The 72,089-nt window shown below is 45.9% G+C and overlaps 2 protein-coding genes across 2 annotated transcripts; one reads left to right on the top strand and one right to left on the bottom strand.

Moving 5' to 3' along the window:
• The first annotated feature begins 34,313 nt into the window (after window positions 1-34,313).
• Window positions 34,314-36,645, top strand: LOC123135464 (probable serine/threonine-protein kinase PBL15). Its single transcript, XM_044554546.1, has 3 exons — window positions 34,314-34,921; window positions 35,406-35,678; window positions 35,786-36,645. The coding sequence occupies exons 1-3, from the start codon at window positions 34,487-34,489 to the stop codon at window positions 36,377-36,379; spliced, it is 1,302 nt and encodes a 433-aa protein (XP_044410481.1). The 5' UTR covers window positions 34,314-34,486; the 3' UTR covers window positions 36,380-36,645.
• Window positions 36,646-46,222: 9,577 nt separating this feature from the next.
• Window positions 46,223-47,627, bottom strand: LOC123138657 (serine/arginine repetitive matrix protein 1). Its single transcript, XM_044558597.1, has 3 exons — window positions 47,587-47,627; window positions 46,923-47,353; window positions 46,223-46,840 (listed from the first exon to the last, which is right to left on the bottom strand). Exons 1-3 carry the CDS (start codon window positions 47,625-47,627, stop codon window positions 46,326-46,328), a joined length of 987 nt encoding a protein of 328 aa, XP_044414532.1. The 3' UTR covers window positions 46,223-46,325.
• Between the last annotated feature and the right edge of the window lie 24,462 nt (window positions 47,628-72,089).

Here is a 72,089-nt window from a genome sequence, read left to right as displayed (position 1 = left end):
CTAAAAATTCATATAAATTATTGCCAAAAGTATGTGGAAGTAGTAGGATAACTGCATGAAAACAATGAAAGAAGACATATCTCCATGGGAACAAAACGAGCGCTCTCCTTTTGCGAAAGGGCGACTCAGGAGGCCACCACGGGGTATCATGGAATCAAAGATTCTGCCGCCCGGAAGGGCCCACGGGGCGGCAATGCTGGTTCGCATGCCGCGTTAGGTCAGGGAGACCTCGGGCGGCCGGTTTTAGTCCCTCGTCACCTCCCATGCGAGCTCTGACGTCGAGAGCTTTTCAGTTTTGGAAACCGAAGTGGTGGTTGACAACGAGCAGATTTTGATGCCATGGAGGCAACTTGTAGATTTCTTGTACACTTGTCGCATACAATGGGAAAAGGTTTTGTATGCAGGTTAACATTTATTAATACTTTACTATCATGTTTTATATAATTTCACGTACTCCCATATCACGTGAACAAATATTTAACACTCGAAAGACATTTTTGAAACATTTGACAAGCATTTCTTTCAATAATAAGTAACTGTTTGTGGAATATTTGTATTTAAACTTTTTTGAAAAATATCTACAGAAAAGTGGAGTGGAGAACTGAAGAAACCTCTTACTGTCTGGCCCAATAAGGGCCTTCCTTCTTCAATCGATGCGTCGTGCTTCTACATCACTATAAGCGGGGCGCCCCTATATCACCCGGTGGATCTTTAGCTAGCGTGTATCATCTTATGAGAATACAATATGGTATAGATCTTCAGGGAGTCCCGACTTGCGGAAAGGGTGAGCTAGATAGGCCGGCCCACGTGCACGGCAAGACACATCATCATTTGTTTGTATTTTTTTTGCTTTATTTTTGAACCTTTGCTTATACTTTAGAATATTTTCAATATATATATATATATATATATATATATATATATATATATATATATATATATATATATTACAAAAAATACTCCACAGAAAAACATTTGAAAGATGTTGAAGAACTATTGAGAAAATGCTGAAAAATATTTGAGTTTTTTTGAACAACTATTTGAACAATATTTGAAAAATGTTAATCAAGCATATGGAAAAATCACGAGATTTTTTATCATGAATATAAATATGTTAATCCAGCATTTTGAAAAACAAATATTTAAAAATGTTAATAAAGCATTTGTGAAAATGTTATATTGTGTATAGAAAAATATAGGCCATGTATTAAAAATGACAAAAAATTCTGATCATGTATATAAAACTGTTAATCAAGCATTTGAAGAAATGTCAAACATATGTTTGAAAAATGTTAATGAACCATTTGGAATATGTTAAATGTGTATAAAAAAGGTAGACCAAGTGTTAGAAAAGTGATGAATTTTTTTGATCATGTATATAAAAATGTTAATCAAGCATGTAAAAAAAATGTTCAACACGTGTTTGAAAAATGTTAATCAAGAATTTGGAAAATGTAAAATGTGTATAGAAAAAATGTTGACCCTGTATTAAAAATATTAATCTTTTTATTTGAACACTGTTAATCAAGAACTTAAAATAATTTTAAAAATGTATAGAAATAATGTTGACGCCGTATTAAAAATGTTATTCTTGGAGTATTTAAAAAATGTTAATAAAGCATTTGAAAAATGTTTAAAACGTGTACAGAAAATTTGTTGACCATGTATTATGAAAATGTTTAATTCGTATTAGAAAAATGTTAGGCGTGTATTGAAATTTTTTGTTAACATGTAAAACATGTAGAATAATAACCAAAAGAACAAAGATAACAGAATAAAGGAACAGAATAAACAAAACAAAATAAAGAAAATTGAAAACATAGAAATAAAACGAAAAAGAATGAAAAATGGAGAGAAAAAATAAAATAAACAAAAGAAAACGAAAAAAAAAGGGGGAATAAACCGTCTCTAATTGCCCCAAGTAAGACGCACCCCTACCACTAACCACGAATGTACTTGGGCTGAGTGGCTAGGAGCGGCGGCGACGTCGCTGGAGACCGGTGATCGATCCTTGCTGCTGCCATTTTCTTGTGCTCATTTTACTTACTCCCTCCATTCGGAAGTACTTGTCTCTGAAATGGATGTATTTACATCTAGATGCATCCATTTCCGAGACTAATTTCGAACAGAGGGAGTACTATATGTCCGTGCGAATAGGCGCGGGGAGTGGGAAAACCTTCAATGAGAACTGCTACGATCTTGTTTAATGCAAGACATAGCGCTCGCGCTAAAAGCGATACACAGCTGCCGGCGCTCCTATTTGGCTCCCTGGGTGCCCAAGGATGCGGGAACGTGCACCCAATCGCCGCACCCCCAACCCCACACGCGCCCTGTTAGGCCGGCCCATGCGCGAAGCGGGACGTCTCCAGTTCTTTTTTCGTTCTTTCTTTTTTATATTTATATTTATAATTTATTTATTTTCTTTTTTTAAAATAATTCAAAATTTCAAAAAAGTTCCAAATTACTTGTCATGAGTTATTCTATATACGGATTTGACGCATTTTGGGATGCCAGGACGGAGTAGGAGGTTCAGAGGATCTCTTGGCACATCCAGCAAATGTATCGGCGGCCAAATTAAAATCTGAACACAGCAGAAAGAGCATCCTTGGCACAGACCAGTGAAAAATTGAAGAAGAAAAATATATACAGTGCAGTATACCTAGTACAGCTCGCCCCAGTTGCAGAAGGATGGGCCACGGCCAGTCCGCCGCGGACTATCCCCAACACCGCGGTTAAGACAGGATGATCGTTCATCAACATCGTGATCAGATCAAAATATTTCCCACGACTTCACTCTGTGGAAGAATGTATCAAAGCGTCTCAACCTCCAAATAGGAGGCCCGCAGGGTATATATTGATTCTGTTGGGGCGCACCTCCCAATAACGCATACATGTATGGTAACAGAGAAGAAAGATATAATCGGGATTACAGGAGAAGAGATAGAAAGATAAACGAATACATTGTTAAGATAAATCTATCTCTAACTACCTATGCGTGTTACACAAGATGATGTTTAACACTCCCCCTTAATCACAACTACATAAGTTGAGATTACGCTTAAACTCTTCAAAGCTTCTTGTAGGAAGTTCCTTTGTAAACCCATCTACAATCTGATCTTTGGAAGGTATGAATCTGATCTCCAATTCTTTGTTTGCAACTCTTTCTCTGACAAAGTGAAAATCTATCTCAATGTGTTTATTTCTTGCATGAAAAACAGGATTAGCAGAAAGATAGGTTGCACCAAGGTTGTTACACCAAAGTATAGGCGTCTGAGTATGTGACACTCCAAGTTCTCTTAACAAAGCTTGCACCCAAATAATTTCAGCTGTAGCATTAACTAATACTTTATACTCTGCCTCAGTACTAGACCTGGAAACGGAAGCTTGTTTCTTTGCACACCATGAAATTAAAGTAGGTCCATAAAAGATAGCAAATCCCCTTGTTATCATGCACACAACCAGCCCAATCCGCATCAGAGAAGGCACTGATGCGAAGAGAGGAGGATTTATTTATAGCCAGACCAATGTTTGTTGTATTCTTTACATACCTCAAGATGCACTTTGCAGCTGTCCAATGACTTGTAGTAGGTGCATGCAAAAACTGGCAAACTTTATTGACTGCAAAGGAAATGTCAGGTCGAGTGAGAGTCAAGTACTGTAATGCTCCAACTATACTCCTGTTACCGGTGCTATGTTCCTGATTCAAAAGTGCTCCTTCTGTCAAGGATAGATGTTCTGAGTTGGACAAGGGAGTTGGAGAAGTTTTACAATTTTGCATACCAACCCTGCCTAACAGATCAGTCACATACTTTCCTTGTGATAAGTGAATGCCATGTTCAGTTTTCTTGACCTCTATGCCTAAGAAGTAATGTAAATCTCCTAGATCTTTTAAAGCAAAATCTACCCTAAGATCTTCTAACAGTGATGTTATTGCTTCACTAGATGGGCTAGTCACAATAATATCATCAACGTAAATGAGAACAAAAATGATGGTCTGAAACTTGTTGTAAATAAATAGAGAAGTGTCAGATTTGGATGGAAGAAACCCAAGCTTTTGCAGTTTCATACTCAGCCGAGAGTACCATGCTCGAGGTGCTTGCTTAAGCCCATACAAAGCCTTGTCAAGTTTGCAGACATGAAACGACACATTATTTTTCCTCAAACACAGGAGGTTGTTTCATGTAGACCTCCTCTTCCAGAACACCATGAAGAGACGCGTCCTGTATGTCTAGCTGTCTGAGACTCCACCCCCTGGAAACAGCAATGGAGAGCACAAGACGAATAGATGCAGCTTTGACAACAGGACTAAAAGTATCGTCATAGTCAATACCATAGCGTTGTTTAAATCCTTTTGCTACCAGACGTGCTTTGAACCGATCAATTGTACTATCTGACTTTCTCTTAATTCTATAGACCCATTTGCAATCAATTAAATTCATACCTTCACAAGGAGGAACTAGGTGCCACGTCTTATTGCATTGCAAAGCAGAAACCTATCCTCCATAGCTAGTTTCCAGCGAGAATCACCAAGTGCTTCATGTAGAGTCTTGGGTTCACTAGATTCACCTGTCAAACAAGTCAATCCATATTTTGCAATATTTCTGTAATTAATTCTGGAAGTAACCCCTTATTGAAGTCGTGTTCGTGGAGGTGTAGGAGCGACCATAGGGGAGTCGGCCACAGGAGATCCGGGCGAGTGCAGTAGCAGATCCTCTGCAGCGGGGGATCCCGAGGCAGATTCGGGAGCAGCGACACGCGATCCAACCGCGCTGGGGGAACCAGGTGCCGGTCGGGCCTCGGGAGCAGGCCGGTCGACTGGTGCAGGCCCGCACCAATGAGGCGCGGCGGGTGGAGTGGTGGCGGGCCCAGCAGCGCCTGTGGCGGGCCCAGCAATGCCTGGCGAGGGAGACATGGCGCCCTCGGAACGGCCAGCCCAGCGCGCGCATGAAAAGCCAGGCGCGGAGCCCAACAGGAGCGGAGAGGCGAGGCCTGGAGGCGATCCCGCGGCAAATCCGCCTCGGCAGATTCACCTATCCCATCTGGTGCAGTCACCTGGGGTGATCCCGAAGTAGATCCACTAGGGGAATTCGTGCACATGAAATACTGCTCTGTAGCTTGATTTTGTACACCATTTTCAGCACTGTTCGCACCATTGTGATCTGTAGTAATTTCTGAAATAGAGTACTCAGGTAAACCATTAGGAGAGTTAGGCAAACCTTGATCATCACAATTATTTACTTCCTCACTACCACTATTTGTGTGATGAGGGGCTAAAAGTAGGATCACTTTGCAAAGGAGAGCGCCGGCATTTGGATGGAGTTTAGCAAAGGGAAACTGTGTTTTGTCGAAGACAACGTCGCGAGAAATATGGACACGACCAGTTGAGAGATCTAGACACTTGACTCCCTTGTGTTGGGCAGTATAACCTAGAAAAACGCACTGTTTGAAACGAAACATGAGTTTTCTGTTGTTATATGGACGAGGATTGGGCCAACATGCACAACCAAAAATGCGAAGAGGAGCATAATCTGGTTTAGTGTGGCAAAGACGCTCAGTGGGTGTTTCATCCTTAATAACTCGGCTGGGTAGGATGTTAATAAGATGAATAGCGGTGAGATAGGCTTTGTCCCAAAACTTGAGAGGCATGGAAGCAGCCACAAGTAGGGAGAGTCCTACTTCGATGACGTGTCTGTGTTTCCACTCTGCGGAGCCATTTTGCTGGTGCGCGTGGGGGCATGATACATGGTGAGAAATGCCTAACTTCTGAAAGAAAGAGTTTAGCTTTTCATATTCGTCGCCCCAGTCAGACTGGACAGCCATGATCTTCCTATCAAACTTCCTTTCAACAAGAGCTTGGAAATTGTGGAAGACTTGAAACACATCATACCTTTTCTTAAGAAGATACATCCATGTATACTTGCTATAATCATCAATAAAGCTAACATAGTAGACATGTTTCCCAACAGAAATAGGAGCAGGACCCCATACATCTGAAAATATGAGTTGTAATGGCTTAACAGAAATGCTAGTGGAAACAGGATAAGGCAACTGATGGCTTTTTGCTCTTTGGCAAGAGTCACAAATAGTTTTAGAATTATACTCCCCAACAACCGGGAGTTTATTTTTACTAAGAATTTGTTTGACAATGGAAAAGGAAGGGTGGCCAAAATGAGCATGCCATCTCTCCAAAGACAACTTGATGGCACTACACACTTGTTTATTGAATTTGCTAACTTGAGGAAGCAACGGGTACAGTCCATCCACGCATCTACCTCGATAGAGGATTTGCTTCGTGACCTGATCCTTGATCAAAAAGAAGAATGGGTGAAATTCTAAAAATACATGATTGTCAAGGGCAATGCGATGAACGGATAGGAGATTTTTTTATGAAGTGGGATAATGCAAAATATTATTCAAGTGGATATCTCTATGTGGGGAACGAATAATCGAATGACCAATGTTGCTTATCTCCATACATGTACCATCGGCGTTATGAACTTGCTCATGATCATGATATGTTTCATGCATGGTGACCTTCTCGAGCTCATGGGTGATGTGGTCGGAGGCACCATGTCGGTGTCAAAACCGGCGGATCTCGGGTAGGGGGTCCGGAACTGTGCGTCTAGGCGGATGGTAACATGAGACAAGGGACACGATATTTTACCCAGGTTCGGGCCCTCTTGATGGAGATAAAATCCTACGTCCTGCTTGATTAATATTGATGATGTGTGTTACAAGAGTGGATCTACCACGAGATCAAGGAGGCTAAACCCTAGAAGCTAGCCTATGGTATGACTGTTGTTCGTCCTATGGACTAAAGCCATCTGGTTTATATAGACACCGGAGAGGGCTAGGGTTACACAAAGTCGGTTACAATGGTAGGAGATCTACATATCCGTATCGCCAAGCTTGCCTTCCACGCCAAGGAAAGTCCCATCCAGACACGGGACGAAGTCTTCAATCTTGTATCTTCATAATCTTGGAGTCCGGCCGACCATAATAGTTCGGCTATCCGGACACCCCCTAGTCCGGGACTCCCTCAGTAGCCCCCGAACCGGGCTTCAGTGACGACGAGTCCGGCGCGTATATGGTCTTCGGCGTTGCAAGGCGGGTTCTCCTTGAAACTTTATGCTCCTGTTGAATACTGTCCAGCTTCCTTTGTAAATGTTGCGCTCCTTGGCTTCTACGCCCAATAATGCCTTCTTCCACGTGTCGTATGAATGCGAAAAGCTAGGGTATTTTTACATTTTACCCTCTAGCCGTGCGAACGAGCCGCCTATAAGAGAGGCGAGGATCTAGATCCAGCTCACACCATCCTCCATCCGCAACTTCTCATCGAAGCGCCTCTGGCAAAAATCCATTCTATCATGGATAGTCGACGCGGCTCCTCCTCTCGCGCTCCCAGCCCTAAGCCAGGAGATTGGGGGAGATGCGTAGTTCCACACAGCGAGCTAGTGGCGCTCCAAACCGAGGGATATCTTCCCCCAGCTTTCATGGTTCCGGTTCGAGCCAGACTGGCCACCTTCAGGGGTGGAAAGCAGGCGGAGAGCGTTCCCAACCCTTCCAAAGGAGAGCGGGTATGCTTTGTCCCTTATCTAATAAGGGGACTCGGATTTCCCATGCATCCGTTTCTCCGGGGGCTCCTGGAGTTCTACGGACTCCAGCTTCACCACCTCACACTTGCCTCCATTTTGCACATCGTGGGCTTTGTAGCTCTTTGCGAGCTGTTCTTGGGCATCGAGCCCCATTTTGCGCTGTGGAAGAGATTGTTTTGCCTCGTACCTCGTTCTCACGAGGGGTCAATATATCAAGTGGGCGGTGCCGAAATATGGCGCATCGCCGGGACCGGATATCTATCCGGCACCCCGAAGAAGGCGTTCGAAGACTGGCCTTCGGAATGGTTTTACATGGAGGACGCCCCTCTGCCGGATCCAGTTCGGATTGGCCTCCCGGAGTTCAGCAATGCTCCCTTGAAGAAACGCCTGAGTTGGCGCCCGCGGAGCCCTCAACGGGAGGATGATGGGAGCGTCCGTTATCTGATGGGCCGGATTAGGTTACTGGCCCACTCCGGATTGACCATGATTGGAATCATGGCCACGTGCATTATGCGAGGGGTGCAGCCACTCCAATATAGGGGCCACCCTATGTGGGATTTCAACAGGGAAGATGACGCCACCCGTCATGGCCGTAGAGGGCCCGGCTCGGCAGCCGATCTGGCAAAGATCCTGTCCGGCTTGTACAAGGGGGAGGAGGAGGACTTCCTCCGCACGAATCCATTGAATGGATTCTCCATGAATAACCCTCGGAGCTGGGTAAGCGGACGTTTATCTACCCGATCCATACTTTCAAAGTCAAGTATCTTACTTTGTGATTTTGACGCAGGAGCTGCACCGGGACGTGGAGGGCATACAAAGCCTAACTCCACAACCCGAGGATCCGGAACGATCCCTTGATCCGGCCTCCGAAGAGGATCCGGACATAAAGGTGGAGCTGATTGACGGGGTGTTCCACCAACTTAGCATGGACAATGCCCTAGTCGCCATTACGGCTGACTACCCCGGTTTGTTTCCGGTCTCCCAGGTGACTACGACCGAGGTCTTGACACCATCATTTAATCCATGCTCAATTCTGACCATCCTATACTGATGGTGCATCGCAGGAGGTGCCTTCAAGGCGGGAAGCTGAACCCGCGGCGGCTGACCAGCAAGGGTCAGTTCGGCCCAGCAGGCGGAAGAGGAGTGCGGCGCGAATCGAAACATCGCCGCAACGGTACGGCGCACCGCTGTTTTTAAGGGAAGGATCCCTAGGAGGTATATTAATGCTCATAACTTTTCTAGGAGAAAGAGCACTCGCCGGACAGTGTCCGGAGAGGTTGCCAATCAAGCCTCCGCCAACCATGCTCCATCGCGTGGTCCGGAAGGGGAGGCGAACACAAGGCATGAGCCGGATGCTCCTCCGACGGAGGATGCCGACAGGCTGTCCGCCACCCAATCTGAGGTGGAGAGCGCCATGAATCACAGGCGTCGCCGGACAGTTCTTCCTGACGCGTGTTTCTCCCCGGAGGTGTTGAATGCCTTTGATGCGGGAAATGCGCACCTCCGTGCCGCTCAAGATGGTTTAACGAGAGCCACAGAGCAGTATGTGAAAGACATACGGGTAAGTTATTTTAATAGTTATATATGCTAGTAGCCCCCGAGACTTAAAATAGTTAAAATAACTGATTTAAGGATCATTTATTATGCAGGATCTTACGGAGAAGAATACCCACCTGTCCCAGGAGCTCCAAGAGTGCAAGGCCCAACTTGAGGCCGCACTGGCCGCCATAGGGGGAGCCACAGAGACCCCCGCTGGTAATACGTACTTTGAGAACATAAGTAGTTACCAAAGTGCGGCGTGTGCGTAAATCTGACAATAATATTGCAGAGGGCGCCGGACTAGATCCGGACAAGCAACAGCTACTGCGTCAGCTAAAGGCCGGCGAGAGGGTGCTCATGAAGGTGCGGCAGGAGAGGAACAAGCTCCAAGATGCCCACAACCAGCTAGGAGAAGAGCTGAAAGATGTTCAGGCCCAGATGTCTGCCTCTGTGAAGGAGAATCAGCGGCTTCGTCGCGGCATTTATAGTAAGTGCTTGAGCAAATTCCTTTGAAAAGAAGAATTCGGCGAGGAAGTCGATTGACAGAAATGTGTCTTTAGGTCTGCTCACAGGTCGCCCTGCGGAGGAAATGCCCGGTTCAACGGGTGACCAACTTCCCGAGCTGGTGCAACTGCTCGAACGTGTTCGGCTGGCGATGAGTGGCGTCGTTCAGGCCTTATGGCCTTCCGTCTCCCTACCTGAGGGCATGGGAGGGCTTGTTGAGAAGCTTCAGGGAGTACGGCGACGCCTCCGTCTGTGAAAGATATCAGCCTGTCGTCAAGGCGCCAGGGAGGCCTGGGCCATGGTGAAGACACGGTACCCGAAGGCTGACCCGAACCACATGGCCGAGGTCGGACCTGTGGGGCCTGATGGGGAGGAGATCCCTGTGAGCTTGATGTACGGCCAAGTAGAGCTGGCCGCGAAATTTTCCCAACGGGGCTGTAAATTAGACAGCCTGTTAGATGGGATTGAAGAGGAGTACAATCAGTCAGTTTGACGATGTAATTTTGAAATGACATATAAAATGCCTTCTAGCCGGATTGTAGATCGTTTGTCTTTGCGGACCTCTTCGCTTTGACCTCGGGACCCAACAATCCGGAGTGTGTCCGAATACCCTTACGGTTATAAAAGAACCGGGGCATGCATGGAGACAACGCGTCGGGGTCATAATTGCTTTATCAGACAAGTGCCCAACTAGCTATGTTATATTACATGGTTAGTAAGAAACATCTTCTAGAGAGAATAGTTCCGTTAAGGGTTCCTTTCCTTGGGAGGCATGCCCTAAACTGCATGTCCGGACTGCGAAAATAGCAGAAAAAGCATCTGGGGGCAGATAAATAAGTAAATAATAAATCATCTTTCAAGTCACCGACCGAATATTCTCTTAAGAACGCTAGCTTTCGGCTTCACCCAGTCTGAGGTACACATCCGGCTGACCCGGTAGTAACAATCGCAGAGGTGCTCCCTTTACCTCCTAGCCGAACAATCAGGAACGTAGGGGTAAGCACAGGAGCCAGGCAACCCAGCTTGGCCAAAACTTAAGTCATATCGATGCATATAATGGTGAATAAAAGTTACATGCGGAAGTATAACACATGTGTTGGGCATGAAGCCCGTATAAATAAGCTTCTGTTTAAGAAGCCCCCAGGTATAATGAGTGCTAGGAGCACATCAAGTGTGTGCGAACAATGCGCAAATCAGCCTATAAAAGGTATTGAAAAAAAGTGGGAAGAAGGAGGGGGACAAGAGACAGTGAAAATGTAAAAAGGTGGACGGAGGAGTGAGACGAACTCTGGGTCCGGCGTTAGGCGTAGAATCTTCGGAGACGGGCTGCGTTCCATGGGTTCAGCTCGAGTCGGTTGTCAGATGCGTTACGTAGACGGTATGCTCCGCCAGTCAGGACTTGGTCGATGATGAAGGGACCTTCCCACTTGGGCTTAAGTTTGTCCTTTTTCTTGTCCGGCAGGCGTAGAACAAGTTCACCAACATTGTAAGTTTTGGCCCGTACTTCTCTGCTTCGATATCTTCGAGCCTGCTGCTGATAAAATGCGGAACGAGCTTTTGCCACGTCCCGCTACTCTTCTAAGGCATCCAAACTGTCCTGCCGATCCAACTCGGCTTCTCCTTCTTCATACATGCGCACGCGAGGTGAGTCATGAATTATATCGCAGGGCAGAACTGCCTCTGCGCCGTACACCATAAACAATGGTGTGAATCCGGTAGTTCGGTTTGGTGTGGTCCGCAGCCCCCAGAGTACGGAGTCGAGCTCCTCTACCCAGTACATGTTAGATCCCTTGAGGGACCGCACTAGTCTGGATTTGATGCCGCTCATGATTAGACCATTTGCTTGTTCGACTTGACTGTTAGTTTGGGGGTGATAGACTGAAGCGTAGTCAAGCTTGATGCCCATGTTTTTGCACCAGAGTTTAACCTCGTCGGCCGTGAAATTTGTGCCGTTATCAGTGATGATGCTGTGGGGGACGCCAAAACGGTGTACTATCCCGGATATGAAGTCTATCATAGGTCCGGATTCTGCCATTTTAACCGGTTTGGCCTCAATCCATTTGGTGAATTTGTCCACCATGACCAATAAGTATTTGTGCTTGTGGGTTCCACCTTTAAGGGGTCCAACCATGTCAAGCCCCCAGACCGCGAACGGCCAGGTGATGGGTATAGTTTTGAGGGCTGTGGGTGGCATGTGGCTCTCATTAGTAAAGAGCCGGCAACCGACGCATCGTTGGACTAAGTCCTGAGCATCTACCCGGGTTGTCGGCCAATAAAATCCTGTACGGAAGGCCTTGCCTACAAGGGCCCGGGTTGCAGCGTGGTGCCCGCCGAGTCTGGCGTGAATTTCAGCGAGGAGATTTCGCCCTTCCTCTTCGGAGATACACCTTTGAAGGACTCTGGTTGTGCTTTTTTTATAAAGTTCTCCCTCATGGACCTTGTAGGCTTTAGATCGCCGAACTATGCAGCGGGCCTCATTTTGGTCTTCGGGAAGTTCCTGCCTGATTAAGTAGGCTAGGAATGGTTCCGTCCACGGGGCAATTATTGCCATTATTTCGTGGGCTGAAGGTGTTATTTCATTGGCTGAGCCGCCGATTGTGTCAGAGTGGTCTGAGTTAGGTGATGCCGCTGGCTCCGGATTGTTATTTCCGGACTCCTCTTCCCATAATACGGATGGCTTAAGAGCCGTTCCAGGAAGATGTTCGGAGGGACGGCGTCGCGTTTTGCGCCGATGCGTGCCAACACGTCTGATGCCTGGTTATTATCCCGGGCTACATGGTGGAATTCGAGTCCTTCGAACCGAGCTGACATTTTTAGGACGGCGTTGCGGTAAGCTGCCATTTTCGGATCTTTGGCGTCAAAGTCTCCATTTACTTGGGATATGGCGAGGTTTGAATCCCCGCGCACCTCTAGGCGTTGAATGCCCATGGAGATTGCCATCCAGAGGCCGTATAGAAGGGCCTCGTATTCGGCTGCGTTGTTGGAGTCCATGTACATTATTTGAAGTACGTATTAGAATGTGTCTCCAGTTGGGGACGTCAAGACGATGCCAGCCCCCAAGCCAGCCAACATTTTGGATCCATCGAAATGCATGATCCAATTGGACTACGCGCCGTACTCTTTAGGGAGTTCGGCTTCGGTCCATTCGGCGACGAAGTCAGCCAGAACTTGCGACTTTATAGCTCATCGTGGTTTGTAGGTTATGTGAAATGTTAAAAGCTCAATGGCCCATTTTGCAATCCTGCCCGTTGCGTCGCGATTGTTTATAATATCGTTGAGAGGTACTTCGGAGGCCACCGTTATGGAACACTCTTGAAAGTAGTGTCGCAGCTTCCGGGATGCCATGAACACCGCGTACGCTATTTTTTGATAATGCGGGTACCGGGACTTGCATGGAGTTAAGACAGTGGATACGTAGTACACTGGTTTTTGAAGAGGGAATCTGTGCCCTTCTGTTTCTCCTTCGACGACGAGTACCGTGCTGACAACTTGATGTGTTGTTGCAATATATAATAACATAGGTTCGCCCAGGTTGGGCGCGGCCAGGATCGGATTTGTTGCCAGTATGGCCTTTATTTCTTCGAGTCCGGCCGTGGCAGCATCCGTCCATTCAAAGTGTTCGGTGCACCGGAGGAGGCGATAGAGGGGCAGAGCCTTTTCTCCCAAACGGGAGATGAAGCGACTTAGAGCCGCTACGCATCCAGTTAGTTTTTGTATTTGCTTGAGGTCTTTTGGAATATCCAATTGTGACAGAGCTCGGATCTTGGCTGGGTTTGCTTCAATTCCTCTACCGGATACAATGAAGCCCAAGAGCTTTCCGGCTGGTACTCCGAAGACACATTTTTCCGGGTTGAGCTTAATGTCATATGCTCGGAGGTTGTCGAATGTCACCCTCAAGTCGTCTACTAGAGTTTCGACATGTTTGGTCTTGACGACCACATCGTCTACGTATGCCTCTACTGTTTTGCCTATCTGGATAGCCAGACATGTCTGAATCATGCGCTGATATGTTGCGCCGGTGTTTTTGAGTCCGAAGGGCATTGTGTTGAAGCAGAATGGCCCATATGGAGTAATGAATGCCGTTGCGGCCTGGTCTTTCTCCGCCATCTTGATTTGATGGTATCCGGAGTATGCGTCGAGGAAGCACAATGAATCGTGCCCTACGGTAGCATCGATAATTTGGTCGATGCGAGGGAGAGGGAAAGGGTCCTTTGGACTGGCCTTGTTAAGGTCTTTGAAATCGACGCAGAGGCGCCAGGATTTGTCCTTTTTTGGTACCATTACTAGATTGGCTAGCCAGTCCGGATGTTTTATATCTCTGATGAATCCGGCTTCTAAGAGTTTGGCTAGCTCCTCTCCCATTGCCTGTCTTTTGGGTTCGGAAAATCGCCGAAGAGCTTGTTTGACTGGCTTGAATCCTTTTAGGATATTTAGGCTGTGCTCTGCCAGCCTGCGTGGGATTCCTGGCATGTCTGAAGGGTGCCAGGCAAAAATGTCCCAATTTTCCCGAAGGAATTCTCGTAGTGCAGCTTCTACATCAGGATTTAATTGTGCCCCAATGGAGGCCGTTTTTGTGGGGTCCGTTGGATGGACCTGAAATTTGACTATTTCGTCTGCTGGTTTAAAAGAGGTGGACTTGGGCCTCTTATCGAGTATCACATCGTCCCTATCCACCGTGGAGCGCAGCGCAATTAGTTCCTCTGCCGCTAGGGCTTCGGATAATGCCTCTAGGGCCAGTGCGGCTGTCTTATTTTCAGCGCGGAGTGCTGTATCTGGATCACTAGTGAGAGTGATTATTCCATTAGGTCCGGGCATTTTGAGCTTCATGTACCCGTAATGGGGTATAGCTTGGAAGATTGTGAATGCCTCTCGCCTTAACAAAGCGTGATATCCGTTGCCGAATGGGGCCACTTGGAACGTGACCTCTTCGGACCTGTAATTGTCCGGCGAGCCGAACACTACATCTAGTGTGATTTTTCCTGTGCAACGTACTTCTCGACTAGGGATTATTCCCCTGAAGGTCGTGCTGCTTCGCTCAATGCGGCTCCAGTCAATTTCCATTTTTTGAAGGGTTTCCTCGTAGATGAGGTTTAATCCGCTGCCGCCATCCATGAGTACCTTGGTAAGACGAAAGCCGTCCACTATCGGACTGAGGACCAATGCGGCTGGTGCTCTAGCTGTTCGGAATTTAGGTTCGTCGCTCGCATTGAAGGTGATAGCCGTGTCGCTCCATGGATTTGTTGTTGCTACTTAGTAGACTTCGGCAAGGCTGCGGATTGTTCGTTTCCGCATGTTATTTGATGCGAAAGTCTCGAAGACTGTTAATACCGCACTGGTACTGCTGGGCTGGTTGCCCGGGGCTAAAAAGCCTTCGCCACTTTTGGCCACCTGCCGTAGTATCCAACATGCTCGAAGGCTATATGTTGGAGTGGCGCCCTCCGTAGTGTGGATTTTGCAGGGTCCGTTGAGCCATCCCTCCAGTACGGTTCCGTACCCTTTAGGGGTTTTTTGCTTTTTGGTTTTTAACCTAGGTGCTTGAGTATGACGCACCCTTTTATTTCGGACTGGGGTTGTACTCAGGGCCGGATTGTCCCAAAACCTAGTTTCGGTTTTCCAGGCACTCTCCATCGCGCAGTATTTTTGTACAATGGTTGCTAGGTCGGCGAAGCGTGTAACTTCGCGATGGCTGATGGCGTTTATGATTCCCCTGTCCGTGCAATTGTTGCAGAAAATTGAAATCGCGCTTTCTTCACGGCAGTCCTTTATCCTGTTCATAACCAGGAGGAATCTGGCCCAGTAATGATGTACTGTTTCATCGGGCTCTTGCCGTATTTGGGATAGATCGCTTATGTTTGGGTGGGCGGGTGGAATTAAGTTCGGAACCCCGCCCGATCTGAGGCTCAAAGGCCAAGAAGCTTCCGGATTCGGAAGCTTGGTTTGCTGGATGCTTTCCAACAAATCTGGTCCGATGCCTGGCTTTAGGTTCAGTATTTGATTAGCGTCCGACCCTCCGCGGGAATTCGGCATGGAGGGATCGGGAATCCGGACATAGTTGGTTTTTAACATAGAAGAAGAGTCGCCGCATTGTTCCTCTACCACAACAACGTGGTGGGTAACCTGGGGAAAGTTAATTTCTCTCAGATCGGTTTTAAGCCCAATTTGATCGTAGTCGGTAGCGACTCCCAGGGCGGCGATGCGATCCAAGAGCTCGTTTACGGAGGAGAGCTCAATCGGATCCAGCTGCTTGGCAAATTCCGAGCTGACGTGAAGATCACTTTCAATGAGCTGAGAGGTCATTGTCGGAGCGGTGGCCGAACAGGCGGTCATAAGAAAACCGCCTAGCCGGATAGTCTGGCCGGCGGCCAAAGCTCCCTTGACGACGGTGCCGTCTTTAAAGACGGGAAAAGGCATCCTTCCTGATGGTGACGGCACAGAGGAACTCTCAATGAAAGCACCAATGTCGGTGTCAAAACCGGCGGATGTCGGGTAGGGGGTCCCGAACTGTGCGTCTAGGCGGATGGTAACAGGAGACAAGGGACACGATGTTTTACCCAGGTTCGGGCCCTCTTGATGGAGGTAAAACCCTACATCCTACTTGATTAATATTGATGATGTGTGTTACAAGAGTGGATCTACCACGAGATCAAGGAGGCTAAACCCTAGAAGCTAGCCTATGGTATGATTGTTGTTCGTCCTATGGACTAAAGCCATCCGGTTTATATAGACACCGGAGAGGGCTAGGGTTACACAAAGTCGGTTACAATGGTAGGAGATCTATATATCCGTATCGCCAAGCTTGCCTTCCACGCCAAGGAAAGTCCCATCCGGACACGGGACGAAGTCTTCAATCTTGTATCTTCATAATCTTGGAGTCCGGCCGACCATAATAGTTCGGCTATCCGGACACCCCCTAGTCCGGGACTCCCTCACACCAGAATCGGCATACCAGTTGGTATCTACTCCATATGACTTGTTCGCTGCTGCGAGAACTTTCTTCTTTTGTGAGTTATCATCTGCATAGCGCCACTTGCATTCCTTTGCAATATGATTAGTTTTCTTGCAAATCTGACATTTTCCTTCATATTCATCATACCCTTTGAAGTTGTTATTGTAGTTGTTCTGGCCTCCCCTGTTGTTGTTGTAGAAGGGGCGACCACCATTGTTGCTGTAGTTGTGTCCTCTGCTGCCTCTGGAGTTGGAGTAGTGACCACCATAGCTACCATCATGGTTGCCACCACCATCACCGTAGTGGCTGCCGCTGCCACCATCGTGGGAGTTGGAGTAGTGGCCGCCACCACCGCCGACGTAGTGGCCACCACCACCGTTGCCGTCATATCCACCGCGGGGAGAGCCACCGCCACCGCCACGGTAGCCTTTGGAAGGGCCACCCCGTCCGCGGGAAGCGGCGTTGGCCGACGATTTGAAGGCTTGGCCGCCTGTGCCCTGGAACATCTCGACCCTCTGGTCGAAGGTAGATACCATGCCGAAGTGTTTGTCGACGGTGGTTGGCTCAGGACGCACATCCAAGGCATTGATGATGGGCTGGTATTCCATGTCGAGCCCGGATATGATGTGAGATACGAGTTCGTCCTCATCTATGGGTTTCCCGGCCGCTGCAATTTCATCAGCAAGACCTCGCATATGGCCGAAGTACGCAGCAGCAGACTGGGTTCCCTTCTGGGGAGTGGTGAGGGCGATGCTGATATGATTGCAGCGGGAGCGATATTGGGCAGAGAACATGTTGGCGAGGGTGTACCAGATGGCATGGGAGGTTTCAAGGGATGCTACTTGAACTAGGACTTCTTTTGAGAGATTGCGAAGAAGATAGGCAACAATCTGTTGTTCTTGGATAAGCCAAGGCACATAAGCAGGGTTCACAACCACCTGATCTTTGCCCTCGGCGTTCTTGCTGGTGATGGTTTTTGGTAGTGCTTCTAGGGTTTTGTCGACGTAGCCGAAGAGGCCCGCTCCCATGATCTGGGAATGGGCTTGAGCACGCCAGAGAACATAATTAATTGGAATGAGTGAGGGCTTCGGAGACGTTGTTGTTGTGGCCGGTGGAGACAACCGAGGCGGACGTCGACATTGTCGAGTTTGGAGATGGAAGAGGGGTGGACTGGAGGGGTAGCTAGACGAAAGGGAAGAGGATAGCTCTGTATACCATGTGGAAGAATGTATCGAAGTGTCTCAACCTCCAAACAGGAGGCCCGCAGGGTATATATTGATTATGTTGGGGCGCACCTCCCAATAGCGCATACATGTATCGTAACAGAGAAGAGAGATGCAATCAGGATTACAGGAGAAGAGATAGAAAGATAAACGAATACATTGTTAAGATAAATCTATCAAGATGATGTTTAATAGTACGGCGAGACGAGACGAGACGCATAATAGTACGGCGAGTCTGCTTGTTACGAAAATGGAGAGACGAAAGAAGAGGTTGCCCCGACCCCCCGAGCAGTTTTGCCATTCCCGGCATCTCTCTCATCATACCTGCCTGCTTGCTCACTCGCTCGCTTTATGAAGCTTTGAACATGCAATGGCAGCATGAAAAAGCAGAGAGGGGAGACTTGCTACAGAGTAGTACTAGTGACTGCAGTGTTCACAGGAAATTTGTACGGAAGCCAACTGCTACATGCATTTTGGGAAGAGATGAGCAAAGGAAAACCAATGCCAAGAGATTCTAACTACGGAAAAGAAAAACACTCAAGATTGCAAGAAATCTGAGCAGGAAATTCTCGTTCAGATGGTTCCATGTAGCTAATCCCATGCAGTCCTCAAATTTATCTACCTATGGAAGCAAAGCATACACACTCAAATTGTGTTGCCTCAGCCCCTGCACCCTTTATCTACTGCATCATGAGCATTCCCAGCAGAAAACATGTCTCCCAAGTCCCAACATAGCACACAAATGAGGCCATGAAATTTGTTCCCGTGGAATTTCAGTTCCCATGAACCAGGAAACTGATTTCCCACTAAAAAAGTGATCACCAAATTGACCCAACCCTTGTTTAGCCGCTTTCAAAAATCAGGAGAAGAGAACTCTCTTCCATGTGCAGGTGTTGCTCCCTTTGTTTGCTAGTTGACTACTACTGGATTGATAATCTTGGTTCTCTAACTGAGGTAAATACTTGCTACCGTTCTGCTTCACCCTTATACTTGGGGGAATCCCAACTTCTCCTGTGGGAGCAAGCAAGATTTCTAGTGCCATTGCCAGTGAGTTCTTTACAAACAAACAAGTGTCTTCACATCATCAAATTACTCTCTTGTTATCTATCTTTCCTTATTACTTTTTATCTCTATTTTCTTCCATCTTTGCTTGTCTATAATTAAAAATACCAACAATACATTTTCGTACTATTTATGTTTCTGTTGTAATAGTCCTGATAATACTAAGCTGTTGGATTTTACTAATACCCATAATAATGATTTTAGCAGCACTCCTATTGCTCCTTCCACCACTAGTGCGGAGTCTTGTGATACTAAACCTGCTCTGTTAAGTCTCGTTATGAAAGACCAATTCTCTGTAAATTATAATGAAGATGCGGCTGCTCATCGCCACCAGACGACCACCACTACCATTCATCCTTCCCTTCGACATACTTCTCTTAACCGTACACGGGTCTGGATCAACCCCAAGATTCCCCCCCCCCCCCTTACGGCAGGAGGTGGGAGTCGCGTGGTTCAGGTGCGGCACAGGCTCACTCAACAGGACGACGATTGAAGAAAGGAGTAGGGAAGAAAGAAAGGAGCGGGAACGAGGCGTGTGTTGGTGACGTGGGACGGTGGCTGCCATAGAAGGGATAAGAGCGATTTGTGGAGACGAACAGAGAAGAAAAGACGAACCGTTTTGCTCACTTAGCGGCGACAATAGAGGTAATTCATGTTAAATCTAAGGGTAATTTTGTGATGGACAGACACAGAGCTTCCTCCCTTTATATTAGTTAATAGAAGAAGGTATAGATACAGATATAGACTAGTGATATGTTAGTTGATTTGGTAGGTTCAGGAAACTCCCTAATGCATTATATCTTAGAGTGTATCATATGCATTAAATGTGCACATAGATATAACCCCTTCAATGCATCATATCTTATTGTTGTATCTAAAAAATCTTATTTAATGTGCCTCGTGAGAGAAAAAGCATGAGGTTTTTTGGTTTTGGTGCCAATGATTATATCTAGAAAAGATATTGTAACTCTTTCTTTCCTCATTATAAATCGGGTGTCACATCCGATTTTTGAATATGTGTCATGGGCTGCTCTTATATGAGCACAACGACTGCTTTTATGTATCAAGATTGGTCTTTCCTCTTCCTATAAGAAAAGACATTAATTTAGGAATTCCAAACTCACTGAAAGCAATGAGTACATTCACCAAAAGCAGTGGGTACATTTAATAAGTAAATCTATTTGATTCACTAGTGCTAGTATTCATTTGATTAGATATTAATTTCATGTAGCAAAAGAAATAAATACACCCTCAATAATAAGATAGATAATATCTTAAGGATTCTCCAGCGTGGTCTCTTATATATAGATGAACGAGTCGCCATGTACTGCACCACAACAACGCGTAGCTAGGTGCAAAGTGCAATGGCCACTACTACAATAATATATGTAGCTATGGTTCTCGCCGTGTTTGCCGTCATGTCCTATTCAGCCCACGCCGACGACGACTTCATCTCCCGCACATGCAAGAAGACCAAGAATGCTGAATTGTGTGTGGACGTGCTCCACCAAAATATAGATAGCGACGACGCCTCCAGCGAGCTCGACCTCGCCAACATCTCGCTAAAAATAGCCAGTGCTACCGCTGACTTAAACGTCGAGTACACCAAAGACTGGGTCAGGCACAGCCGCCACAAGCCCCAGCGGGGAGCGTTGGTTGCCTGCCGCTTGGCATATGCTGACGCTGTAAATGACCTTAAGCTTCGCGCCATACCCAAGTTCCACAGCGGGGACTATGCTGGCGCGATAAAGCATGTGTTGGCTGCTAAAGGCGCCGCTGATGCTTGCGAGAACGCGTTCAAGTGGATCAAACTGGAGCCGAGACAGCCGAGCTAGATCGCCATATGACGGAGCAATGTGGCGTCTCTGGTGAACTCATCGGCCTGCTTATCCACAAGTGATAAATCAAATCCATTATCAGCTCATTTCTGTATGTTCCTATCAATAAATAAGTTGGTCCGTCGTCTATCAAAATATTTTGGTCATTGCTGCAATTACGAACTAGTAGTAAAAGAGCTTGGCAATGCAACGGGAGAGAAAATAACCATGCGCCCCTATCCGAATAACCATGACTCAAGACCTTGATAGGTCCATGTTCTTTATTTCAAAAGAAAAGTATATTTTTTGTTTCTCAACCCTTTCGAAAGTTTAGATTCCGTCCTTTAACTTCAAAACCAGTAAATCTTAGTCCTCAACTCTTCAAACCGGATAAGTTTAGTCCATAGTCTCAGCCGACCCGGTATTGCTGCTGACTCGGCTTGGTTTTCACCGGTCGGCGCTGATGTGGCAAAATTTCTCTCTCCTACCCATCCTATCTTTTCTTCCCCTTCTGTCTCCAGTGGGCATTTGATCCAACAACTCATGTGCGCCCCCTGCACTTCCGTCACTGGCACCACCACCTAGGAACATGCCAACGGCACCACCTGCCGGACCTACACACCTTGGCTAGTCATCGACAACAGCTGCCGGTTCCCGGGGTTCGGCCTCTCAACAGGTCGCGATGGCCGCTGTTGTAGACATTCCCGGCTTCGTCCTCATCACCGATGCTCGATGGTGGCATGGTAATTGCCAAAGCGAGAGCCGGACAAGCTCCTAGTCCAAAGTTGTGTGGGTATGGAGGCGCACAATAAGGCAGAGCTCACTGTTCTCACACACCCCGGACGAGTATGTGTGCATTACTGTATACTTTGTCTATCTCCGGCATCGAAAGGTATACGAACTCAGTTTCCGGTCGGGGCCGCAGTCCCGCCTTGGGCAGAGCTTCCCAGCGCAGTTGGTTGTCGCAGATATAAAAGTCGCTAGCTCGACTTTGGACCAAAAGTGTAGTTTGCTGGGTTATTATCTTTTGTGCGAATTGAAAGATCTGAACATTACAGGTCTCAGGTTCGATCACACTTCGCTCCCTACTAATTTTATTTATTTATTTCCATTTTTCAACAAAACCATGTCCACCTCGCATGAAAACCACCCAAAGTGGAACGACGGACTAAAGTTATCCGGTATACAGAATTTAGAGACTAAGTTTTGTCGGTTCTGGAGTTTAATGATCAAATCTAAACTTCTGAAAAAGTTGAAGGATGAAAAATATGCTTTTGCCTTATTTCAACATATGGCAACCTATCTGTGTTGCCTCTTATTCTCCTTCTCATACTCGCGGATGGTGGCCTTAGTGCTCACACAATTACACCATTTTTGATTGTGATTAACCCCTAAGTCGGCTCTCTCTCAATATAAAATGGGAAATCTTAGTTCTTTTACCCCTGTAGGTTTTGGCTAGCCATGCATGTGTAGTTATATATGTTTTTTTTTTCATCTCCAACCTTGTTTTGTTGAGGTGTTCATTTTCATTCCAGATCGGCACTAGTACGAAAGAAAGATGGATCATGCGCTATTAATTAAGATTGCACCCTAACTCCCTCCGTCCAGAATTACTTGTCGCACAAATGGATGTATCAAGTAATTCCGGATGGAGGGAGTTGCATATAAAATTGAGTAATAGGTAAAAAAACATTATATCTAGCTTTTACACATTTTTAATCAAATGTCGTCTATAACATGTTAAAATTGAAGTTAGGCTTTATAAGATGGGCCTATTCCAGTTCTGCCCCTAACTCGAACCCACTACTCAGTTTTGCCCCTAATTTTTGGGTATGCTCAGTTTTGCCCCTCTGCCGTTAGTGCCACTTATAGAAATGCCCCTCCGAGCCATTACCATCCAGTCAAAGGGCGTTGACCGTTTTCTGGGCATCTACTGGACATTTTTGCCCCTGGAAAAAAATAAAACAGAAATTACAAAATAGAAGAGAAAGGACACGCTTACCTTTTGGCCCAGGACAGCCCAGTCAGCCCAGCCAACTGGCTCATCATCCTCCCCCTCTGCCGAGGCCGAGGGCATGTCGCCCACATGCTCACCTGAGTGTCGCCGCACCCGTGGCCAATGCCGTCGAGCGGCCGCGCCGCCATGTCCCCGATGCCCGCCGTCAAGCTATGAATCACCACGCCAGCGATAGAGACGTCGGGTGCCCTTCAACTTCTCAACCGAAGCCATCTCTGCCGCATCTGTCCGTCGGCCGCCATCTTCGATTCGCCGTCGTTCGAGATCCCCTGACGCTAAATTACCGTCCCTGAGATCCATATGTCGCCGTGGATCTTCTAGACAACTCACCGATGAGCCCCTCTTCGTACAACCCCCTCCTCACGATACCTCGCTCCGGCGGCCGTAGACGGGGTACATGTGCTCGCCATCGGGCCTCGGGAGTCTTTCTACCACTCTGGCATGCACGCGGTGAGGCCCTCTCCCCCGTGCCTTCTATCCCCTCTCCCCCGTGCCTTCCAGCCCCTCTGCCACCATGCTTCGACCGGCGCCGTCGCTGGCCTCGGCCATGGCCGAGATTCCGACCATCCCTGCTCGCCCTGCCACTTCAGTTCGAGTCCGAGCAAGCCCAAGCGCATGCGCAGGACGAAATCATCGCCGTTTCGGTCGCCGGACAAAGCTCCCATGCCCTCTGCCGTGGCTCGCCGGCGGCTTAACGCCGGTGGTTTGACTAGGATTAGTGCGCTTCCTATGACAGTGGGGCCTATTAATTAGTTTAACCCTAATCCTAATTAGTGAGACTAATCTGTGTGCCCTAACAGTTAACAAAACTACTAATCATTTAGAAAAATAACTAGACACTTACATGTGGGGTCCCACATGTAAGTGAGAGAGAGTTTTTTTTTGTGACGGGTCCACATGTAAGTGAGTGAGAGAGTGGATATGGTTTTTATTTTTATTTTTATTCAGTGGGTCCCACCCGTAAGTGACACATGTAGTCAGGGGCAAAATGTCCAACAAACGCCCAGATAGCGGCCAACGCCCTTTGACTGGACGGTAACGGCTCGGAAGGGCATTTCTGTAAGTGACACTAACGGCAGAGGGGCAAAACTGAGCATACCTAAAAATTAGGGGCAAATGTGAGTAGTGGGTTCGAGTTAGGGGCACAGGTGTAAATGTCCCTTATAAGATATGGATGTTTTTGGAAAGCATTTGATATGGACTGTCGGTGGATTAATCCAAATATCAAGGAGGTTTCTTTAAACAATCGAATGTTTTTGACTCACTTATACCTAGACAGCGAGTTGATTTTAAGAAACAGCAAAGGGTTTTCTATAAAATGCAAATTGTTTTTCCGAAGACACTTAAACTTGGACCACAAGTTGATTTCAAGAAACAACAGGGGATTTTTTGCAAAAAAGCATGACGGATAGAAAGAAACATGTCTCCTTTTATTAGTAGGTATAGATGATCCCTCAACTAAAAAAGAAATTAGGCATATATGAACATAAAATTGGGTTTATAGCGGCTATGACGTTTTGCAAGAAAATAGGACATCTGAAGTATGTGTCATGACAAGACAAGGTTGAGTTTGAGAAATACCAAGAAGTTGAGATCTCATTTGTTGAAGCAAACACGAGGAGAAAAAGAGTCCTGAACTTTAGTGCTGGCTTGAGGTTGCCTGGAATAAGGATCCCCGTATTATTATTATTATTATTATTATTATTATTATTATTATCATTATTATTATTATTATTATTATTATTATTATTATTATTATTTGACTTCGTGGTATTTCTGAGAATTAATCGCTCAGAACCATCACATATGTGGATAGGATAATGGTTTGCCTCCGGTTTTGCTGAAAATCATAAAAAAATCACTGCCTCAGCGGCATGTGAGTAAAAAATCGCACAGATTCAAAATTAAGTTGTGTCTAACAACAAAATTGACAGGTGGAACTCGTCTCTCTAGGCCATGGTTTTGGCTATCGAACACCAAGAAATTAACGGGGGGAGGGGGGCGGTTACTATGGTTGCATGAAATACGGACGAAAACCATTCAAAATTTTCAAATGTAATTTGAATTTAAATATTTGGAGCAAGTCAAAGTGGTAAGGCACTGTTATTTCACAAGAACGTGTTCAAAGCGCAGTGGTTGTTGCTCGTAGCCCTACGTCCTCGTTTGCCGATTAAAGGCCGATTCCCCCCTCCCCCTCCCTCCCCGAACCACTAGACAATCAATTGGTATGTGTCCTTACTCAGTTTTTGTTATATTTGACTATACATTGGTTGTTTAAATTTGAAAAACCTTTTTTCTCGAAATGCCAATATACTGAGGGGGTCAAAAACTCTGTAACCGCGCGGTAACTCAAAATTTCGAGCGGTAACCAAGCCCCTCGTCCAGGATGATGTCGTGAAGACTTTTCCTAGGAAAGGTTTGACCTGCTAAGGTGGACGAGGCTTCCTCCTGTCTACCACACCTCTTATTGCCCCTTCCCTCTCCTTCTTCCTCCCCACATATCTCTCTCCCTCACCAATAGCCCACCTCCTCATATCTACTTCACTACCCAACTGGCGAGCTCCGGGCTTGATCTCCTCCTCTCCTCTCCAAGCACGAACCCGCTCTCCCCATAGTGCAGGCCGCATCGAAGCCGCAGCCCAAACACAACACGAACATGAACCTGCAAGTGAAATGCACACAACCAGCACACTACTGTCCTTATTAGCAAAAACACATGACAATAAAATCGTGACAAAATATACCACACAGCAACTACTACCAGTGAAACAAACACTTACCAGATTTTAAACCACTCTTTTTGACGGGGCAAAGTGAACACGTGGTGAGAGAGGTGACCGCGAGTGGCAAAGACCATTAATGGATTGGTCGGGATGGGCTTGGTCGAAGACGTGCATTTGGTTCGACCCAGACAACTCGGATAGGCGCGGTCTCACTCTTTACCTTCTCACTCTTATTCTCTCGTGCTCCCGCGATTTCTCTCCTCTCTCAGATGGTGACAGCAGGACCAGTTGGTGCCGTAGGGGGCATGGCATCCACCACGACGACGGCGGGGGAGGGGGCACAACATCTCACAAAAATGAGGATGATTGTTGTGGCAGCAAGATGTTCCATTCATTGTCTGCACTGTCGGACCATGCGGCGGTAACACTCGTCTGTACGGTGGTCGAGACCCCGATGGGCAGCCGCCCCTGGACCACTAGAATCAGAGGCGTTGAGTGCGTTACTTTACCTATGTCTATATCTCTGTCGGTTTTGCAATTAGTTTTAGACCTTATTTGCGAATTTAGGTTTAGAATACTGTTGATGCAATGCATCCAATGTTGTACTGTGGTGTTCATTTAAGGTTTTATTTAGTGTTGTACTGCAGTGCGGATTTCGGGAGTGGTTGCAGTGCACTATTTTAGTTCAATGAGTTGTGTTGATGTCTACCGATTATGGATTATAGATATATTTATTGTTGGTAATTAGAGTGTGCAGATTTAGGGAATTATTCAACCATTAGTCTATATTGAGTGTATGAGTTACGAATTACGAGCGGGAGCGTGAGCCAATGAGAGGGGTAGGGGAGGGATTAAGATCGTGCATGTCCAAATCGTCTCGGTCAAAGCTAACATGCGCCCCAACCGAGTCCGTCCCGTTTGTGTCGTTACTGGCCGTTTGGCCTATGCACCTCTCTGTCCACTTTGCCACGTAAAAACAGGACTAAAATCTGATCAATGTCTTTTGCCACTGTCCCGTAGCTGTGTGCGGTGCATTCTATCACGATTGTATTGGGTGGTTTTTGGTTATCGATCGGGAATTCGGGACATCAATTATGGTTGTTTTATGCATTTCACTCCGCCCCTTCCCATCATCACCATCGTCACCCTATGGTTGTCGGCGCGGATGGGGCAGGGTCTGGAGGGATGGTGGTGCCTGAGCACCCTTGAGAGCGTGTCGAAGAGACGTCGAGCACGAGGTCCTGTGCAACCGGGGGGAGGAAGAAGTGCGCAGAGTGGGGAAGGGGTATTGCGTTGTAGTCTGTCAGAGTGGATGGGGAAGGGTACTGGAGTTTGGCAACACGGCCATCTTCCGCAACGCCTCCTCCTCCTAGATCCAGATCGAAAGATTGCAGTAAGAGGGAGCAACCGGCAAACGGAGGAGTTGGCTGGCGCGTTAGCGCCAAGAACTCTGCCCCACATTCGCCTCTGTCTAGGTGGTGGTGTGCGTGCACAGGAGGTGCTCGATGAACTGCGAGAGATACTATTTAGTGAGAGAGATAGAGAGACAGAGAGAGCACTAGTAGAAAAAGGGCCTAATGTGAAGCACATTAGTCATGGTTTGTAACAGAACTAGCACTAATGTGATCATTAGTGCCGGTTCCAACGGTCAGGGGGACGGAGCTCATTAGTACCGGTTCGTGGCAAACCTTTAGTACCGATTCGTGCCACGAACTGGTACCAAAGAGGCTGTGGCAGGCTGCGGTCAGGCTGGGGCCCCAGCATCACCTTTAGTACCGGTTCATGCCACAAATCGATACTAGAGGTTCCTAATTGATTCATTCTGCAGCGGGTTTTTAGTCCCACCTCGCTCCGCTAACAGAGTTTTACCACATTAAATATGTTACTTCTCAAACTATCACAACCACTTGGTCTTCATGAACTCTATGTATAGAATTTGTGGCCACATTATGAGTCTTCTCCGGTTTCTAAACTGGTGAGGACTCATATTAACAATTCAGATTGTACACAAAAAGATCATTGCTGATCAATGTATTTTTTATGTATTTCTCTGTAGTAGTAGCGCGTTTTGGCTGAAAGGCGGTATTGATCAATGTATTTTTATGTATATTTTTTACGTGTTTGCACAATCTCTTTCGAAGTATCAGCGTTTATAAGTCCTAAGTGCAGAGACGATGAAGGAGAGGCGCAATGCTCACCTACACGTTGCTTAGCTTTAGTATGCACGATTCAAAGCCACGTCATCAACTTTCAATCCTTTCTGGCATCATTTGCTATTTTTCATTCATTTATTGATTTGTTTTGAGACCTAAATGACCCACATAGCATGTGCAAAAAAGTAGAGAGGGTTACGGCAAAAACTGGATGCACTTCGTATACAAACTGGACAATCTCTTTCGAAGTATCAGGGATTCGGATGAAAAAACTCATCTGTTACACCAGCAATTCATTTTTTTAAACTTATTACAACTCCGGATTTTTTTTTGCGTTCAATATGCACCATTCAAGACCATGTCATCAACTTTCAAACCTTTCTGGCATCATTTGCTATTTTTCATTTATTTACTGATTTGTTTTGAGAGTTAAATGATCGTGAAATTAAAATGCACTACAAAATGAACTCTGAAAAAGTTGAAACTTGGCATGGTATCATCATTTCACCCGCATAGCATGTGCAAAAAAGTATAGAGGGTTACAACAGAAACTGAATGCACTTCGTGTACAAACTGGACAATCTCTTTTGAAGTATCAGGGTTTTGGACGAAAACTCATCTGTTACACCGGCTATTTAAATTTTGAATAAATCATTACAACTCTGGACTTTATTTGTGTGCAGATGCACCATTCAAAGCCATGTCATCAATTTTCAACCCTTTCTGACATCATTTGCTATTTTTCATTCATTTACTGATTTGTTTTGAGAGCTAAATGACCTTGAAAATGAAAAGCACTACAAAATGAACTCTGAAAAGGTTGAAATTTGGCATGGTATCATCATTTCACCAGCATAGCATGTGCAAAAAAGTAGAGAGGGTTATGGATAAAACTGGATGCACTTCGTGTACAAACTGGACAATCTCTTTCGAAGTATCAGAGTTTCGGATGAAAACTCATCTGTTACACCAGCTGTTCAAAATTTTAATAATTTATTAATTACAACTCCAGACGTATTACAAATTTGAATATAATGATAAAACACACTAATATTAAACATAAGAAAAAATAAGCACTGAAAAATCTATTTTTAAATTTAAGTTATTAATGAACTAGTGATTCACACAAATTTCAAATAATTCAAATTTAAACCATTCAAATTTTTTGTATCTAAAGCAAAAATATTCACAAAGAAACTCTAAATACAGCAAAAAACTACTCAGAAATAAATAGAAGAAAATATATAAAGTAGAAAAGAAAAAAAACTATATTAAAAAAATTATTTATGCGCTGCTCAATGGGCCTGCTCGGCCTAGGGCGTGGTTATGCAGGCCCATAAGGCATAGCAGGCTCACAGAGAAGCGCGGCAAAGTTAGGCCCAGAGGCCTGCATTAGAGAGGAGCTCGAAGAAGAAGCCGCGGCTGGGCTTATAAACCAGTGCGGCTGTCCTTCACTCGGCGAGGTGGGACTAAACATTGTGCACCGCGAAACCGGAGCGCACCCTCTGTAGTACCGTTCCTGGCTCCAACCGGTACTAAAGGGCGGGTCTTTAGTACCGGGTGGAGGCACGAACCAGTACTAAAGAGGGTGCGCTTCCCGCCGGTCGGGCTGCCAAATTTGACCTTTAGTACCGGTTTGTGGCTCCAACCGGTACTAAAGAGCTCCCCTATATAAACAACACTTACGAAAATTTCAGTTAGTTCATCTGTTCATCTGTTCATCAAGCCCGTCCCCGCATAGCCCCATTCGCCATTGTCGCTGTCCCCGTCTGTGCGCCGCCCCCGTCGCTGTCGTCGCCACCCCCGTCACCGTCGTCGCTGCCCCTGTCGCCCCCCCCCCCCCCGTCCCTGCACCGCCCCCGTCGCGCGCGTCCCGTCGGCGCACCGGACCGTCCCTATCGCCTCACATCGCCGGTCGTCGCCCCGCTGTAAGATCAACGTGCGCCCCGACCGCCCCCCTGCCGCTCGCCGGCGTCCTGTGTGCACATGCACACACACACACATGTTTAATGTGAAATGTTAGATTATATAAATGTTAGATTATATATGAATTAGATAATGTTAGATGAGTTAGTTTTTTACTTTTAGTTGTAGATGAATTTATAGTAATGTTAGATGAATTAGATACATATTAAATTTAGGTATATGAGATTTGATCATCTAATTAAAATTTTAGTATATAGAACTAGCTACTTTATTTTTAGTAAGAAAATTAATAGAACTAGTTTAGTTGAATTAGTTGAATTAGTTGAACTAGTTTAGTTATTAGTACCAATCTTCAAGAACAAGGGGGATGTTCAGAGTTGTACTAATTACCGTAGAATTAAGCTGATGAGCCATACAATGAAGCTATGGGAGAGAGTCATTGAGCACCGCTTAAGAAGAATGACAAGCGTGACAAAAAATCAGTTTGGTTTCATGCCTGGGAGGTCGACCATGGAAGCCATTTTCTTGGTACGACAACTTATGGAGAGATATAGGGAGCAAAAGAAGGACTTGCATATGGTGTTCATTGACTTGGAGAAGGCCTATGATAAGATACCGCGGAATGTCATGTGGTGGGCCTTGGAGAAACACAAAGTTCCAGTAAAGTACATTACCCTCATCAAGGACATGTACGATAATGTTGTGACAAGTGTTCGAACAAGTGATGTCGACACCGATGACTTCCCGATTAAGATAGGACTGCATCAGGGGTCAGCTTTGAGCCCTTATCTTTTTGCATTGGTGATGGATGAGGTCACAAGGGATATACAAGGAGATATCCCATGGTGTATGCTCTTTGCGGATGATGTGGTGCTAGTTGACGATAGTCGGACGGGGGTAAATGGGAAGTTAGAGTTATGGAGACAAACCTTGGAATCGAAAGGGTTTAGGCTTAGTAGAACTAAAACCGAGTACATGATGTGCGGTTTCAGTACTACTAGGTGTGAGGAGGAGGAGGTTAGCCTTGATGGCCAGGTGGTACCTCGGAAGAACACCTTTCGGTATTTGGGGTCAATGTTGCAGGAGGATGGGGGTATTGATGAAGATGTGAATCATCGAATCAAAGCCGGATGGATGAAGTGGCGCTAAGCTTCTGGCATTTTCTATGACAACAGAGTGCCCCAAAAGCTAAAAGGCAAGTTCTACAGGACGGCGGTTCGACCCGCAATGTTGTATGGCGCGGAATGTTGGCGAATAAAAGGCGACATATTCAATAGTTAGGTGTGGCGGAGATGCGTATGTTGAGATGGATGTGTGGCCACACGAGGAAGGATCAAGTCCAGAATGATGATATACAAGATAGAGTTGGGGTAGTATCAATTGAGGAGAAGCTTGTCCAACATCGTCTGAGATGGTTTGGGCATATTCAGCGCAGGCCTCCAGAAGCTCCAGTGCATAGCGGATGGCTAAAGCGTGCGGAGAATGTCAATAGAGGGCGGGGTCGACCGAATTTGACATGGGAGGAGTCCGTTAAGAGAGACCTGAAGGATTGGAGTATCGACAAAGGGCTAGCTATGGACAGGGGTGCGTGAAAGCTTGCTATCCATGTGCCAGAGCCATGAGTTGGTTGCGAGATCTTATGGGTTTCACCTCTAGCCTACCCCAACTTGTGTGGGATTAATGGCTTTATTGTTGTTGTTGTAGTTGAACTAGTTTAGTTGAATTAGTTGAATTACTTGAGCTACTTTATTTAGGTATATTTTTAGTAAGTGCTTAGTTGAATTAATTAGTTGAACTAGTTGAATTAATAGAACTAGTTTAATTAGTTGAATTAATATAACTAATAAGTGTTTAATGTTTCACCTATGAACATAGAAAATGTCGTCTGATGATGAAAACAATTTCATTATGTGCGAATAGTGCGAAGACCAATGCGGCCTGTGTGACAGAAATTTCCTAGTTGATGATAGGCGGTTCAACATCAAGCTGGATGAGACCTTCGAAGTGGATACAGTAAGTCACAACGACAAGTCTTTTTTCGTAATTAAGCATGACTTATGCTTCATTTGCTTCAACTTACAATTTTAAATTTTCACTATTCTACTAGCGTATCCCCTGCCGTTCAAGCATTTTTGTCTTGGATAAGATAGGTTCAGTCCTAACAAAACTACGGAGGTAAAGAAAATTTATTTAAAGACCGAGCATGGTTATACCTTCGATGTCAAATTATACAATGCAGACACCTACACCTATTTTGAATGCAAAACTTGGCAAGCACTATGCAAGGCTTATGCATTTGAGCCTGATATGTTTATCACCTTTGATATTCGTCCCGAAGATGATATTGAAGGTAATAGAGACATTTGGGTCGATGTGCAGACGCCTCCAATTCTACCATTATGTGAGTTTCTCAACCATATTTATGTCTTCGATATTGTTTTTTCAAAAATAGTTGACAACTAATTTCTATTGACAACTTATTTTCATTCAAGCAAACATGTCCAACACTTGGTAGACAGGACCGTCCACTGTCCCGGGGCTGAATTAAACTGCGAGGAGATACGTTATTATGTTTCATGGCTTGAGAATCTTGATGCTGTCAAGAGAAATTATTTTCCTGAATTTGCAAATCATAGTACTCAAAACGTGCGACCAATAGTGATCGTATTGAACCACGGTCACATCTATTTAGGAAAGATGGTAAGATTTTTACTATTTTTCCTTGGTGCACCTTTTGCATACATTATTTTTCAAGCTAAACTTCATTGCTAAGTACAATGTTACTATACGATGTTCTTCGACAGGAACTCCCGATGACAGTTGTGCCTCAGTGGATTGGTACTAAAGGTCGCATGTCAATGTTTATCTTATGGCCAAGACATCCTACATTGCACATGAGTGCATTCAGGGTTTCTACAACCGAGGAATGCTTAATAGTGAAAGACTGGAGTAAAATTATGAAGATCGCAGAGAAGTGCAAGGGGTAAGCAATCAGAAGCGCATCCCACGATTAGGAGACATGTTCATCTGCATGCTCCAATATGATGATTCAGGAGAGCTATACATGTCTATGCTATTTTACCTGAGAGAGAGCATCAGGAGTGATTAGCATGCTCTTAGTACTTGTCCTTTCATGTCTGTATTCTTCGTTCTGAACTTAATCTCAAAGAATGATTTGTTTTGTGGTCTTATGAACGCTTATAATCATGACCATGTTGAACTCGATGATATCTTTGCTTCTGGTACAAGTGAATGTTTCTTCTTTGAGCTAGTATTGGTGGTAATGACGACTATGATGATTTTTAGCTAGCTAGTATACTGTTGTTGGTGATGATATGATGCAATAGTTTTTATACTAATATGATGATGATGAGTTATTATATCATTTATGAAAGAAACCGCAGATTAGTTTCAACTGGATGGATCCTAGCTAGCTAAGTGATCAAGTATATGCCATATCCATATTACTTGCTCACCTAATATAAGTGATCAAGTAATATGGATATGGCATATACTTTGATCACTTAGCTACCATCCATGCATCCAGTTGAAACTAATCTGCGGTATTTTCACCTAATGATTTAACAACTCATTATAATGTAAAAACAATCTCTAAATTAAATTAAAAACACAAAATTAAAGAAAAATAAAAAATAAAACCAAAACTCCCAAACATTTAGTACCAGTTGGTGTTACCAACCGGTACTAAATGTCTCCTCGCACCCAGCCCTGGCTCGGGCCACGTGGTGGCACTTTAGCGGAGGTTCGTGCCGAACCGGTACTAAACGGGGGGGGGGGGGGTTTATTCCCCACCCTTTAGTGCCGGTTACAGAACCTGCACTAAAGGCCCTTATGAACCGGTGCTAAATCCCGGTTCTGCACTAGTGGAGAAGGACTGTGAGAGACTAGTCACCGGTCCACATGTTTTTTTTGCCAAGTTAGCCTAATAGGTGGGCCCGTCAATGAAAAACATTGTTAGAATGAGATAACACAAGAATCAGTGCGATTTATTACTTACTTGCGGTAGTGACTAGTTGGTGGTTTTTGTGTTTTTTTTTGGTAAAGACGGTGGGCACATGTTACCCTACCCAACATGTGGTGGTTCTGGTTAAATATGACAAGAGCCGTTAAATATCATTGTTTAAAGAAAGATACTGTGAGCGAATCAACATGTGGTTAGATGGTTAGAGGGACAGTGATATGCCCACCTTAGTAGGGTTGAAGTCCTGGTGCTTGCATTTTTTTCTGGATTATTTCAGGATTTTCGGCGATGCACATTCAGTGGTAGGAGACGTTGCCGTCGACGACGAGGTGCCTACGGTGACTTTGTAAATTTTAAGATGATATGTTGGTTCAGTCTTTCGGAAGCGCTCATAGGGATAGAATGTGCGTGTTTGGATTTCATAAAGATGGGTATATGCGTGTATATGAACGCTTGCGTCTGTACTGTATTAAAAAAAAGCAAGATACGGTGACGAGATGAGAGAAGAAGAAAGGATGGTCTTTTTAAAATCCTATTATGGGTGTAAACACACACACACAAGTCCATGCATGCGTTGCTGACTAGTCATGCTGAAGGCCTTTCCGCAAGACACGTTCTCAGCCATTGGATTTTGAAATGCCAGCCATCTGGATCGTCCACCACTAGAGCTGGTGAACTAAGATTTTTCGTACTGCAAACCGGGCATCTCTCACGTGAGGCAGACGGCTCCTATTCATAGATACTGCGAAGAAAAACAATACGCTCCGCGAAGACCGACCAGTCGTCCCGTCCTCGTTTGGGCCGTTGGTATATCATCCCTGCCACCAGCACGCCCTTCTTCCCCGACCACGCTCGCAAGTCGCAACCACGAAGAACCTGCACCACCTACTGCTCTATATCCACCTCCTCCTATACCTCTAGCTCTTACCCCTTTCCTTTCCGTTCCCACGCTCTCGGCTCTCGTCAATCCAAGCTACTTACCTAAGCGTAGCGAGGAGGATGCCGAGGCCATGGAGGCAGGTGCTGGCGTCGGCGACCAAGTGCTGGAGCGCGGAGGAGGACGAGGAGGCCGCGGAGGCCCGGAACTACCGCCCGCCCAACTCCGAGTTCTCGCGCCGGCTCGCCTCCTTCCGGCGCCTATCCGCCATGGCCAACGGCTCCGCCACGCCCACGGACGGCAAGGATGACGAGGACAACGCCGACAGCGCGGGGGAGATGGGCGTGGGCACCATGCAGCAGCTCCACTCCTTCAGCCTCAGCGAGCTCCGTGGCGTCACGCACGACTTCTCCAGCGGCTACCTCCTCGGGGAGGGCGGGTTCGGCGCCGTCCACAAGGGTTTCGTCGATGCCGGCATGCGGCCCGGCCTCGAGCCCCAGCCCGTCGCCGTCAAGCAGCTCAACATCGCCGGCCACCAGGGCCACAGGGAGTGGCTGGTAAGTCCGAGTACATAATTACCCGCTGTTCTTCCCGAGTGGATGTTCTAGGTGTACTACACCCTAGTTGTCCAAAAAATCAGAAAAACGTTATCAAACAACATCCAAAAAATGTAAAGTTTTACGACATCAAACTGTATAAAAATGTTTGAGATTCTTGCAAAATTTCATCCTAAAATAACATCCCAGGAGCTCCCACCAAACGAAACAACATCGCTCCTCAAACAGTGCACAAAACTTTGAGCAGCGATTTTGTTTTTTCGCAACGGCTCAAGAGATGTTATTTTTTGATCAAATTTTGCAAGAACATCAAATATTTGATATAGTTTGCTGTGATATCAGATTTTTTGAATGCTGTTTGATAACGATTTCCCAATATTCGCACAAAGTCGGGTGTAGTACATCCGAGAGTAGCCACTACTTTCCACTGTTCTTCCTAGTCCATAGCCCCAACTAACTCCTATGTCTGGGGATGGGGTTGCAGGCCGAGGTGATCTTCCTTGGGCAGTTCAGGCATGATCACCTATTGAAGCTACTTGGTTACTGCTGCGAGGACGAGGAGCGCCTCCTCGTCTATGAGTTCATGCCGCGTGGCAGCCTCGACAACCACCTCTTTAAAAGGATATCCGCGACGCTGCCGTGGGGCACCAGGCTCAAGGTCGCCATTGGTGCCGCCAAGGGCGTCACCTTCCTCCATGGCGGCAAGCAGCCCGTCATCTACCGAGACTTGAAGGCGTCCAACATCCTTCTCGACTCGGTAAGTTCGTTTTCTCGTTCACGAATTGACACAATTGAATTGGATCTGATCTGATCTACCAAGAGTCGAGACTCACGAGTCATGATTGAGTTAATCTTGTCGAACAGGATTTTACGGCGAAGCTGTCAGACTTTGGACTGGCAAAGATGGGCCCCGAGGGGGAGGAGACACACGTGAGCACCCGCGTGATGGGCACCCACGGCTACGCGGCGCCCGAGTACGTGCAGACGGGCCACCTGGCGGTGAAGAGCGACGTGTACAGCTTCGGCGTGGTGTTGCTGGAGCTCCTAACGGGCCGCCGGGCCATGGAGCACGTCCCTGGCCGCACTGCGCGTGCTGAGCAGACCATCAAGCTCGTGGAGTGGACCCGGCCCTACCTCGCTAGCAGCCGCCGTCTACGCTGCATCATGGACCAGAAGCTCTCGGGGCACTACTCTGTCAAGGGCGCCCGCGCCATGGCGCACCTGGCGGTGCGTTGCACAAGCCCGCAGCCCCGGGATAGGCCAAGCATGGCTGTTGTGGTGGAGGAGCTCGAGCAGCTGGAGGGGCTCAAGGACATGGCTGTCAGCATGGGCCTCTTTTGGCCCACGGCTCCCGCAGCCGGGAGAAACGCACTCTCCGCCAAATTTCGGGCCGAGATGAAGGGCGCCGGCACTGGTGTCGTCCCGCGGCGGAGAACCGCGTCCGCCAACCTGTCATGATCTGCTTGCCACGTACGCATTGTATGTGCACATGTTGTATGTGTGTATATAGAAATTATTCTAGCCGGGCTGACATTCACAGGGCTTTACGGAATTTTCTTCTAACTAATCTCTGCCCCCTCCCCCCACCTCCTTTCCCGCCGATTTTCAGCCGCGGTTGGGTCCTCCACCTAATTTGATCCAATCAAAAGTTCCCAGCTAGGCCTCCCCATTGATCTCGTATTATCCCTGCCCGGGTGTGTAGCAAAGGTCTTCGTATAGCTAGTGTAATAATGTCGTTTTACATGGCAATAGAGAGCAGCAATTCGAGCTTAATCATAAGGAAAACGATTCTAATCGGCCGACCGGCTCCCGCACACGCGCACTGCCTATGAGCGCCCCAGGCACCGCTGAATCCCTCGAGCCTTATCCCCTCTCCTTTCGTATCATCTTCTACACCACACACGCCTCTGTCACGTCATTTGAACCACAATTTTACATGGCGATCTAGTGCCAGAAACCCTCGTTGGCCGGTATTTAGGGTTTATGGAACCACGGCGACAAGTGATGCAACCAGCACACCCCCCCCCCCCCCCCGGTGCTTGAGACGACGGACACAAGTGTTGGAGCGGCGGCGACAAGTACCGGAAATACGCGGCGGCTGGTATTTAGGGTGTATGGAACCACGGTGACAAGTGCTGGATATCAGGCGAGGTTTATTTTGTTAGAAACGGCAAAGCAAAGATGGCCGTAATTTTTTCTGGAACTAACCCCAAATATTGCTACCACATTTCGGTTTTGCTGGAACCAGCCAAGATTTTGCTACTATGTTCCGTTTTTGTTGGAACCAGTGTACCTCTTGCTACCACTATGTGGGGTTTTGCTACTACTGGCGTTGATTTGCTCTATCCATTTCATGACATCGTCGAGACCCGCGAACTATGTGTTGTTTTGCTACAGTAGTTGTCAGTTTTGCTACCACCGGTGTTGACAATTGCTACATCCTACCATAGACGCAACAAGGGAAGGCAACCGAAGTGCTGCTGCGGGTCAACAGCTTTGTTTCGATTGACGATGGCGAGCGTTCGGGGCGAGGCAAACACATGAGGGCGAGAATGTGCACTGCGGGGGGGGGGGGGGGGGGGGGGGGGGGGGGGCGTTGGGTTTTCTCAGAAAGGAACGAAGGAATGTGAGAGGGCGAGAGATGATGGGGACGAACTGTTCAAACAGGTACGTGAAGGGATGGAAGGGCAGCACGGCGACCGGCCGAAATTTGGGCCGGCCGGCCGGCTCCTAGGCGGCCTGCCATGCATTACGTACGTTCGTGCGTCATTAGTATAGGCGTATGGAGAGAAATCGTTGAATCGTGATGACCTGTACGTACGGTTGATTTCTTGTGCCTTTCGCGGCGAATCTTCTTCTGCTTATCATATCGACCGTTCCAGCGCTGTACTACTACTACCGCAAGGAATGGAGAGAAGAGGCATCGTTTGTTTGTCTGTATGCCGTCGGTTTTTCGCACCGGGAGCTTCGAAGCAATTGCACCCGAGCTAGCGCCGGGAGCCAGTCGCGAACGCGACCACGCAATTACACCACGATTCTTCCGTCCACACAAACACACATGGACAAGACGATTCTTCTTCACGAATTTGAAAAGGAGTACATAAGAAAGAGTACTAGCTAATCTCCTTCACCCGTACCTTTCTCCAAAACCGAATGAGTGGCACACGCGCGCGCGGTGTTCCATCGTTTGCCCGCATACAATACAAGAGCTAGCTGCGTCCGGAATTGGTCCCGGCCGGGCTAGCTACAGACGACGACGACGTGGGCCTGGAGTCAATCGTCTCGTGGTGAGCACGTCCGTGGCCCAGCAGCTTGCCTCCTCAAGATGGGGCATCCGGCAGCTTGCAGGTCGGCATCGGCGGCTCCACCTCCGCCGAGAGAGATGGACGCCGTTCTATCTACGCACTACTCTGGAAGTCTGGATCTCTGGCAACGCGAGACGACGATGACGGCGGCGTAACGGGATGGAAAAGGACGTGCCGCGCGACCGGGCTGGGGCAAGACAAGCTAGGAGCTAGCAACAAGACGACGCGCGCTGGCGCATCCATCAATCTCCGAATGATATTGGCTTTGGCATAATGCTGCAGGGGACAGGCTTGACCTCGCGACTTGATCCCCGTGCGCAGACGACTGCCTGGCTTTGGTCGTTCCTCCCGCTTGCCTCGAGGCTGCGTCATGCTTTTCAATTTCAGTTCCAGATATATATCGCTGAAATTCAGATTTTGGTTTTCATTTTGATACTATCTTCATAGTGCATAGTGCATAGTAACATAAAATAGTATCATAGATGACCATATTTATTGCCATGCATGACACAAAGTAGAATAACATTTAACATGATATGTTATCTATCTATGTTATTCTAACCCTATCTCTCTTCTTTAATTGTGTGCCACATAAGCATGTTTGCTAGTCCCAAATGCATGTTATCGGTTATGTTACCCCCACTATGGTCAACCTTAGGGCATGGCTTGGAAGTCTCCTCAAAATAAGGCAAGTGAGTCAAGGACCTCTGTAAGAGGGACTGAGAGACGGGGTTTACATGGCGCACTGAGAAAGGCTGTCTTGGAGGTCCGGCCGCTTATCCCTGTCCCTTTGTTGATTATTCCCATGCAACGCGCCCTTGCTTGGATGAAAAAAATGTCATAAGGGGCACTCATTTCACTTGATTCATTCCGTCGCACCCGCACTATACCTAAATTTCAATCCAGTCAAATATTTTGAAAACTAAAAAATGTTAAAACTTAATTGAATTTGTAACTACCATCAAAATTGCTGAAATATTTGCTATCGTGAAATTTGTGAAATATTTGATCAAAAGGCAATAATTACAATATATACCAAAATTAATAAAATTTCAACAAAAATACACGTGAAAGTGAAAACCATGGGTTGCATGTGAAATGAGCTTCCTCTGTTGCATGGACTGCCTGGCTACATGGAGGGGGAAGGTGTGTAAATTCCGTCCATTTGTGGAACAATGAACTCGAATATTCTTTACTTCTTTGGACAGAAAATGGTGAGACTCTACTGCATGTATTTTTTTTTTGAAAAAACCCCCCTATATTAATTAATTAATTAATAATGTTATTACAATCATTCATTACAAAATTCACCATGCAGGACGGAACACTATTAAGAAGAATCCCATCAGATTTATTTATAAAGCTAAACTTCGCAATTTCGTGCGCCACCTTATTGGCCTGCCGATTAATTTTCGCAATTTTAAAATTCTTGAGCATCGTCAATATACTCAAGGCTTCTTTCTTCAGATCAACGAGCAGAGACCTGTCAAGATTCTCATTTGCAAGGAAAGAACGGACAAACGCACAATCAGTCTCCAAAATAATGGATTGGTGAAGAGTAATACCTATATAAAGGCCTGCCAGACAAGCACGTAGCTCAGCTTCGTTCACACTGCAACACTGACCCAGAAAGTCCCACGAAGAAATAATAACTTCACCAGATGAGTTCCTAACGACCACCCCCACACTGGCTGCACTAATACTCTCCACATAGCTGGTATCAACATTGATCTTGATATAATCATCTGGTGGAGGCTTCCATCCCACCTGTTCTTGTGATATTGTGAAACCTGGTGTAGCACCTCCCACTTTCTCTTTACCTTTGTTACTAGTAGCAACCTCAACAGAGTTGTGACCTGACGTAAAAGAAGACCAATAGTTTACCACAAAAATTGCAGATGCAGCAATGGATTCCTTCCCTTTCCCAAAAATTAAATCATTTCTCAGGTGCCATGCTCGCCTATACAGAAACAAAACTTGCCCTCTCTGTTGCAAGCTCAAAAGATCCAATAAAATCAATAGCCAATCTGGTCCCGAGAATTTGAACCACTCTTCATCAGGAATATTCCACGATTCTCTCAAGGCCAGTCGCAGTGCACGAGCCTTAGGACAAATAACTAGGGCATGAAACGTGCTTTTCTCTTCTACTCCACAAATAGAGCACATACCTGAAGTAATCAGATGGTGCTTAACTCTATTGGTCTGGACCGCCAAGCTATCGGTCGCGGCCCTCCAAGCAACGATGGTGAGGATGGGGATGGGAGGACACCCTACACATGTGCAGACTCTAAGAAGTTAATTTGAGCTCAGATTGTGCATCTAAATCAAAAGAACTCCCACATGCACTCCTACACTAAAACCCACAAACCACTCAACTTCCAGAGCATTTGAAACGAGATAAACTAGCAGTGAGAGATGAAAGGATGGAGCTTGGAGGTCAAGCTTGGAGAGGAGAAAGCTTAAGTGTGGCTTCGGCATTTCATCAAACACCTCATGTGCATATGTAGGCAAAAACAGAGCACACCTCCACCCTATACGGCCAAAAAACAGAGGAAATGGGGGGGGGTGAATATATATAGGCAACACTTTAGTCCCGGTTGGTGGCCAGAACCGGGATTAAAGGTCCACCCTTTGGCCCGAGTTCCAGCCACGAGCCGTGAATAAAGGGGCTGTGCCGGGAGCGAGGCCCTTTAGTCCCTGTTCGTGTCTGGAACCGGGACCAAAGGGGTCAGACGAACCGGGACCTTGTCCCGACCAGCGCCCTGGCCTCATGAACCAGGGCTAATGCCCCCATTGGTCCCGGTTCGGAGGAGAACCGAGATTAATCACTAGTAGAGAAAGGGCCTAATGTGAAGCACATTAGTCCCGGTTTGTATCAGAACCGGCACTAATGTGACCATTAGTACCGGTTCCAATGGCTAGGGGGCGGAGATCATTAGTACCGGTTCATGGCGAACCTTTAGCACCAGTTCTTGCCACGAACCGGTACTAAAGGTCATCCTGCATATAATCCCTTCATCCAGCTCGCTCTGTTCTTCCCCCTTTCCCCTCTCCTCCCCTCTGTTCTTCCTCTCTTCCCCTCGAGCTCCATCACACATTTTGCCCAAATTTTGTCAAGATTTGAAGGCCCCCATCCATTCAAGTGATCACAAACGTTAGCAACTTTGTCCTTTCATCTCTCATTGCTAGATTAGCTCTTTGATACGTCTCCAATGTATCTATAATTTTTATTGTTCCATGCTATTATATTACTTGTTTTGGATGTTTATGGGCTTTACTTTACACTTTTATATCATTTTTGGGACTAACCTACTAACCGGAGGCCCAACCCGTATTGCTGTTTTTTGTGTGCCTATTTCAGTGTTTCGAAGAAAAGGAATATCAAACGGAGTCCAAACGGAATGAAACCTTCGGGAGCGTGATTGTTGGAACAAACTTGATCCAGAGGACTTGGAGTGCAAGTCAAGAAGCTACCGAGGCGGTCATGAGGGTGGAGGGAGCCCCCTCCCCTACTGGGCGCGCCCCCTATCTCGTGGGCCCCTCGGGCATCCACCGATGTACTTCTTCCTCCTATATATACCCACGTACCCTGAAACCATCAAGGGAGACCACGAAAAGCTATTTCCACCACCATAACCTTCTGTATCCGTGAGATCCCATCTTGGAGCCTTCGCCGGCGCTCCGCCGGAGGGGGAATCGACCACGGAGGGCTTCTACATCAACACCATACCCCTCCGATGAGTTGTGAGTAGTTTACCACAGACCTTCGGGTCCATAGTTATTAGCTAGATGGCTTCTTCTCTCTCTTTCGATCTCAATACCATGTTCTCCTTCCTCTTCTTAGAGATCTATTCGATGTAACTCTTTTTGTGGTGTGTTTGTCGAGATCCGATGAATTGTGGGTTTATGATCAAGTTTATCTATGAGAAATATTAGAATCTCCTCTGAATTCTTTTATGTGTGATTGAGTTATCTTTGCAAGTCTCTTCGAATTATCAGTTTGGTTTGGCCTACTAGATTGATCTTTCTTGCAATGGGAGAAGTGCTTAGCTTTGGGTTCAATCTTGCGATGTCCTTTCCCAATGACAGCAGGGGCAGCAAGGCACATATTGTATGGTTGCCATCGAGGATAGAAAGATGGGGTTTATATCATATTGCATGAGTTTATCCCTCTATATCATGTCATCTTCCTTAATGCGTTACTCTGTTCTTATGAACTTAATACTCTGGATACATGCTGGATAGCGGTCGATGTGTGGAGTAATAGTAGTAGATGTAGGCAAGAGTTGGTCTACTTCTCACGGACGTGATGCCTATATACATGATCATGCCTAGATAATCTCATAATTATTCTCTTTTCTATCAATTGCTTGACAGTAATTTGTTCACCCACCGTAGTACTTATGCTATCTTGAGAGAAGCCACTAGTGAAACCTATGGCCCCCGGGTCTACCTCTTATCATATAAGCTTTCAATCTACTTTTATTTGCATCTTTACTTTTCCAACCTATATCATCAAATACCAAAAATATATTTATCTTATCATATTATCTCTATCAGATCTCACTTTCGCATGTGGCCGTGAAGGGATTGACAACCCCTTTATTGCATTGGTTGTGAGTTCTTGTTTGTTTGTGTAGGTGTGCGGGACTTGTGAGGAGCCTCCTACTGGATTGATACCTTGGTTCTCAAAAACTGAGGAAATACTTACGCTACTGTGTTGCATCACCCTTTCCTCTTCAAGGAAAACCAACGCAAGCTCAAGACGTAGCAAGAAGGATTTCTAGTGCTGTTGCCGGGAGGTCTTCGCTCAAGTCAAGACATACCAAGTACCCATCACAAACTCATCTCCCTCGCATTTACATTATTTTCCATTTGCCTCTCGTTTTCGTCTCTCCCACTTCATCCTTGCCGTTTTATTTGCCCTCTCTTTCCCAATCTACTTCTCTCTTTTTCGCTTGCCTTTTTCGGTTTGCTTGTGTGTTGGATTACTTCTCGCCATGGCACAAGATAATACCATTTTTTTGATTTCTCCAATACCAATAATAATGATTTCCTTAGTACTCCGATTGCTCCTCACTAGTAGAAAACAAGGCATTTGTCCCGGTTCGTAAGGGCCTTTAGTCCCGGTTTTTGAACCCGGACTAATAGGTTGTTACTAATGCCTCCCCCCTTTAGTCATGGTTCTTACACGAACCGGGACAGATGGGCATCCACGTGGCCGCTGCGGGCAGCCCAGGCAGGGGGGCCTTTGGTCTCGGTTGGTGACATAAACCGGGACCAAAAGGCATCCACGTGTTAGAAGCTGGCTGCAGCTGAGGTTTTTTTTTAAAGTGGCTGGTTTAGGTGTTTTGGGGATTAATTTAGGTTGTTATTAGCTAGCTAATAGAGAGAAGTGTCCTTTCTTATCTTCGTGCTTGGTTTACCAACGCTACTGCTATGTTCATTTCACCCGCTAATATATAATAACTCTTCATGCTCACATCATACATCATCATATATAATAACAAGTCCTACTAATCATGCATCATCATAGTCATCGAACCCAACCCTACATAATTGTTCTTAGCACATCATCAGTATCAGGTAGACCTAAACACACTTAAGATAAAATAGCATAAAACAATATAGACCCTGACTCCATTATGAAGAATGGAGATCATCCTGTCTCCAATTTTTGCGCTTCGCTTCCTTTTGCTCCCAAGAAGCTCTTTATGACTGTCCATATATTTTTTCATTCTTCGATTGTCATGTCTCCACTTTTTTTAGAAATCCGGTATGGACAGTTGAGATTCGTAGGACGACCTGGTTGTATGTTCAAAACATCAAGGCGACCGTGCGTATACATCAGATGAGGCACACAATCATTCGGGATTATCTGTTGAAAAACATAGTAATAACTTCGTAGTTAGCAATGATGTACTAATTTTAGAAGTATGCAAAAAGATGCACGAATGTCGTAATAGTAAAAAATCTTACCAGGGTATCTCCATGGTAGTTACCGTAGTTCAACACGTGCACTAGTGGCACGTATTAACCATAATGTTGAGGAGTTCGATTGTAGACATTGTAATTCTCAAGATCAATACAAAATGCGATCAGATGATTTTTCTCCTTATATATTAATTCGGAGCCATCGGTGTAGTGGGTTTTGTCTACCATCTTCCGCACATTCTTTGCAAATTGAAAATAAGTTGTCAATGGAAATAAGCTATCAACTATTTTGAAATAAACAATATAAATTACTTAATAACTATGTTAAGCTCACATGGGGGAAAAATTGGAGGTGTATCCACAAGGACCCAAATGTCCATATTGTCTTGCTCGATTGTAGGAACACCAAGATCCATGATGACAAGCATACCCTCATCCAAACCATAAATCTTGCAAAGTGCTTTCCTATTTTTGCAACCAAAATGCGTTACACTTTCATCATTGTACAACTTTACTTTAAAATCCACACCATGATGGGTCCTTAGGAGAATCTTTTTGGTTTCCATACTTTCATGGTCTTCAAAATCCATCCTCTTCAAGACATAGCGTCTTGCATAGCATGGGATAAGCTAGTCGAATTGGAAAAGATGAAAAATACAGGTTAAAATAGTTGAAGTCGTGCTTAATTACGAAAAAAACTATTGTCGTCGTTGCATACCGTATGAACAACGAAGGTCTCCTCGAGCTTAATGCTGAAGCGTCGATCTTCGTCCAGCTCAATGAACCTGTCACATATACGTCGGTCGTCGTGGCACCAGTCACACTCCCCCAGGCGGTTTTCGTCGTCCGAGTACAATATTTCCGGCCTATGTTCATAATTCAAATATTAAACTTGTATAATTAAATATATGTACTAAAAAACCTAAATTAGATCATTATTATTAATTACGAGTTGACTATCGGTGATGGTAGCTCCTCCTTTCGTTCCCGACTGCATTATTACACCAAATTGTCTAGCACACGGGCATGAAGGAGAAGCTACCCCACGACGGCGTGGATGAAGGAGGGGCTCCTAGATTTCTGCATAGAGTGCTATTCAATTTTAGCATTCAAAGTAGGAATACTTTTCCAATATGAGCATTCAATAAGCAAAACCAAATCGTAAAATAAAGTAGTATTCACATTAGCATGCATTCAATTATAACCAAAACTACATCATCTCTTATGTCCGTACATCGTCGAATATCATCATTAATACTCCTCGAATACTATCATACATATAACATCGCTAATACAGCTAGAACCGTAGCGCCCGACGGGTATCGTCGCGGGCGGTGGACACCCAAAAATAAAGAACCATCACAGGATCATAGCTCCAGTGAGATCCCTGAAGAACCTGCCAGGTATTGTTGAACCTGCCCTCCAATGCAACCATGTAGCGACGGACGTGCTCGTCCTCCTCGCTGACACGGTGACGTACCATCTCCGCGGTGTCCGGAAGTCTTGGCACCGTCACTGGTTCACGCGACTGCCACCAAACAAGGATCGGGTCAACAACGGGCTGCCTCCTCACCAACCTACGTCCCCCAGAAGGTAGCACCTCCCAATACCAGCCCGGCGGAGCCCAGTCCCGAACATGGTCCTGATTAAGCAGGCCTCCACCGCCGAGGAGGATGCGGGATAGGCATCGTCGACGTTGATGCGGGAAGTACTTCTATATATAGTTAAATAAAGTAGTATTATTAATTAAATCAACTAGTTGAACTACTAAGCACTTACTATAAATAAATAAAGTAGTACTTACTAAAAACAAACTACTTCTATATATAGTAAAATAAAGTAGTTTATTAAATCAACTAGCTAGTTCAACTATATATATATGAAGCACGTACTATAAATAAAATAAAGTAGTACTTACTAAAAATAAACTAGTTTAGTTCTATTATTTTTCTCTATCTCTACCTACTAATAAAGCACCGAGTGCTTCTGGTCGTACGTCATCGGTGTTTTTGCAGAAAAACCCCTACTATTTTAGTTATTCAACCCGCATTCCTGTTTTAAGTGGGTATCTGAAAAAATGCTTCATATTCATAAAAACACCCCTGCGTTAGTTACAATTCTACCCGCGATCCTTTATTAAACTTCACCACCGGGCACCATCGCCACTATCCATTTGCGTTCCCACCGCCGGGGCCGCAGCTTGCCGCCAGCGTCCACGCCGCAGGAGCCAAGGAAGGGGTGCCCTGCTGGTTTGCCGGCGCTGGAGAGGCTCGTGGTAGGGGGAGCTCCTCACCTCTGCTTCGGGCACGAGGCGACTGAAGCGCTGCCGGCGCTGGAGAGGCTCGTGGCAGGGAGCTCCTCTCCTCTGCTTCGGGCACGAGGCGGTTGAAGCGCTCGAATAGCAGAGCAGCGGGGCGAGGGCGATGGGTGGCGAGGGCGCTCGACGGGACTTTGTGCAGGTGTTCCGCGAGATGGGGATGGCGTGGAGGGGGTCTGGACACCGGCGGGTCGCGAGGCGACTGAAGCACTCGGGGTGTAGAGCTGCGGGGCGGGGGCCGAAGAGTGGCGCGGGCGCTGGATGGGAGACTTGATGCAGGTCTTCGGCGAGATGGGGATGGCGTGGAGGGGTCTGGACGCCGGCGGCGCTCGGGCGTCAGGCGGCAATGGTCCTCTCTATCTGCTGAAAAATAGAAGACAGAGAGAGATCTTAGAGAAAAGATGCGCGGGGGAGAGAAGAGAGATGGTGGAGGGGGAGGGCTCACCGACGGTGCGACTTTGCCGGAGACGCTCGACAGCGCGGTGGGCCGTGGGCGTTGACATGTTGCTCAGGGGCCGCGGGCCGTGGGCGGCGCCGTACTCGCGCGCGAGACCGACCCGTGTCTGATTTGGAGGGGAAGGGGGGTGCAGCGACGGCGGTGCTCGAGCTACGACGGCGGCCTCGAGCGGGAGGAGAGCGGGAGGAGTGACGGAGCCAATCTGATCTGAAAAACCAGAAAAGGGCCGATAGTGGCTGTCGAAGCTGGAGCGCTGGCGGCCGTCGGTGGAGCGCGGAATCCGCTGGCGTGCGGAGGTGGTGCGGGTGTGCGGGAGATGCGTGGAGGAGAGAATCCCGGCGGCAGCAGCGGCGTGTCCTCGGGGGAGTTGGGTTGTTCTGTAACGAGAGAATGAGGAGATAAGGTTGCGACGACAGACTCTATATGGTTGTTTGGATAATATAAATATTAGCATTGAGTTTATATAAAACGAGTTTTTACCTGATTTTTAGGAAAACCAGTTTTACTAACTTCTTTGTTAATAGTCAGTTTACATAAGACCATGTTTGGGTTGAAAAGTGGGTTTGTCCAGTTCCCTATTCTCCGGTGATTTTCTTGTTCTCGACTTTCCGTCAATGGAACGCAGGTAATGGAACTGGGTAGTTGATCTCACCGGACGGCCGCGTACACGCACACGTAGAAAGTTGCTACCATGGGCAAGCATCTGCCGGCTGTGAAATGTACGAAACGTACACGTACGCGAGAGACACAAGAGGATTCATGGCAAAAGCCTCCTCGGATCCACCTTCCTCTTGGTCGTTCACGCTGCATGCACGTAGGCATTCATGGCCATGGCACCCCTGTCTGTGGCTATGTACCCTCGCCGTTGGGGTTAAGGACGAGAAAACCTTTGTGCCCACGGGTGCAAACCCTTTGGTCGACGCCAAGCTGCAGGCATATATGGCTCCTCCTGCTTTGTTGTCACGTGCCGACGGCTCGCCGCGAACGCTCAACGAGCTGACCTCGGCGGCGGTGACGACGACCAGGACGGACGACACGGAGGACGCGTCAGCCGTGGCGCGGCGGCCAGACGAGGACGTACAACCACGTGGTACGACTCACCGGTGAGCTGATCACAGCCGCCGTTGTCTCACTGACCCTCGAGCAGGCCGGAGATATGTATTCAAGGACGTGGCAACCACCAGCCTCGGTAGCTTCTCTTCGCTCATGAACGGGCCCGCTGGGATCGGCAACAGAGACGAACGAGGATACGCAAATCGAGTTTTTACAAAAACGACTAATAGTCGTTTCTCCACAAACGCGAAATTCTCGGTTATAGAAAATTCGGTTTTCCAAATCCACAGATTAGTTAGGCTAGCCAAACGTGGTTTTAGGTTGTTAGGCCGTTTTCTTAGTTTATATAGAACGGATTTTCTACAAACCACCTATCCAAGCAACCTCTATAGGACACCTGGAGTCTGGTTTCTTCTAGACAAGCCGATGTGTGACAGCTAGCTAGCGCATGTTTTTATTTATTTTATTTTATTTTTTTGCGAGGGAGCTAGCTAGTGCATGTTGACGATTAAAGTCTCCGAGTCCATCATGACGTGTGTTAGCATGCAGAATTACTTTTGTTTTAAGGTTCAATTTTACTCTGTTTATGGATTAGGATTAGATAAAGTTGAACTAAGGCCAAATTCAATGAGCGACCCATTTCACCCGGCCGCGTCCGTTTGAAGTGAAACGGACACAAATCGAATTTGGTTGCTATCTTTGTATATCTAAAATTTAAATTATTTACTATTATGACACTATGCAATTTATTTGGCTGTAAATTATATGCAATGAGTGTTTTTATTCAGTTTTGAAACTATATTATTGGGAATAAAAATTGTCTACATTTGGCCGTTGGCCCGGCCGAACGGACCAAATGCATCGTCGACGTTGGACGCACTGCCAACGGGTCTGCAAAGAGGCCTAACGGTGCTCCTTTACCCAAACCAAATGACAAATTCCGAATAAAATAGACTTCTGTTTGGGGTTGCCCGTTGGAGTTGGCCTACCATATATACACAAAGTAGGGCACGCACAACAAAAAAAATATATGCTTACATATTCAGTAAAGTAAATATCAAATAAATAGTCTCTCGACGCAATTGATTCCGGTTCATATAAGTGCATAATGAACCATCAACGCCAAAACACAGGTATATACGTGTCATGACAATAGAGTCTTTAGTTGATCTCAATAATACTATTGTTCCGGATCAGGAAAAGGATGCCATGCTTGAAGTCCCTAAGGGCATCCACGGCGTCTGGAGGCTGGCTTGCCTCCAAGCTGGGACCCACGTCCTGCTGTTAGAGTCAGCTCAAAATTCCGTAGTGTATAGCAAATGTTACCAGCCTCTAAGGTGTCCCCACTAGGTATAATATACTAATTACTAAAGGAGCTCCTTTTCATCCTCTTGATATGACACATGCATACTCTTTTTCTATGACATGTGGGGCCAGTGAATTATTTTATTGCATGGACAGAATTGGAGGCTGCCTCCAAGCATAGCGTCGACGCTAAGCAAATTTAGTTTAGAGGCTGTTCTCACAATGTATAGCGTATGCCTCTATGGCTTTAGAGGCTGCCTTAGAGGCAGCAAAACATCACACTGTGGATGCTCTAAGGAGGGCGTATTGGATGTGGTGTGAAGGAACTTGACAACCCGACGTGAATTTTTGAGACATGCAGCCACGCGGTGCCGAAATCCTGGGCGTCCGTCTGTGCATCATGATTACTACTCTTTATAGCCCGTTTGTAATACGCGACATGTTAATCACCAGCTTTCGCGAATACGCCGTGGTATACGCCACAACAATGGCCCAGGAGTCATTCAATTCTTAGTATGAATACAAGGCCCCCGTGACAGCTCAGGCGATGGAATAACTGATCTGGTTGCTGGGGAATGTAATTGAGCCCTCGCACTACTTAAGTAGAAAACGTTTGATCTTGATGGAAACGGGCCAGGTCCTCTGCTGTAACTGTGCCACATTTATGGCCATTGTCATGTAGTCTGGACCCCATGTGTCATTGGTAGTACTGCACGTAAAGTTACTGCAGAGGAACCTGATGGAAACCTAACTACTTTTCATGCAATGATCATTCATTTTAGTTGATAAATTTTTTTACCCCAACGTGTGGAAATGCCAACACAGGAAATGCTCAAAATTTATATGTCAATTTGATTCTATAGGGGGCGGCACGGTTTCATCGGCTACCCAAATATGTCATGGTTTTAGTTCGATTGCACCACTAGAAAAAAAAACAGTCAGACCGAAACTATCGAATGCATCGGTTAAATTCCTTTCACTGCTCTATGCGGAACTAATGTTATATAGGAGGGAACATAAACTAAGCCATTGCGCTCTTTTGCCGGAAGTAAAATCAATAATGTTTTTTCTTTGAAACAAGGCAATTTGTTTGCCATTTTCCAGTAATTAATGTTTTAATATGGTCGCTGGCCGTTCCACCCATGTTGGTGTGTTTGCGTGCAAGAGTTTGTTCCTTCGATGGGTCTTGCTCTCATAAAAGTCCAGCTAACTTTTAAATGCTCCTGAGCTAATTATAGCGAGTTACGGTGCATGCCACGTCATCTGCTGCGCATGTCGGGTGAAAAAAATGCGCGGCTATACTGAATGACTACATGGGCTTGAAATCATTATACGGATCACGCGTACTAAAGTTGCGCGAATCACGCAAGGACATGCGGTGTGGATTCCAGCCGCGCGTGGCCGCATGTCCACTCGCGATTATTCGCTTGACAACCACTTTATACACACTTTTGCCCCAAACATTAATGCTATGAAGGAACATCAATAATTGTATCTAGGTAAAATTACTTTGAAAGTGTTGCATGCACAACATTTTTATTGTCTGGAGGTAGTACAATAATTAATCTGGCGCCCCAAAGAGACCTATTGTTAATTGAATCATGATTTTTGTCATCGTCATACTTAACCTCTATCTCTGCAGCCTGATTAATGATAATTGATGTTTGCTTTACCACAAAGCACGTCGATTTTTATTTTCCCGTTGCAACACACGGGCAATTTTTCTAGTCTAACTAATTATATTAAACACTTTCTCTTCTTATTTTTTTCCTTTTTTCTCTATTCTAAATATGAACATATTCATAAATGACTTTGATCATGCACAATTTTTCTATACATACACAATATGAACATATACATAAATTGACAAACAAAATACTATGAACAAAAAAATCATTAAAATTCTATGAACAAAATTACAACAGAAAAAAATCATAAAAATTCTATGAACAGAAAAAAATCATAAAAATTTGACATATTCGATCTTTGCATATATATGAACATACAAACATGCATATTCAACAACAATATCACCAAAAAAATCTATTAACAGAAGAAAATCTAACACAATATGAACAAATTAATTACACAATATGAAAAAAAATCTAACAGAAAAATATATGAACTACACATCTAAATTACTACACATCTAACTAAAAAATCTATGAACAACAAAAAAATCTAACAAAAAAATCTAACAAAATCTAACTCAATTAGCTACACATCTAAATTATACTACACATCTAAATTAACTACTACTAACATCAAATTAAATTAGCAAAATTTTTGCTCACGGCGATGGTGTCGGGGACGGCGACGGTGACGGCGACGTGGACGGCGAGGGCGACAGCGAGGTGCGGCGCGGGGCGGGGCGGCGCGGCGACGATCGACGGTGAGGTGCGGCGCGGGCCGGGGCGGGGCGGCGACGGGCAGGGGGGCGGCGACGGCGTCGGGGAGGCGCGGGGCGGGGGGCGGGACGGCGCGGGGCGGGGCACGGGGCGCGGGGCGTGGGGTGGGGGGCGGCGACGGCGTCGGGGCGGCGCGGGACGGCGTGGGGCGACGACGGCGACGGCGAGGCGGAGACGGACGGGCAGCCTGGCGGCGTCGGGCGGCGGGGAAGAACAAACTGAACCAAATTTTCGCGAGTGCTGCTTATATAGGCAGAGGATTGGTCCCAGTTCATGGCACCAAATAGGACCAATGCACCCCTTTAGTCCCGGTTGGTGGCACCAACCGGGACCAAAGGCCTCTTTTCAGCAGCCCAAAGGGCGAGAAACAGAGACCTTTGGTCCCGGTTGGCGCCACAAGCCGGGACAAAAGAGAGGCATTGGTCCCGGTTGGTGCCACCAACCGGTACCAATGCACCCATTTAGTCCTGATTGGGGCACCAACCGGGACCAAAGGTCGTGTGCTGGCACAGTAAGGTGCTATGTTTAGTCCAACCTCGCTAGCCGAGAGGGGCTCGGAGTGGTTTATAAGTCTTGCGAAACCTACCACTTTGAGCTCCTCTCTACTGCAGGCTTACGGGCCTAAACTCACTCTCTGTGCTTGTGGGCCTATTGGGCCTACTACGGCCTGCATCCTGGCCCTAGTAATGGGTTTCTAGTCGTATGCAGGCCGTGGTGGCCCTGTAGGTGGCACTTTTTTTTTATTTTTTTTCCAGTTTTTTTGCTATATTTTTTGTTTCTAATTACTTATTTATTTTCTTTACGATTCTTTTTGCTATTAAAGTTTGTAACAAAATTCTAATTACTTATTTATTTTCTTTTATGATAATTCTTTTTGCTTTTAATGTTTTGAACAAAATTCTAATTACTTATTTATTTTCTTTTATGATAATTCTTTTTGCTATTAAAGTTTGTAACAAAATTCTATATAATTTTAGTTTCAATAATGCTAGAGGTTTATAAAAGCTTTTTAGTTGATTCCTTTAGTACCAATTCTAACGCTGTTACAAAGGCATTTTATTTGGTATAGGTTTTAAGGCTGGGGCCCCACGAGCACCTTTTAGTACCGGTTTGTGGCATGAACCGGTAAAAGAGTTTTTTAGTTGATTCTTTCTGCAGCTGTTTTTTAGTCCCACCTCGCCAAGCGAGAGGCACTTGCAGCGGTTTATAAGCCCTGAGTGTAGAGACGATGAAGGGAGAAGCGCAGTGCTCACCTGCACATTGGCCTGAAGCTAAGCAACGTGCAGGTGAGCATTGCGCCTCTCTTTTATTTTGACATGGTATCATCATTTCATCCACATAGCATATGCAAGAAAGTTGAGAGGGTTACAGCAAAAACTGGATGCCCTTCGTGTACAAAATGGACAATCTCTTTCGAAGTATCAGGATTTCATACGGAAACTTGTCTGTTACAACATGCATTTCAAATGAACTACAAAAAGGTTGAAAGTTGGCATGGTATCATCATAATAGTTGTGGAAAAAGTCTTCACTTTTTCTTCGCTTGTGTCCTTTCCTTATTGCGCCGTAACCATGGATAATCTTCATCATTTATCAAGATGCTTGGGTCAACCTTGACTTTGAAGGGAGAAATTTCATGAAACTTTTCATAATCTTTGGACATGTCTGTCTTTCCCTCCATTCCCAGGATGTCCCTTTTTCCTGAAAGAACTATGTGGCGCTTTGGCTCATCGTATGATGTATTCGCTTCCTTATTTTTTTTTCTTTTTCTCGGTTTGGTAGACATGTCTTTCACATAGATAACCTGTGCCACATCATTTGCTAGGACGAACGGTTTGTGAGTGTATCCAAGATTGTTCAGATCCACTATTGTCATTCCGTACTGTGGGTCTACCTGTACCCCGCCTCCTGACAGGTTGATGCATTTTAATTCAGATCTGGTGTCAAGTTATCTACAACCGGACATTAACAAATTCCCATCTGCCTATAACCGCAGGCACAGTTTTCAAAAGATTATACCCTGCAGGGGTGTCCCAACTTAGCCCATGACAAGCTCTCGCGATCAACGAAGGATATACCTTCTCCCAGGAAGACCCGATCAGACTCGGAATCCCGGTTTACAAGACATTTCGACAATGGTAAAACAAGACCAGCAAAGCCGCCCGATGCGCCGACAAATCCCGATAGGAGCTGCACATATCTCGTTCTCAGGGCACACCGGATGGGTCAACCTACGAGTAAAACTAGAACTCGAGTTGCCTCGAGGTGGCCCCGTAGTCTGTCTGGTTCGGACCAACACTTAGACAAGCGCTGGCCCGGGGGGGCTAAAATAAAGATGACCCTTGGGTTGGCCGACCCAAGGGAAAGGGTAGGTGGTGGTGAGGCAAATGGTAAAACCAAGGTTGGGCCTTGCTGGAGGAGTTTTATTCAAAGCGAACTGTCAAGGGGGTCCCATAAATCACCCGACCGCGTAAGGAACGCAAAATCCGGGAACATAACACCGGTATGACGGAAACTAGGGCGGCAAGAGTGGAACAAAACACCAGGCAAAAGGCCGAGTCTTCCACCCTTTACCAAGTATATAGATGCATTAATAATATGAGAGATATTGTGATATCCCAACCAAAATCCTGTCCACCATGGAGAAATCTTCAACTTCACCTGCAACTAGCAACGCTATAAGAGGGCTGAGCAAAGCGGTAACATAGCCAAACAACGGTTTGCATAGGAAAGGTGTCACAGGTTAGAGGTTCATGGCAATTTGGGAGGCTTGATGAGCAAAAGATAGGTAACGCAACATAGCGATATAACGAAGCAACTAGCATATCAATGATAGTAGTGAGATCCAGGGAAATGGTCATCTTGCCTGAAATCCCGCAAGGAAGAAGAACGAGTCCATGAAGAAGATGAAGCCACGAAGACGAACCAAGCGTAGACGAACGAATCCTCACGATCGCAACGAAACAGGAACTATCGAGAAGAAGCACACAACATAGTAAACAAACCACACATATACAACGCATGATGCACAACAAGCATGATGCATGACAAGGCTACATGAAGCTACTCATGGCAAGAGATGATGCAAACAAGAACAACACATCAAGGCAAGTTTAAATGAGGCCGGGAACAACATATAACAATTCCGGTAAGTCCTCATATGCAAGTTTCGAAATTGGTCCAGATCTGAATAAACCTTATGTTCAAGTTGTTAAACAGCAAGTTAAGATGCACCAAGATGATCTACACGAGATTCTAGTCAAGTTACATATAAAGTTCACTTAGTTCGGGGCTACGGCCTAGAAGATATGAGCAAAACAAGTTAAACATGGCATTGATGCAAAATGCATACAAACATCAAGCAAACACCTCAAAACAAGGATACAACATGATAATATGAAGCTACATGCAAATTCAAGCAAGTTTCATATAGAGCAAACCCAAAACAGAGCAACGGTTCAACACACACACGCTATACAAGTTTAAAGGACAAGCTGTCCAAAACAGCAACTAGGCATATTGCAAGCATCAAAACAACATTCTACAGTACCACAACATGAAAACAAAAGACATGGACATGATGTACAGGTAAAGCATAACAAAACATGAACACTGAGCTATCTCCAGAAATCACTAGAACATGCTCAAGCACACATGGCAAGATTGCAAATAATAACAATTCAGACTTTGCAGAAAATAACATCTGGTTGCAATGTTTAGAGCTATCAAACTACATGTTACAGGAACTTATCATGGCAAACAAAGGCATGGCATGAACCTACTAATTGCATAGATCAAAAGTCCTTTATTGACCATGAGCCAAAAAGGATCAGAAAATATGATGGCACCCATGTAAACGTGGCAAGTTATATTATAGATTCATACATGGCAGACAGAATTATGAAGGCATGTAAATGAGCTTGTGCAACTCACTACAGAGAAATACATGGCATGGCAAGGCAACCAACAGTAGAAGGCATATTTGTGAAGCTAAGCAAGGCAAGAGCAAGGTCCTAGGGTACATGGATCACTAGCAAAACACATGGCAACAACTGGACTTAATGTTAACAGGCTGACAACAACATTATTAAGCAACTTTGGAGCAAGATATGAACAAGCTACAACAAGCTATAAATGCAACCGGGGGCATGGATGGATAGAGCATGACATGTAGATCAAAAGATATTTAGTGAACATCTCCAGATTATGCATAGAATGATTAGTAGCAACAGATTTACATAGCATCACGAAATAACAGATTCAGCCTAGCAAAACAGCAACATCAAGTACACTACTTAACAAGCTCGATTCACTCACCACAACTCATTGCATGACAAGATAAGCATAGCATCATCAAGAAGACATGTTTATGAAACAATCCAAGGCAAGAACAAGTTCATAGCATGCACGGATCAACTACAACAACCTTGGCAAAATTGAATAACATGTAAACAATCTGCCAGGAAACATTTTGAAGCAAAGGTAGAGCACGAAAATGACATGGTAGACTACTCCATAATTGCAACCAAGGGCATGGATGGATAGAGCATAACCATATGTTCAAAATACCCTTACTAAAGTATCTCAAAATATGCATGGATCTCTCTGTAGCATCATGTTTACATGGCATCAAAATAACAGCAGAACAGGGACTAAAATCAGCAACATCACGATGCCTAGTTTGCATGCTTGTGCTAGTCACCACATTGATCACAAAAAAACATGGATGGCACCACTGTAAAGAAGACATGGCATAGTTCAAAACACATGTAGACATCAACCTCATAGGATGCACACATCAATCATGGCAAAAATGACAAATGAGCACGTTCTGATAACAGACAGCAGAAAACATCATGAAGCACTCTTGCAACAATGATTCAGGCATCACGATGAGCTCAAATGAATATGATGTAATGGAATGAAATGATGTACTCGTTGAGACGAACAATTTGACATATTACACGCACGAAACGGAGCTACGGATGCAGAGATACAATGCGATGAATATGGCATGAAAATTAGTGCAGATCTGGGGACAACAATTTTCTGGAAAAAAAAACGACGGGCGTGGTTTAGCTATAATTCGCACATGTGCTGCAAAGAGGAGGGGTGCTCATGTTGGGCCACCTGGGCTGGTTGGATGGGGATGCGGGCCGGGGCAGAGGCGCGCCTGGGCCTGGCGCGCTGGGTCGGGGCCCACGTGGCCCAGGCCGGTCAACAGCGTCGTCCTCCTCCCGCTCGCACAGGGAGGAGGCGGCCATGGAAAGGGGCGGCGGAACCTGCAGGGAGGGCCGGCGAGGAGGTCGGGACGGCGCGGGGACGGGCAGATCCGGCCGGATCCGAGCGGATCTAGCCCCTGGGTTCCGTTCCCGACGATGAACGGAGCTGGTGACGACCTGCAATGGCGGGCGCGCGGATGCATCAGCGAGGGAGAGAGATCAGAAGGAAGGAGAAGAAGGGAGCAGGGGCGACGCGGCTATCCCGTGGTCGGCGGCAGGGTCGGCGGGACGGCAGCGCGCTCCGGTGGCCTGCCGGCCAGCTTGGCGGCGAGGGAGATCGGGCCCTTCTCGATCCGACGAGGGAGGCGCGAGGCGGCGGGGAGCGAGCGCTCGGGCGCAGCTGGGAGGCGTGCGGGATGGCGGGGCCCGTTTCGGCCCGGCGCCGGGCCGGATATGGGCCCTAGAGGGCCAACGGCGGAGGGAGGAGGCCGGGGTGACGTGGCGTGCGTGGGTTGGAGGAGGAGGGCGGCTTCGGCGGCGCTGGTGGCGGCGCGGCCACTGGGACGGTGCCAAGTGGCGGTGGATGGCTGGCCGGGCGCGGAAACGGAGGGAGTTTGGTGGCGCGGGGCTCGAGGAGGGGGCTTGGCTGCCAAAAATGGAAGGGAGGCTTCCATTTATAGGTAGGGCTAGGGTTTGAGGGGTTAGGAGGGGGGTTTCGGAGCGTTTTGGAGCCTCCGATCGTAATCCGACGGATCTGATCGCGAGGGGGGGGGGGGTTGGTAGGCCTCGGTGGGCTGAGAAGAGAGGTTGGACTCAGAGAAAAGAAGAGGAATGCAGCCCGGCAACTGTTTCCGGAAACCGAAAACGTCCGACGTATATACCGGCTATATTGCGGTTGTAGGTTTAAAGGTTGGGCTATCAAATGGACCCCGAATGCGACGAAACTTGGCAGGCGGTCTGTCTACGCTATAATAAGACCGCACGACAAGTTGCAACCCATTCCGAGAACATTTTAATGCCACTTATAAAATAATATTTCTGAAGAGCCGCGGGCGCGTGCGAGTGTGTCTGGACTCCGAACGGACAACGGAGAGGACCGGGGGAACCCGAACGGATGCAAGTTTTGAAAAACATGTAGATGAAATGCAGATGATGACATGGCAAAATGCAACATGCAGGCAAATGACATGGCAACAATGACGAATAACTGGCGGACACCTGGCGCATCGGATCCGGGGCGTTACAGGAGCGCAGACTGTTCTTGTGTTCATCGACATAAGGGGTCACCAAGGTAGAGTTCTGTAGAACTGTGCAGTGTGCTTGAGACCAAGAATATCCGTCCCTGCATATTATTGTCTCCCCTCCAAGCATGACTTTTCCAGTCAGTCTCCCCTCATACTGCGATTTAGGGAGACCTATCTTCTTAAGGCCAGGAATGAAGTCAACACAAAACCCAATGACATCTTTTGTTTGATGGCCCATGGAGATGATTCCTTCTAGCCTAGCGCGGTTACGGACATATTTCTTTAGGACTCCCATGTACCTCTCAAAGGGGTACATATTGTGTAGAAATACGGGACCCAGAATGACAATCTCGTCAACTAGATGAACTAGGACGTGCGTCATGATATTGAAGAAGGATGGTGGGAACACCAGCTCGAAAACGACAAGACATTGCACCACATCACTCCTTAGCCTTGGTATGATTTCTCGATCGATCACCTTATGAGAGATTGCATTGAGGAATGCACATAGCTTCACAATGGCTAATCGGACGTTTTCCGGTAGAAGCCCCCTCAATGCAACCGGAAGCAGTTGCGTCATAATCGCATGGCAGTCATGAGACTTTAGGTTCTGAAACTTTTTCTTTGCCATATTTATTATTCCCTTTATATTCGACGAGAAGCCAGTCGGGGACCTTCATACTAAGCAGGCATTCAAAGAAGATTTCCTTCTCTTCTTTGGTAAGAGCATAGCTGGCAGCACCTTCATACTGCTTTGGAGGCATGCCGTCTTTTTCGTGCAAACGTTGCAGGTCCTCCCGTGCCTCAGTTGTATCTTTTGTCTTTCCATACATGCCCAAGAAGCCTAGCAGGTTGACGCAAAGGTTCTTCGTCACGTGCATCACGTCAATTGAAGAGCGGACCTCCAGGTCTTTCCAGTAGGGTAGGTCGCAAAATATAGATTTCTTCTTCCACATGGGTGCGTGTCCCCAGCGTCATTCAGAACAGCTAGTGTGCCGGGACCCTTTCCAAAGATTACGTGTAAATCATTGACCATAGCAAGTACGTGATCACCGGTACGCATGGCGGGCTTCTTCCGGTGATCTGCCTCGCCTTTGAAATGCTTGCCTTTCTTTCGACATTGATGGTTGGTCGGAAGAAATTGATGATGGCCCAGGTACACATTCTTCCTGCAGCTTCCCAGGTATATACTTTCAGTGTCAAGTAAACAGTGTGTGCATGCGTGGTATCCCTTGTTTGTCTGTCCTGAAAGGTTACTAAGAGCGGGCCAATCGTTGATGGTCACGAATAGCAACGCCTTTAGGTTAAATTCCTCCTGTTTGTGCTCATCTCGCGCACATACACCGTTTCCATTCCACAACTATAAAAGTTCTTCAACTAATGGCCTTAGGTACACATCAATGTCGTTGCCGGGTTCCTTAGGGCCTTGGATGAGAACTGGCATCATAATGAACTTCCGCTTCATGCACATCCAAGGAGGAAGGTTATACATACATAGAGTCACGGGCCAGGTGATGTGATTGCTTCTCTGCTCCCCGAAAGGATTAATGCCATCCGCACTTAAACCAAACCATACGTTCCTTGGGTCACGTGCAAACTCAGCCCAGTACTCTCTCTCGATTTTTCTCCACCGCGATCCGTCAGCGGGTGTTCTCAACTTCCCGTCTTTCTTACGGTCCTCACTGTGCCATCGCATCAACTTGGCATGCTCTTTGTTTCTGAACAGACGTTTCAACCGTGGTATTATAGGAGCATACCACATCACCTTCACAGGAACTCTCTTCCTGCGGGGCTCGCCGTCAACATCACCAGGGTCATCTCCGTCTGATCTTATACTGCAATGCACCGCATACCGGGCATGCGTTCAAATCCTCGTACGCACCGCGGTAGAGGATGCAGTCATTAGGGCATGCATGTATCTTCTGCACCTCCAATCCTAGAGGGCATACGACCTTCTTTGCTGCGTACGTACTATCGGGCAATTCATTATCCTTTGGAAGCTTCTTCTTCAATATTTTCAGTAGCTTCTCAAATCCTTTGTCAGGCACAGCATTCTCTGCCTCCCACTGCAGCAATTCTAGTACGGTACCCAGCTTTGTGTTGCCATCTTCGCAATTGGGGTACAACCCTTTTTTGTGATCCTCTAACATGCGATCGAACTTCAGCTTCTCCTTTTGACTTTTGCATTGTGTCCTTGCATCGACAATGACCCGGCGGAGATCTTATCATTGGGCACATCGTCTGGTTCCTCTTGATCTTCAGCAGCTTCCCCTGTTGCAGCATCATCGTGCACATCGTCTGGTTCCTCTTGATGTTCAACAGCTCCCCCCGTTGCAGCATCACCGTATTCAGGGGGCACATAGTTGTCATTGTCCTCTTCTTCTTCTCCGTCTTCCATCATAACCCCTATTTTTCCATGCCTCGTCCAAACATTATAGTGTGGCATGAAACCCTTGTAAAGCAGGTGGGTGTGAAGGATTTTCTAGTTAGAGTAAGACTTCGTATTCCCACATTTACTGCATGGACAACACATAAAACCATTCTGCTTGTTTGCCTCAGCCACTTCAAGAAAAATATGGACGCTGTTAATGTACTCGGAGGTGTGTCTGTCACCATACATCCATTGCCGGTTCGTCTGCGTGCATTGCATATAATTATGTGTGTCAAAATTAAGAAAATTAGACAAATATCTATCTGAAGTAAGAAAATCAGACAAGTATCATAAAGAAGATAAGAACAAGAGGCTCACCACGGTGGTGCCGGCGACGAGATCGACGCGGGCGATCAACGGCGGTGAAAACGGGGACTTGGCATGACGGACCCCTAAATCTAGACAAATCTCAAAAAAATGGAGCTCCTAGGTCGAGCTTCGAGAGGAGAAAGCTTAACTAGTGTGGCTCGGGCATTTCATCGAACACCTCATGTGCATAGGAGGTGAACTAGAGCACCCAAATGCCCTCTCCTCGCCGGATTGAAAAACAGAGCACTGTGGAGTGCTCTGCCATGGCAGTGGGTATATATAGGAAAGTTATTTGTCCTGGTTCGTGGCATGAACCGGGACTAAATCCACCCCTTCTGTCCCGGTTCATGCCATGAACAGGGACCAATGGTTGTGGGCCAGCAGCGAGGACCATTGGTCCCGGTTCGTGGCTCGAACCGGGACAAATGGTTCTACACGAACCGGGACCAATGCCCACAAGGTCCCGGCCGTCCCCTTGGTCTCACGAACCGGGTCTAATACCCCCCATTGGTCCCGGTTCTTGAAGAACCAGGACTAATGGGCTGGCCAGGGCCAAACGGTAGCCCTGTTTTCTATTAGTGCCACTTAATGATGTTGAGTCTTGTGAAATCAATGCTGCTTTGCTGAATCTTGTTATGAAAGATCAATTCTCCGGTCTTCCTAGTGAAGATGCCGCTACCCATCTAAACAACTTTGTTGCTTTGTGTGAGATGCAAAAGAAAAAATATATGGATAATGATATTGTTAAATTGAAGTTATTTCCGTTTTCACTTAGAGATCGTGCTAATGTTTGGTTTTCGTCTTTGCCTAAAAATAGTATTGATTCTTGGAATAAGTGCAAAGATGCTTTTATCTCTAAGTATTTTCCTCCCGCTAAGATCATCACTCTTAGGAACGATATTATGAATCTTAAACAACTTGATCATGAGCATGTTGCCCAATCTGGGAAAGAATGAAATTGATGATTCACAATTGCCCTACTCATGGTTTGAATTTATGGATGATCATACAAAATTTTTATGCTGCATTGAATTTTCCTTCTAGAAATCTTTTAGATTCGGCCGCGGGAGGCTTTTTTATGGAAATCACCTTAGGATAAGCTACAAAACTCCAAGATAATATCATGGCTAATTATTCTCAATGGAACACCGAACGATCTACTAGTAAAAAAGTGCATGCCATAGAAGAAATTAATGTTTTGAGTGGAAAGATGGATGAACTTATGAGATTGTTTGCTACTAAGAGTGCTTCTATTGATCCCGATGATATCCCTTTATCTACCTTGATTGAGAATAATAATGAATCTATGGATGTAAATTTTGTTGGTAGGAATAATTTTGGCAACAATGCTTATAGAGGAAACTTTAATCCTACAATAATTATTATGGTAATTTTAATGGATTGCCCTCTGATTTTGAGAATAGCGTGAAAGAATTTTGTTGGGGAACGTAGCAGAAATTCAAAATTTTTCCTACGTAACACCAAGATCTATCTATGGAGAGACCAGCAACGAGTAGAAAGGGGAGTGCATCTACATACCCTTGTAGATCGCTAAGCGGAAGCGTTCAAGTGAACGGGGTTGATGGAGTCGTACTCGTCGTGATTCAAATCACCGATGACCAAGTGCCGAACGGACGGCACCTCCGCGTTCAACACACGTACAGCCCGGTGACGTCTCCCACGCCTTGATCCAGCAAGGAGAGAGGGAGAGGTTGAGGAAGACTCCATCCAACAGCAGCACAACGGCGTGGTGGTGGTGGAGGAGCGTGGCAATCCCGCAGGGCTTCGCCAAGCACCATGGGAGAAGAGGAGGAGGGAGAGGGGCAGGGCTGCACCAACGAGAGATCAAATCGCGTGTTCTGGGCAGCCCCATGCCTCAATATATATAGGGGGGAAGGGGAGGGCTGCGCCCCCTTTAGGGTTTCCCACCCCAAGGGGCGGCGGCCAGCCTCCAGATGGCATCTGGTGCGGCAGCCAAGAGGGGGGGGGGAGGAGTCCATCCTCCCCAAGGCACCTCGGAGGTGCCTTCCCCCTTGAGGACTCTTCCCTCTAGGGTTCCCTAGGCGCATGGGCCTCTTGGGGCTGGTGCCCTTGGCCCATGTAGGCCAAGGCGCACCCCCTACAGCCCATGTGGCCCCCCGGGGCAGGTGGCCCCACCCGGTGGGCCCCCGGGACCCTTCCGGTGGTCCCGGTACAATATCGATGACCCCGAAACTTGTCCCGATGGCCGAAACAGGACTTCCTATATATAAATCTTTACCTCCGGACCATTCCGGAACTCCTCGTGACGTCCGAGATCTCATCCGGGACTCCGAACAACATTCGGTAACCACATACAAGCTTCCTTTATAACCCTAGCGTCATCGAACCTTAAGTGTGTAGACCCTACGGGTTCGGGACACATGCAGACATGACCGAGACGTTCTCCGGTCAATAACCAACAGCGGGATCTGGATACCCATGTTGGCTCCCACATGTTCCACGATGATCTCATCGGATGAACCACGATGTCAAGGACTCAATCGATCCCGTATACAATTCCCTTTGTCTAGCGGTATTTTACTTGCCCGAGATTCGATCGTCGGTATCCAATACCTTGTTCAATCTCGTTACCGGAAAGTCACTTTACTCGTTCCGTAACACATCATCCCGTGATCAACTCCTTGGTCACATTGCGCATATGATGATGTCCTACCGAGTGGGCCCAGAGATACCTCTCTGTTTACACGGAGTGACAAATCCCAGTCTCGATCCGCATAAAACAATAGATACTTTCGGAGATACCTGTAGTGCACCTTTATAGTCACCCAGTTACGTTGTGACGTTTGATACACCCAAAGCACTCCTACGGTATCCAGGAGTTACACGATCTCATGGTCAAAGGAAGAGATACTTGACATTGGCAAAGCTCTAGCAAATGAACTACACGATCTTTTGTGCTAGTCTTAGGATTGGGTCTTGTCCATCACATCATTCTCCTAATGATGTGATCCCGTTATCAACGACATCCAATGTCCATAGCCAGGAAACCATGACTATCTGTTGATCACAACGAGCTAGTCAACTAGAGGCTCACTAGGGACATATTGTGGTCTATGTATTCACACGTGTATTACGATTTCCGGATAATACAGTTAAAGCATGAATAAAAGACAATTATCATGAACAAAGAAATATAATAATAACACTTTTATTATTGCCTCTAGGGCATATTTCCAACAAATTTATGATCTCTCAAAAGAATTTTAATGCCTTGCTTGAAGAAAAATTGCTTAAATTTGATGATTTGGCTAGGAACGTTGATAGACTCTCGCTTGATGTTGATTCTTTGAAACTTAAATCTACTCCTCCTAAGCATGATATCAATGAGTCTCTCAAAGCTATGAGAAGTTCCATTGACGAGTGCAAAGAAAGAACAGCTAGATTGCGTGCTAAGAAAGATTGCTTTATAAAGGCGTGTTCTTCTAGTTTCCATGAAAATAATGTTAAAGATCTTAAAGTTATTGATGTGTCCCCTATTAGATCTTTATTTTCCAATATGAATCTTAATAATGATGGGCCTGGAGATGAGTCAACTTTAGTTAAAAGGCGTCCCAATAATTCGGAGTTTTTAGATCTTGATGCTAAATTTGGTAAAAGTGGGATTGGAGAGGTTAAGACTTTAAATAGCATTGAACCCACTATCTTGGATTTCAAGGAATTTGATTATGATAATTGTTCTTTAGAAGGTTGTATTTCCTTGTTGCAATCCGTTGTGAATTCTCCTCATGCTTATAGTCAAAATAAAGCTTTGACCAAACATATTGTTGATTCCTTGATGCAATCTTTTGATGAAAAATTTAATTTGGAAGTTTCTATACCTAGAAAACTTAATGATGAGTGGGAACCTACTATAAAGATTAAAATTATAGATAATGAGTGTTATGCTCTATGTGATTCGGGTGCTATTGTTTCCACGATTCCGAAAACTTTATGTGATATTCTAGGTTTCCATGATCTTGATGATTGCTCTTTAAATTTGCACCTTGAGGATTCCACCATTAAAAAGCCAATGGGAAGGATCAATGATGTTCTCATTGTTGCAAATAGAAATTTGGTGCCCGTAGTTTTTATCATTCTTGATATAGTTTTTATCATTGTTGCTCCAATATATGTATCCGGTATCTCTACTCAGAGCTATCCGGATAGGTGTCAAGCTTGCATCGACGTAACCCTTTACGACGAACTCTTTTACCACCTCCATAATCGAGAAAATTCCTTAGTTCACTAGTTACTAAGGATAACTTTGACCGCTGTCCTGTGAGCCATTCTTGGATCACTCTTGTACCCCTTGACTGACTCATGGCAAGGCACACTTTCGGTGCGGTACACAGCATAGCATACTGTAGAGCCTACGTCTAAAGCATAGGGGACGACCTTCGTACTTTCTCTCTATTCTGCCGTGGTCGAGCTTTAAGTCTTAACTTCATACCTTACAACTCAGGCAAGAACTCCTTCTTTGACTGGTCCATCTTGAACACCTTCAAGATCATGTCAAGGTATGTGCTCATTTGAAAGTATTATTAAGCATTTTGATCTATCCTTATATATCTTGATGCTCAATGTTCAAGTAGCTTAATCCAGGCTTTCCATTGAAAAACACTTTCAAAATAACCCTATATGCTTTCCAGAAATTCTACGTCATTTCTGATCAACAATATGTCAACAACATATACTCATCAGAAATTCTATAGTGCTCCCACTCACTTCTTTGGAAATACAAGTTTCTCATGAACTTTGTATAGACCCAAAATCTTTGATCATCTTATCAAAGCGTACATTCCAACTCCGAGATGCTCACTCCAGTCCTTAGAAGGATCGCTGGAGCTAGCATACATTTTAGCATCCTTAGGATCGACAAAAACTTTCTGATTGTATTACATACAACCTTTCCTTACGAAAACTGGTAAGGAAACTCGTTTTGACATCCGTCTGCCAGATTTCATAAATGCAGCTAATGCTAACATGATTCCGACGGACTTAAGCATCGCTACGGATGAGAAAATCTCATCATAGTCAACTCCTTGAACTTGTGAAAAACTTTTCGCCACAAGTCGAGCTTCATGGACGGTGACATTACCATCCACGTCCGTCTTCTTCTTAAAGATCCATTTATCTTAATGGCTTGCCGATCATCGGGCAAGTCCGCCAAAGTCCATGGATCCGTTCTCGGATTTTATGGCCTCGAGCCATTTATCGGAATCCGGTCCCACCATTGCTTCTCCATAGCTCGTAGGTTCATTGTTGTCCAGCAACATGACTTTCAAGACAGGATTACGTACCACTCTGAAGTAGTACGCATCCTTGTCATCCTACGAGGTTTGAGAGTGACTTGATCCGAAGTTTCATGATCAATATCATAAGCTTCCACTTCAATTGGTGTAGGTGCCACAGGAACAACTCCCTGTGCCCTGTCACACACTTGTTGAAGAGACGGTTCAATAACCTCATCAAGTCTCCACCATCCTCCCACTCAATTCTTTCGAGAGAAACTTTTCCTCGAGAAAGGACCCGATTCTAGAAACAATCCATATTGCTTTCGGATCTGAATTAGGACGTATACCCAACTGTTTTGGGTTTCCTATGAAGATGCATTTTATCCGCTTTGGGTTTGAGCTTATCAACCTGAAACTTTTTCATATAAGCGTCGCAGCCCCAAACTTTTAAGAAATGACAACTTAGGTTTCTCTAAACCATAATTCATACGGTGTCATTTCATCGGAATTACGTGGTGCCCTATTTAGAGTGAATGTGGTTGTCTCTAATGCCTAACCCATGAACAATAATGGTAATTCGATAAGGGACATCATGGTACGCACCATATCCAATAGGGTGCAACTATGATGTTCGGACACACCATCACACTATGGTGTTCCAGGCGGTATTTATTGCGAAACAATTTCCATAATGTCTTAATTGTGTGCCAAAACTCGTAACTCAGATATTCATCTCTATGATCATATCATAGATATCTTTATCCTCTTATCACGACGATCTTCCAACTTCACACTGAAATTACTTGAACCTTTCAATAATTCAGACTCGTGATTCATCAAGTAAATATACTCAACATCTACTCAAATCATCTGTGAAGTAAGAACATAACGATATTCACTGCATGCCTCAGCACTCATTGGACTGCACACATCAAAATGTGTTACTTCCAATGAGTTGCTATCTTGTTCAATCTTACTGAAAATAAGGCTTTTCAGTCATCTTGCCCATGTGGTATGATTTGCATATCTCAAGTGATTCAAAATCAAGTGAGTCCGAACGATCCATTTGCATGGAGTTTCTTCATGCACATACACCAATAGACATGGTTCGCATGTCTCAAACTTTTCAAAAACGAGTGAGTCCAAAGATCCATCAACATGAAGCTTCTTCATGCGTTTTATACCATTATGACTTATATGGCAGTGCCACAAGGAAGTGGTACTATCATTGCTATCTTATATCTTTTTGGCATGAAAATGTGTATCACTACGATCGAGATTCAATAAACCATTCAGGTTTAATACTAATCTTGATGGTAGAGGGAGCGTGCGATGTTTGATCACATCAAACATATATCGTCAGCTCACCTTTAGCTAGTCTCCGTTTATTCCGTAGCCTTTTATTTCGAGTTACTAACACTTAGCAACTGAACTGGTATCTTAATACCCTGGTGCTACTAGGAGTACCAGCAAAGTACACATTAACATAATGTATATCCAATATACTTCTATCGACCTTGCCAGCCTTCGCATCTACCAAGTATCTAGGGTAATTCCGCTCTAGTGACTGTTCCCCTTATTACAGAAGCACTTAGTCTCGGGTTTGGGTTCAACCTTGGGTTTCTTCACTAGAGCAGCAGCTGAATTGCCGTTTCATGAAGTATCCCTTTGTTCCCTTGTCCTTCTTGAAACTAGTGGTTTCACCAACCATCAACAATTGATGCTCCTTCTTGATTTCTACTTTTGCGGTGTCAAACATCGCGAATACCTCAAGGATCATCATATCTATCCCTGATATGTTATAGTTCATCACGAAGCTCTTGCAGCTTGGTGGCAATGACTTTGGAGAAACATCACTATCTCATCTGGAATATTAACTCCCACTCGATTCAAGTGATTGTTGCACTCAGACAATCCGACCACAAGCTCAACGATTGAGCTTTTCTCCCTTAGTTTGTAGGCTAAGAAAATTGTCGGAGGTCTTGTACCTCTTGACGTGGGCACGAGCCTGAAATCCCAATTTCAGCCCTCGAAACATCTCATATGTTCCGCGACGTTTCGAAAACGTCTTTGGTGCCTCTACTTAAACCATTTAACTAAACTATCACGTAGTTATCAAAACGTGTATGTTCGATGTTCGAAACATCCACAAACGACGTTTGGGGTTCAGCACACTAAGCAGTGCATTAAGGACATAAGCGTTCTAGTGTCCGCTTAATCGCTACTGTCAACTTTCAACTATATTTACTCTAGGAACATAACTAAAACAGTAGAACTATAGCGTGAACTACGACATAATTTGCAAAAGGTCTTTTGACTATGTTCAGGATAATTAAGTTCATCTTATGAACTCCCACTCAGATAGACATCCCTCTGGTCATCTAAGTGATCACATGATCCGAGTCAACTAGGCCGTGTCCGATCATCATGTGAGACGGACTAGTTAACGTCGGTGAACATCTTCATGTTGATCGTATCTACTATACGACTCATGCTCGACCTTTCGGTCTCCGTGTTCCGAGGCCATGTCTGCACATGCTAGGCTCGTCAAGTTAACCCTAAGTGTTTTCGCTGTGTTAAACTGTCTTACACCCGTTGTATGTGAACGTAAGAATCCATCACACCCGATCATCACGTGGTGCTTAGAAGCGACGAACTGTAGCAATGGTGCACAGTTAGGGGAGAACACTTCTTGAAATTTTGTAAGGGATCATCTTATTTACTACCGTCGTCCTAAGTAAACAAGATGCATAAACATGATAAACATCACATGCAATCAAATAGAGTAGTGACATGATATGGCCAATATCATATAGCTCCTTTGATCTTCATCTTCGGGGCTCCATGATCATCTTGTCACCGGCTTGACACCATGATCTCCATCATCATGATCTCCATCATCGTGTCTTCATGAAGTTGTCACGCCAACGACTACTTCTACTTCTATGACTAACGCGTTTAGCAATAAAGTAAAGTAGATTACATGGCGTTCTTCAATGACACGCAGGTCATACAAAAAATAAAGACAACTCCTATGGCTCCTGCCGGTTGTCATACTCATCGACATGCAAGTCGTGAATCCTATTACAAGAACATGATCAATCTCATACATCACATATATCATTCATCACATCCTTTTGGCCATATCACATCACATAGCATACCCTGCAAAAACAAGTTAGACGTCCTCTAATTGTTGTTGCATGTTTTACGTGGCTGCTATGGGTTTCTAGCAAGAACGTTTCTTACCTACGCTAGACCACAACGTGATATGCCAATTGCTATTTACCCTTCATAAGGACCCTTTTCATCGAATCCGTTCCGACTAAAGTGGGAGAGACTGGCACCCGCTAGCCACCTTATGCACCAAGTGCATGTCAATCGGTGGAACCTGTCTCACGTAAGAGTACGTGTAAGGTTGGTCCGGGCCGCTTCATCCCACAATACCGTCGAAACAAGATTGGACTAGTAACGGTAAGCATATTGAACAACATCAACGCCCACAACTACTTTGTGTTCTACTCGTGCAAAGAATCTACGCAATAGACCTAGCTCATGATGCCACTGTTGGGGAACGTAGCAGAAATTCAAAAATTTTCCTACGTAACACCAAGATCTATCTATGGAGAGACCAGCAACGAGTAGAAAGGGGAGTGCATCTACATACCCTTGTAGATCGCTAAGCGGAAGCGTTCAAGTGAACGGGGTTGATGGAGTTGTACTCGTCGTGATTCAAATCACCGATGACCAAGTGCCGAACGGACGGCACCTCCGCGTTCAACACACGTACAGCCCGGTGACGTCTCCCACGCCTTGATAGAGCAAGGAGAGAGGGAGAGGTTGAGGAAGACTCCATCCAACAGCAGCACAACGGCGTGGTGGTGGTGGAGGAGCGTGGCAATCCCGCAGGGCTTCGCCAAGCACCATGGGAGAAGAGGAGGAGGGAGAGGGGCAGGGCTGCACCAACGAGAGATCAAATCGCGTGTTCTGGGCAGCCCCATGCCTCAATATATATAGGGGGGAAGGGGAGGGCTGCGCCCCCTTTAGGGTTTCCCACCCCAAGGGGCGGCGGCCAGCCTCCAGATGGCATCTGGTGCGGCGGCCAAGAGGGGGGGGAGGAGTCCATCCTCCCCAAGGCACCTCGGAGGTGCCTTCCCCCTTGAGGACTCTTCCCTCTAGGGTTCCCTAGGCGCATGGGCCTCTTGGGGCTGGTGCCCTTGGCCCATGTAGGCCAAGGCGCACCCCCTACAGCCCATGTGGCCCCCCGGGGCAGGTGGCCCCACCCGGTGGGCCCCCGGGACCCTTCCGGTGGTCCCGGTACAATACCGATGAGCCCGAAACTTGTCCCGATGGCCGAAACAGGACTTCCTATATATAAATCTTTACCTCCGGACCATTCCGGAACTCCTCGTGACGTCCGGGATCTCATCCGGGACTCCGAACAACATTCGGTAACCACATACAAGCTTCCTTTATAACCCTAGCGTCATCGAACCTTAAGTGTGTAGACCCTACGGGTTCGGGACACATGCAGACATGACCGAGACGTTCTCCGGTCAATAACCAACAGCGGGATCTGGATACCCATGTTGGCTCCCACATGTTCCACGATGATCTCATCGGATGAACCACGATGTCAAGGACTCAATCGATCCCGTATACAATTCCCTTTGTCTAGCGGTATTTTACTTGCCCGAGATTCGATCGTCGGTATCCAATACCTTGTTCAATCTCGTTACCGGCAAGTCACTTTACTCGTTCCGTAACACATCATCCCGTGATCAACTCCTTGGTCACATTGCGCATATGATGATGTCCTACCGAGTGGGCCCAGAGATACCTCTCTGTTTACACGGAGTGACAAATCCCAGTCTCGATCCGCATAAAACAATAGATACTTTCGGAGATACCTGTAGTGCACCTTTATAGTCACCCAGTTACGTTGTGACGTTTGATACACCCAAAGCACTCCTACGGTATCCAGGAGTTACACGATCTCATGGTCAAAGGAAGAGATACTTGACATTGGCAAAGCTCTAGCAAATGAACTACACGATCTTTTGTGCTAGTCTTAGGATTGGGTCTTGTCCATCACATCATTCTCCTAATGATGTGATCCCGTTATCAACGACATCCAATGTCCATAGCCAGGAAACCATGACTATCTGTTGATCACAACGAGCTAGTCAACTAGAGGCTCACTAGGGACATATTGTGGTCTATGTATTCACACGTGTATTACGATTTCCGGATAATACAGTTAAAGCATGAATAAAAGACAATTATCATGAACAAAGAAATATAATAATAACACTTTTATTATTGCCTCTAGGGCATATTTCCAACAAATTTATGATCTCTCAAAAGAATTTTAATGCCTTGCTTGAAGAAAAATTGCTTAAATTTGATGATTTGGCTAGGAACGTTGATAGACTCTCGCTTGATGTTGATTCTTTGAAACTTAAATCTACTCCTCCTAAGCATGATATCAATGAGTCTCTCAAAGCTATGAGAAGTTCCATTGACGAGTGCAAAGAAAGAACAGCTAGATTGCGTGCTAAGAAAGATTGCTTTATAAAGGCGTGTTCTTCTAGTTTCCATGAAAATAATGTTAAAGATCTTAAAGTTATTGATGTGTCCCCTATTAGATCTTTATTTTCCAATATGAATCTTAATAATGATGGGCCTGGAGATGAGTCAACTTTAGTTAAAAGGCGTCCCAATAATTCGGAGTTTTTAGATCTTGATGCTAAATTTGGTAAAAGTGGGATTGGAGAGGTTAAGACTTTAAATAGCATTGAACCCACTATCTTGGATTTCAAGGAATTTGATTATGATAATTGTTCTTTAGAAGGTTGTATTTCCTTGTTGCAATCCGTTGTGAATTCTCCTCATGCTTATAGTCAAAATAAAGCTTTGACCAAACATA

Source organism: Triticum aestivum, chromosome 6B (genome assembly GCF_018294505.1).
Source record: "Triticum aestivum cultivar Chinese Spring chromosome 6B, IWGSC CS RefSeq v2.1, whole genome shotgun sequence".
NCBI classification, from domain to species: domain Eukaryota; kingdom Viridiplantae; phylum Streptophyta; class Magnoliopsida; order Poales; family Poaceae; genus Triticum; species Triticum aestivum.
Note: the sequence above shows the minus strand (reverse complement) of the source record. Positions and strands in the feature narration are given on the sequence as shown.

Bases quoted from the DNA above. Each gene is read 5' to 3' on its own strand.
- LOC123135464 (XM_044554546.1), top strand. From the start codon at position 34,487: ATGCCGAGGCCATGGAGGCAGGTGCTGGCGTCGGCGACCAAGTGCTGG. The intron at 34,922-35,405 runs GTAAGTCCGAGT...ATGGGGTTGCAG, and splicing joins AGGGCCACAGGGAGTGGCTG to GCCGAGGTGATCTTCCTTGG. The intron at 35,679-35,785 runs GTAAGTTCGTTT...CTTGTCGAACAG, and splicing joins CCAACATCCTTCTCGACTCG to GATTTTACGGCGAAGCTGTC.
- LOC123138657 (XM_044558597.1), bottom strand. From the start codon at position 47,627: ATGGTAGCAACTTTCTACGTGTGCGTGTACGCGGCCGTCCG. The intron at 47,354-47,586 runs GTGAGATCAACT...ACAACCATATAG, and splicing joins TGCGTGTACGCGGCCGTCCG to AGTCTGTCGTCGCAACCTTA. The intron at 46,841-46,922 runs GTGAGCCCTCCC...TCTATTTTTCAG, and splicing joins CCGGCAAAGTCGCACCGTCG to CAGATAGAGAGGACCATTGC.